This window comes from Gnatocerus cornutus, chromosome 7 (assembly GCF_029298725.1).
Source record: "Gnatocerus cornutus isolate USDA-ARS CGAHR chromosome 7, icGnaCorn1.1, whole genome shotgun sequence".
NCBI classification, from domain to species: domain Eukaryota; kingdom Metazoa; phylum Arthropoda; class Insecta; order Coleoptera; family Tenebrionidae; genus Gnatocerus; species Gnatocerus cornutus.
This window is the reverse complement of record NC_142239.1, coordinates 642,260-693,307: the sequence shown is the minus strand read 5'-3', so window position 1 is coordinate 693,307 and position 51,048 is coordinate 642,260. Positions and strand designations below refer to the sequence as shown.

The following is a 51,048-nucleotide window of genomic DNA, read 5'->3' as shown; positions in this document are numbered from 1 at the left end:
ATTTGTTCTCTTTTGTCCCGGATTGTTCCCGTTTGTTCTCATTTGTTCTCGTTTTACATGCAATCTTAATTCCAACTGAATTTAGTCCCATATTTAGGGAATTTCTAGAAATATTTTTAGATTTGCAAAATTCTGTCTTTGTTAGTTTTTTATTTACAGTCGAATTGAGATATTCAATGGCAAAATTACGATTTCTCATTTGAGTTACTTCATTGAAATTGTTGGAGTTCAGATGGTTGTCTTGTTTTTAATGGTGTATAATATTCTGCTACAATTTTGTTCTCTTTAGTATTGGTCATTTTTTTATTTATTGTAAAAAATTTATTTTGAATCTTTTTAAATCATTTTGAACGGAACTTTGTTAATATTTTTTTACTCATACAGATTACAGATAAAAAAATTCGTTGAATATAAAATTTTTTTCAGGTAGATCTGATGGAGGGCTCCTCATCCTCATCAAGGCGCAAAAAAGTCGAAAGTAAACCTGTCTATTCAGACCAAGTAAGACCAGACATATTATTGTATCACACGGTAACATGGTATTACACTTTTGTTATAGGAATTACTTGGATTAAATTTACTGGATGATGTAACATCTTTGGACACTTCCGGAGGCTCAAATGAAAGTGAAGACGTAAGTAACTTGCTTCGAACAAATGTACAATTTGTTTTATGTTCAAATAGGAATTCATGGAAATTACAATTTGTTATGTCTTTTCAGGATCCTGACTTGGTTTTTGAAGTTCTTCGTTGGACATCGACTTTTGTGGACAAGTCTATGTTTATTAAATGCGTTATGAAGGATGCACATAGAATACTTCTCACTGCACCGCCCAGATTTGGCAAGACTATGGCTTGCAAAATGCTGGAGAAGTTTTTTGAAATTGTCAGCAGTGAACAACAAAAGTTGGAGAAATATAAACTTTTCCAGGATCTCAGAATTTACAAATGCATTGAAGAATGCATAGAGAATCATGGTTGTGGAAGTAAAAGATTTTTTCGCAAGCATTGCGGACAGCATCCAGTAATTTTTCTTGATTTTGCACAATTATCAGTAACGTCATATAGCGACTTTTTGGAGAGTCTTAGAAATATGATAATGAAGCTGTTTAGAAAATATAAAACATGTTTAATTCACGAAGATGGTGAAAAATTCAGCTGGTCAAGTAACAATATGGGAAGACTGGATATTGAACGTTTCTTGCGCTATTTGAAATATGCCGATGATGATGATCATTGGAAAGAGGCAATAGATCGTAACACAGCAGAACAATACATAATGGTGGCTTTTAAATATTTGATCGAGGTTTTGTCGGTCCACTATCAAACAAAACAAACCCATAAGAAAATTATTATATTGATTGACGAGTTCGACGCACCTTTTATGAATATGTTATTTGGTGAAAACTCATCAGACCGACAGATTATGTTTTTCATACGAGAACTAATGCGTCTTTTATGCAAAGATAGGATATCAGCACAATTTGTTCAACGAGTAATAATTTTTTCTGTCACTGCATCAGGCGGTACGATTTCATTAGGAGCTAACAATGTGGAACGTAGAACATTCTTGGACAAGGATTATGATTATTATAAATTCTTTGGATTTACCAGAGAAGAAGTAAACGCTTTAGTTAACAACTGTGTCAGAGAAGGAAGTCAAAGAGAAAAAGCTCTTGATGAAATTACTCTTTGGTACAACAATTACACTGTAGTGGGAGACAAAGATACAACAATTTCTAATCCTGTGTCTATTACCAATTATTTACCGAATCTCGTACGAAAAAGTTATTGGATTGAATCGGTTGGAACCAAATATATCTGCCAACTATTTAAATTCGAAAAAATGCGGGAGAAGGTGTTTCCTGCCGTTAGAGACAATGAGAAAATTTCCATCATAGCAACAACTATAGAGTTGAACGATATTTATAATCTGAAATCATTACGTGAATCAATTTTGAATTGTATCGAACTAGTGCAGGTAGACTTAGCTCTTCAGTTTCTCACACAATGTGGGTACTTTAACGTTATTGACAAGAATGATGGGAATTGGACATTACAAATTCCGAATCTAGAATTGAAACAAGTATTTACAGACAAACTTCAGGAGGCTTTGGTAAAATTTAAAACTAACCTGTTTATTGTAGAACAACAAGAGTCATTTGTGAATGCATTAAAGTCTTTAGGAAGTGGAGAGAAGCATGAACCTATGAAATATGTTGCGTTTAAAAAATCTGTGGAAAATTTGTATACCGACCGAGAATTACCAAAAGCTCATTTTCACTTTCACTGTGACCTTTGGATGTTAATTTCTAGTTGTGGGAAGTTGGATTGCTCACCCGAGCTTGATTTAATTATTATTTCAAAATGTGCAGTAATTATAATTGAACTAAAGCGGCATAAACAAGATTCTGCAAAGAAGGCCCTAAAACAGTGTCTACGGAAAAAATACTATGAAGCATTTGAACTTGAAGGAAATGAAAGAAAGGGTTTAAAGAAAATTTTAATTGGTCTTCATCTCTCTGATGATCGTAAAGTTAGCATCAGGTATTTAGAAAATTTTGAGAAAAAAACACTGCAAGATGAACCAAACATAGAAACAATTGTAGAGGATAGCTATGAATGTTAAAATCATTCTCTCTGTTAGTTATGTACCCTGTTTTATTTTATGTGCATTTCGCTGATTTTAAGGTAGTTTGAGAATCTGTAAATTGTAATGGAAAATAATCTCATTTTTTTGCCCTTAATCTTTGATTAAATTATACATTTCTACTTGAGTATTTTTTAATATTTCATTAAACCGGGACTTACGACTTTATGTTAGTTGGTACATAATATTTGATATGGTAAGAAAATAAGTTGAAAAAAAACCAAACTATTATTATTTATATGTTCAATGAAAATTATAACTAAATATAAACAATTCTCTTAATTACGACAAAGTAAGATAAGAAAATCTGTACCTTTTTAATATCACAAAATAAGAAAATCAATTTTAGTTAGTAGTTGTGTTACAAAAACAAATTATATAATTATAAAGCAAACAAACTAATTTTTCGTTCGTGTCGTTACTTTGGTGTAATAATAATTTATTTTTTCTACTCCCATAGTAGTAAGTAACTAGGCAAGAATCCTGTCGTTTGTTGATTAGTAACTATGACACTATGAAACATGCATGTAATATGTAGATATATGTATGTATTTTCATTATACGGAACTAACTCACGTGACTTTAGTAACTTTTCGACTGTGAAACCAACGTTTTAGTTCCACTGTTTTCCTAGTGTAACCATGCCATTTTTAAGGTTAGAGTTTTCAGATGTCACTAATCTGACAAATTTCAAAGAACGAGTCAATTATTTTATTTATCAGTTATTTCACTTATTATAATAATACATAATTAAAAGTGTCACGCCAAATATACAGAAATATTCTTATTTCGTTTGCTCCAATTTGAATTCACATCAATTCTCAAAATAGTTGTGGATGTTTGTTGAAATCTTGAGACAGCATAAAGATGTTTGTGAAGGAATGCTGTAAAACTTTGGCGGATTTGAAAGAATCTTTCCGAAAGTGTAAGCGAAATTTTGAAATGGCTGGAAAGTGGCAATCCAGAGCAGACTGAACTTTTGATGCACATGAAATGTGAATGTTTAAATGGCCGTGGTTTAAAATTTTGTCTCTAACTTTTTATACTATACTACCTATATTGTAACAAAATTTAATTGTGATATAACAAAAACAACCTAAATTCTCTTTTAAAATTTTTCTTACTTCCCCTTCTGATATCCAAAACTTACGATACGTAGGTAAATAAGTTGAATGATGTGATAATGCAAAGTACAGAAAAAATTTAATTTTTTTAATTAATAAGAAAATTAGCATAAACGTAATACATTCAATCCGAAACCGTTTGTATAAAATCCATTATAGGCGTGCTGATAAAACAGAACCGTGTTAGCCCAGAAGTTTAAGCGTCGCACTTTAAACATGTGCGCTCATTTGTTGCGTGTTCAAATCTTGATAAAGCGCAAAATCTTTTTCATAGCGATAGAATATATTCTAGTTGTAAAATAAAATTCGCTCCGCATGCTACGCACTAGTCCACTGTGTGGACGCTCATGAGGGCTTCGCCTGAATTTCAAAACGAATCAAAAAATTCCAAAAAATTTTAAAGGGCCTTATGTTTAGTCACAGCATAGACAATTAAGCTAGGTTTAACGATCTGTGAGTCGCAGACAGGAAGACTTTATTCTCTTTTTCTCTGCTAGATGGCAGATTTTTATTAACTAATATTAACAATGTGCATAATCGTAGATGGGAAGCGTAATACTTGGTTCATCTATTTTGAGGTATTTAAAAACAAGAGCTCTTATTTGTCTAATATTTTTACCAGTCGCCATTCCGACCGGTGAATTTTTCGCATGCGCCAATGTATTGGTCTAGAAGTAAATACATTTTGGGGTGACTCAAAACAAGGAATTCTGGTAAGGTTTTTTTTGGGTGCTTTTAACATAATTAGGTTTGATTTTGGATGATTTACAACAGTTTTCTCATATGTCCAATTTCTGATGGGCTATTGATTTACAAGAAAAGAAACTTTAGAGTATTTTTTGCTCACATTAAAAACTATAATTTTTGAAGGATTTTATGTCTTTTTCGGTTGTTAACTTTTGGGAAAACATAAATTTTTAGGATCCTGCCTTGTTTTGTAAGGCGCCAAATATACCTCTTTGATTTGGTAATGTTTTTACTTTTTTTGCATGCGCCAATTGGTCTGGTCCAGAAATACAAAGCCATTTGGAATGTCTAAAAACAACGGATTTGGAAAGTTTTTCAGAGTGCTCTTGAGATGATTTTGCATTATTTTGGGAGATTTTAACGGTTTTTTCATGTGCCCAATTTTTGGTGGTCTACAGATATTTGGGTACTTTTGGAGTGGATAAAAATTAATGCCTTTTTTGGTTGTTGACTTTTGAGCAAACAGCTAAATTTGTAGGATTCTGTCCTGTTTTTTAACACGCCAAATGCCCTGGTCCAGAAATAGAAAGCCATTTTGGGGTGTTTGAAAACAAGGCATTTTCTAAGTTTTTTGGAACGTTTTTGGTTGTCTACTTTTGGAAAAACACTAAATTTGTAGAATTCTACCCCGTTTTTTCGTGTGCCCAATTTTTGGTGGTCTACAGATATTTGGGTACTTTTGGGGTGCATAAAAATTAATGCTTTTTAAAGGGTTTTTGCCCTTTTTTGGTTGTTTGCTTTTAGGCAAACAGTTAAATTTGTAGGATTTTGCCGTGATTTTTAAGACGCCAAATGCCGTGGTCCAGAAGTAACATTTTATAGTCTACTGTTAAAATAATATTTCTGCTAAATTATAGCTAAGAAATGGTTAGAAAATGCTTTTCCCTAAAGTGAAAAGAATCGTTGTATAATTTTCTGATATGTTAATAAAAGTTTAAACATTATTTCTGCGAAATTTAATTGAAATAATCGTAAAATGTTCATGCAACCGCTCTCTACAGGGCGACTGTGACGTCATCATTCTGTCCGGCCACCGTATATACTCGATTCACCGTGGTCAGTAACTGGGGTTACTTTGTTATTTTAAATTTCGCGCGTATTTATTGCGTAGATTTAGTGACTTTTCTGTCATTCAAACTCTCACTGTACGAACTGTAGAAGCTAATCGTCCTACAAAAATTGCGAAAACTTGTTAAATCTCTATTAAAAACTTTCTGTAGCACCAAATGTTTAATTAGATTGATTAATACACTCAACTTTGACAACGTGCTAACCTCAAAAATCGAATTTTCTCCCTAAAGATTTGAAAGCCTGATTTACACCCAAAAATTTACACAGGAGAGTTCATCTAAAAACCTGTATTTGCCTAGATCAATAAAACCAAGTTCACACTGTACTCAGTGGATCCCTGTCGACTTTCGAAACGACAACTTCCACTTCTTCAGGCAACAAACTCTCCTTCAACCGCCGCTGGAAAACCCGCAAGAAACCTCTTTCACTGTTACTGTGCTCGCACAAAACGACGTGGACGCCATTTTGAGTGGCGTCCAAGACGTCATGATGCGACATTTCTCCAGTTAAGTAAAGATCGGCTTCGACTCCGCTTAGAACGGAGCTTCCTGAGCCCGCGCAGAGCGCTATGGAAGTCACCAGTGAGTCTAAAAGAAAATCTCAATGAAAAAATTCAACAGTAAAGAGACTTACTTAGGTCTTTGTGGCGTCCCAAGGCCAGGCGGACATGCTGCATCCCAATGTGCTTCTTGACGAACTCAGCCACGTTCTGCACGCTTGTTGGACTTTCCAGCATCAACAGTCTTCCAGCTCCTTGGCGAGGGTTGTCGAGTCTTTCTTGAATCGGTTTGATTAATCTGAATTTGAAGGCTGTGGCCAACCAGTCGTTGACGCCGCCTTCCACCGAGTCCCAGGATGTGTGAGGAGAAAATACGGCGATTTCGTGCTTGATGCATTGGACGACTATTCGCTCTTTCCAAGAACTAAAAATAATGATTGTTTAAGAACCTATGTGATTTAAAGAAGTGAATTTGGTAACAAAATCTAATGAGAATCTACAAAATTTAGACAATCTAGAGAAAATTTAAGTTCATCTTAACGGAATCTAGAAAATCTAAAAGGAAAATTAGCACATTGAAAAGTTAGAAAATGTTAAATTAATCCAAAAAGATCTAGATATAGAGAATCCGAGACAAATCTAAAAGAAAGGAGAGAATTTCGAGAGAAATCAAAGAAAATCTAAAAAAAATATTAAAAAAAAAACATGAAAAATAAACACAATTCAGAGAATAATAATATAATATTATAATTTATATTATATTATAATATATACATATATATATAAAGTGTTTAATAAATGTTTCTAGGCATCAAGGGGGGCTATGAAATGTCAAAGTTTAGATTTTTCTACTCAAGATAACACCTTGTATAGGTGGAACATAAAAGCCAATTAAACACATTTTAAGAAAAAAAATGCTTTATTGACATTATTTTACACTACATATTTCAAAAAGGCCGCCAAATAATAAATTTCAAGTTTTCTAAAAGTATTACGTTTTTTCTTTAGCTAAACGGTTTTACTTTTTTCTCCAAATGTTTTGTTCAATCGTAATATTCTTTTCCTACCGATGTTTATAGCAATGTATTATTTTCTCTTTATGTGGCCTATAAATTTTAGATCACAAATGGCAAATTTTAGAATTTTTTATTACTAGTCTAAGAACACATTTTAAAAAAATCTATAAATTCAACAATTTAATCGGAATGTTCTCAAATTTAGTGAACTTGTTAACTAAAAGGCATTTCTTAAGTACGAAATTGCAGAATTTTATATCACAAATTACGAATTTTAGAATTTTTCATGTATAGGAAGGAGTCGAAATTTAGATTTTTTCTAAAATCCTGCAAATTCGACAATTTTGATACTAATGCTGTCAAAGTTGGTAGACTTGTTAGATAACAGGCGTTTATTAAGTGTACAAAATTACAGAAATTTAGATCACGAATTGCGAATTTTAGGAATTTTCACTTCGACGAGAAAGAACTCAAAATTCAATTTTTTTTTAAATTCTATAAATTCAACAATTTTAACCCAATCCTGTCGAATTTTGAAAACTTTTTACTTACGAGACGTATATTAAGATTACCAAATTACAAAATTTTAGACCACAAATTGCGAATTTTAGAAATTTTCATTTCGACTAAAAAAAACTCGAAAATCATTTTTTTTTTAAATTCTGTAAATTGAACAATTTTAACGGTAACGCTGTCTAATTTGGTACAATTGTTACTTTACAGGCGTTTATTAAGTGTACAAAATTACAAAATTTTAGATCACGAATTGCAAATTTTAGAATTTTTTATTTCTAGACTAGGAAGAACACAATGTTCACATTTTAAAACAATCTGTAAATTCAACAATTTTATCGCTAATGTTCTTAAATTTAGTGGACTTGTTACCTGAAAGGCGTTTCTTAAGTGTACGAAATTGCAGAATTTTATATCACAAATTACGAATTTTAGAATTTTTCATGTATAGGAAGAAGTCGAAATTTAGATTTTTTTCTAAAATCCCACAAATTCGACAATTTTGATACTAATGCTGTCAAAGTTGGTAGACTTGTTACATAATGGACGTTTATTAGGTGCACAAAATTACAAAATTTTAGACCACAAATTACGAATTTTATAAATTTTCATTTTTACTAGGAAGAATCCAAAATTCAATATATTGTTTTAAATTCTGTAAATTGAACAATTTTAACGCTAAGGCTGCCAAATTTGGTAAACTTGTTAATTTACACGCGTTTATTAAGTGTACAAAATTACAGAAATTTAGATCACGAACTGCGAATTTTAGGAATTTTCACTTCGACGAGAAAGAACTCAAAATTCAATTTTTTTTTAAATTCTATAAATTCAACAATTTTAACCCAATCCTGTCGAATTTTGAAAACTTTTTACTTACGAGACGTATATTAAGATTACCAAATTACAAAATTTTAGACCACAAATTGCGAATTTTAGAAATTTTCATTTCGACTAAAAAAAACTCGAAAATCATTTTTTTTAAATTCTGTAAATTGAACAATTTTAACGGTAACGCTGTCTAATTTGGTACAATTGTTACTTCAGAGGCGTTTATTAAGTGTACAAAATTACAAAATTTTAGATCACGAATTGCAAATTTTAGAATTTTTTATTTCTAGACTAGGAAGAACACAATGTTCACATTTTAAAACAATCTGTAAATTCAACAATTTTATCGCTAATGTTCTTAAATTTAGTGGATTTGTTACCTTAAAGGCGTTTCTTAAGTGTACGAAATTGCAGAATTTTATATCACAAATTACGAATTTTAGAATTTTTCATGTATAGGAAGGAGTCGAAATTTAGATTTTTTTCTAAAATCCCACAAATTCGACAATTTTGATACTAATGCTGTCAAAGTTGGTAGACTTGTTACATAATGGACGTTTATTAGGTGTATAAAATTACAAAATTTAAGACCACAAATTGCGAATTTTATAAATTTTCATTTTGACTAGGAAGAATCCAAAATCCAATATACATTTTTAAATTCTGTAAATTAAACAATTTTAACGCTAAGGCTGCCACATTTGGTAAACTTGTTAATTTAGAGGCGTTTATTAAGTGTACAAAATTACAGAATTTTAGATCACGAATTGGCAATTTTAGATTTTAGTTTTTTTTTTAATTTTTTTTAAAGATCCAGTAAATTCGACAATTTTAATACTAAAATTAACTCTGTTCAATGATTGAGGTTAACTACAAATGTCAGTTGAAAAATCTAAACTTTGACATTTAATAGCCACCCTTGATGCTAGAAACATTTATAAACACCTTGTATATATATTATATAATATTATATTTATATAATATCTAAAATTAATTTAAAACATCAAGGGCCGGTTTACACAATAATTTAATTAATTTAATCTCGCAATTAATTTGACGATTGCTGACATTTGATTGGAGGAAAAATAATCATAAGTCACTTTAATATGATGTTAAGTATTTAATTGAAATTAAGGATTTAACTTCTGTAAACCGGCCGCTAGACTCTAAAGGCAATTCAAGAATAACCACAAATTCAGAATTTCAGGAGAATTTATAGAGAATCAAAAATACAGAAAATTTAAAGAGAATCTTTAATTAGGAAAAATATAACACATAAGAAAAATCTACAGAAAATTAGATAGAGTTTAGAGAAAACAAAGAAAATCTAGATCTAGAGAATAAAAAAAAATTCAGTGAGAACTTATGCACAGTTTAAAACGTTCAAATATCCAAGGATTGAAGGTGAATTTTATGAATTTAAGGTAAATATAAAAATCCTAGAAGAATTACAAAGAGAATTCAAGACAATCTAACGAAATTAAGTGAATTTATGTAGTCTAGTAAGATAAAAAATTCTAGAAAATTTCGTTTTCACATAACAGACTAAAATTAATAAAAAAAGCAAAAACTAAGAAAATTTTAAAGGGAAACAAGGAGAATTGGAAATCCAAAAAAATCCAGATATTCCAAAAATATTATAAATAACTTCAAATAGAAAAAATCTGTAGAATCCAACGAGAATCTACAATCTAGAAAGACTTTCAGAAAATCAAGAGTAATCTATAAAATTCAGAATTTACGGAACTAAGAATTCAATAGTATTCTAGATAATCTCTAATATTCCCAGGATGTTAGAGAATAACTAGAAAGAATTTAGGTTCGTTTTAAAGGAATATAAAAAGAATCTGTGAAAAATCTAAAAGGAAAATTAGATCACAGAGAATTTATAAAAATGTAAAATGAATCTAGAGAGAACCTAAGAAAATCTACAAAAAACAAAAACTCCAAAGGCAATCCAAGAGAAATCACAAATACAGCATTTCAGGAGAATGTATGCAGAATAAAAAGTAAAACAAATCTAAAAGAACTCTTTGGATTACAGGAATATAAAACAATATAAGAAAAATCTACAGAAACCCTAGACAATGTAAAGAGACGAAAGAAAGAAAGTTAGATCTAGAGCTCTAAAGTATCGGAAGAAAAGAGAATTTTAACAATCTAAGAAGAATTCCAGGTGAAATTAAAGATTGTAAACAAAATTTAGGAAATCCAAAAGAATTATAAAGAAAAATCAGAGAATCTACAAAGATAAAAAAAACAAAGAGTATCTGGCAAATTTCATTTTGAAATAACAAACTAAAATTAATCTAAAACAACCAGAGACTAAAAAATAAAAAAAATTGAAAGGGAAATTATAGACTATTTAAATCAATCAAAAGTAAAAATCAAAAATAAAAAAAGAAAAAATAAATTAAGATAATGATAAATCTAAAAGTAATCTATGTAAAAGGTTTAGAGACAGTAAAGACAATCTAAGAATAATCGATAAAAATTTAAAGAGAATCAAAAGTATAAGAAAATCTTGTGAATCTAAAGGGGATCATTAGATGGTAAAATTTTTAAACTATTTAAGAAAAACACAAAATTGCTCCATACAATTCAGCCGAAATTTAGAAAATACGAAGAAGAGAATTTGGAGAAAACAACTAGAAATTTTAAAGATAAACCAAATGTAAGGAGTTGAAAGAGAATCTAAAAGGAATTTAAAGAATCTAAGAAATCAGTAGTATTCTAGAAGATCTCTGATAATTCCCAGGATATTGGAGAAAAACTGTAAGTAGCTAGAGACTACACAAAAACTAGACAAAATCTAGAAAATAATTTTAAAATAAGTAATTCAGAGAATTAATTAAATACATTTTAATCCAGAGAGTACTTGACGTAAATGCAATGAGAATTTTAAGTAAAGATGGAGAATATAAAGAGATTCTAAAGATGCTAATGTAAAGTCAATAAAGAAGTTAAAGCATACTTAATCATTTAAAAACAATCTAGGAAATCAACGAGAGAAAACGTAAAAAATGCAGAATCCAAATTCGAACAGCTAATCGAATCCATAAAATTCAATAAGATTTTAGACAAAATAAACAGACTTTTAAAAATATACATAGAGAGAGAAGCTAAGCAGAAAAACAGAGAAATAAAAATAATCCAAAAAAAATAAAGAAAATCGAGATTAAAAAAAATAAAAAAAATATAGAGAATTCGAAGAAAATCGAAAGTAAGTCTAAAAATCTGTGGCTTCCCTATGATGATTACTAGTATTTTTAAGCATATGCTTCTAAACTACTTCAAGTTATCAAGAACTACATAAAATAGAAAATAAGACTTATTTTAACACATCTTTTATGCAATTAAATTCTCTTAACACTTCTTGTTAAACTAAGTTTTTAAAAATTTCGGGTGGCAAGCTCACTTTATTAGTAGAATTGTTCATTTTTATTGTTCCTGTGATACTTTATTTTACAACTGAGGTTATCAAAAAACCAACATAATAGCAAAAAATATGTAGGCACATTAAAATATAAAGTCCAGCTCATTGCTATCAGTCCACTCTCTTGTGTAAATTTTCGAAAAATTTGTGGGTGTAAATCTGGCTTTCAATTCCTAAGGGAGAAAATTAAATGTAGCGATTTTTGAGGTTAACACGTTGTCAAAGTTGAGTGTATTAATCAATAACTAATTTAAAATTTGTTGCAAAAGAATGATTAATAGATTTAACAAGTTTTGGCAATGCTGACGCATGCCACAGTTGCGTCAGGGTCAAACGCTCTTACTGCCAACTGTTACCAATAAAAATCACTAAGGGCTGCTGCCAACTTAACTTTTTAATGAGTGGACCGATAGTAATGAGCTTTGGTATAGAATCATAAAAAGAAAAATATGTTTACAATCCCATTCAGAAAAACCCATTCTAAAGGAGATTATTTTAAAATTAGTGATTGTAAAATGTGCTTTACAACATTCAATTGTTATTTTAATTTCAATACCCGTATTAATCTATCAAACCGAGTTTATAGGCCAAATAAGGAGAAAATAATACATTGCTATAAACATCGGTCGAAAAAAAATAAAACGATTAAACAAAACGTTTGGGGAAAAAAGTAAAACAGTTTAGCTAAAAAAAAAGCGTAATACTTTTAGAAAACTTGAAATTTATTGATTGGCGGCCTTTTTTTCTTAAAATGTGTTTAATTGGCTTTTATATTCCACCTATATATTTCTATCTAAGTATCGTAAACATTTCTAGATTATTTTTTTTAGCCTAGGCATGCGAGTCTTTAACACTCAGTATATTACAAACTAAAGCATTCAGGCCAAAATTATATACAGTGCATTTATAACGCATTATCTTCTCGAAGGTACTAAAATTTCGTTGAAATTGCATGTTTTTTTTTAGGATGATTCACTTCATTCACTATTAAAATACAGGGTGTTTTTTTAAAAACGGCAGGCGTTGTAGAATTTTTATTTATGAACCGATTTCAAAAATTTAAAAAACAAATTAAATAGTTTTTAATTTCCTATAAGCTGATGATTTTAAAATTTTTCTAAATGTCTTAGTATCTTTTGGGCGATACTCAACTTTCTTATTTTAAATTGACACCCATTTTTTTTTTCATAATTTGGAAGATATTAATTTTCTTGATTCAGAAATGTGTAATATATTCTACTTTTACAAAAATATTAAAAAAAAATATCAAAAATGAAAAAATTTAGGCAATAAAAGTTAATAAAATCTAGGTGCGTGGTGTCAAATAACATAATATCGTTATTGTAATGTCAAGAAGCAGCAAATAACAGAAAGAACTAGTTTTCTTTCAACAAGATGGGGCTACACCTTACAATGTACAATGTACAATGCATTTCTCGTAGGTGTCAATTGTGCAATAAAAAAACGGGATGGCGTTTCAACAGTATTTTAATTAAATTAGGTAGTTGTTTTTTCCGATTTGTAATTATTATTGTCTTTTGTTATTAATAATTTAAAAAAAAAAATGCGATCCTTTCTGTTATTTGCTGCTTTTTGACATTACAATAACGGCATTCTTTTATTTAACACCATGCACCTAGATTTTATTAACTTTATTGCTTATGACAGTCCGTCGCTAGAGTGTCGCCATCTATGTGAGGTTTTATCTGGACCCAAAAATACGACACATTTTTACAGTAGGGAGTTGACGTACCAGTCTTATATGTATCTTGGTATGGTCTATAAACATCCCTCAAAAATACCCTAGAACTCGTTTTTCCCGTTATAGAAATTGTTTGTTGTATTCAACGGTAGGCAACCAATAATGTCATTATTGTTTTGTAGTAACGGTGCGAACGGTATAAGTATAATTTGTTTTTGTTACACAACTTACTAAATTTGAGGCTTTTTATTTTGTGATTACACCTTTTTTTTAATAAAAACGATCAAGGCCGACTATATCCTTAAGAGGCCTGTCCGCTCGGGCCTTTTAGAAGTTCCTGCCAAAAAGTGCGGATTGTGGCGCCGTCTTGTGATATTTTCCCCTACTACTGGGACAGTCATTGTCACTAACGCAGTGACATGTTACACTTTTCCAAGTTGAGACTCGTTATTATGGCCCTGCAATAACGGTTACCGCTAACATTATCAGTGGTTTCAAGGTTGTAAAGAACCCTGCCATAAATTATTTCCTAGGTAGTCCGAGAGATCTCAAACCAGGAAGGGCTGCTGACATTTTCTAATTTTTTTCTGATTTCTTTTTAAAATTTAGCAAATGTAATAAATCCTAACACTACTTAGTAAAATTGGTACATATATTTAAAAAAAAATAAAAGAAAATATTTAGGGTTTAGTGTCACGGATAGCTTTGGCACCAAATGCAAGTTTTGTGTCCGGTGCGGTTCTGGTCGAACCCTACTGATGACCTGCAACCGCACTTTATGGTCTGCATTGTGAAGAAATTTAACTTTTACACAAAGAAGCACCCTCATAAAAACGAGTCTCAAATTGGAAAAGTATATAATATACCTAGACGGTGAAAAGCCGGTGGTGGTGGTAGAAATCCGTGTTCCTGGCATGGGCCATCTTGGAAATAGCATTTGTGTATGCAATGATATAAATCTGGTACACCGGTGTATCAAATGTTGCCTATATTGCAAAATCCGTTTTACATTTTGAAAAGCAAAAAAGATGTAATTTTAATTTATCTAAGATGTTTTTTCGACGACGTCATTAACACAAGTTGACAAGCATCGTTTTTTATTAAAATAATGAGTTTTATAATAAAAATTTATTTGTAAAAAGTCAAGTTAAATAGTCTGTTTTCTTTTCTTTGCTGCCGTAGAATTTCCAGTGATTTTTGATAAACTAGTTCCTAATTTATTGTAATCTAATAATAATAAGTGTAAATACTAAATGGTCTGTAGTTTTTATATTGTATAAAAATATTTAAAAATGTAGGAGTGATAATGATAAGTTTCGAAAATTTTTAAACTGGTCAAATAGAACCTAGCATTTTCTAATTAAAGCTCTTGTTTATTATTTTGGTTGTTTGGTATACAACTTTAGTCATAATTTATTAAATTTTGCATGTTTCTTCAAACTATTTTCGGTGGTTTATTTCAACTTAGAGTAAAACATTACTCTTGAGAATTGCGGCTTGTCAAAAAATTTGAATCCACTATTTCCAATATGGCTGGTGAGTAGGAACATCATGGCGGGTACTTTGCACCATCTAGGTTATTTAGTTAAAGTCAATGCACTAACGAGACAAATAGGTTATGTTGATTTGTCAATTACGCCAGTAGTTACACTGTTTATCGAAAATAGGCACTTTTACGCTAATATTGGGAACGCATGATGACTCTCTACGCCAGGCGCGTGAAGCGGGTTCGAAGAGAAAGTCTGACAGCCCTTATCGGTGCGGAAGTAACAACAGAACCCTCTGCGCGGGACTCCGCGAAGATTTTGGGGTAGTAATCGACGGATACATGAGATTTTCTACAATATAACGCAACCGTTTCACAAAGTGGTGCCGTCTAATAAGAAACAATCCGCGGAAGGTATACTTTTCCAAGTTGAGACTCGTTATTATGGCCCTGCAATAACGATTACCGCAAACATTAGCAGTGGTTTCGAGGTTGTAAAGAACCCTGTCATAAATTAGTTCTTAGGTAGTCCGAGAGGTCTCAAGCCAGGACCGGACCGCAATTTTTTTTGGTTTTCTCCTTTCATTTTAAAATTTACTAAATAAAATAAATCCCTGATTAGTATAATTTGTATATTAAAACAAAAAAAAACAAACAATTGAAACAATTAATCGGAATCATAATCACTTACAGAGTCATCGCTATCTTCTTCTAAATTAATTACAAAAGGTGTAAAATTTGGCGACATAAAAGTATTCTCTACATCGACAACATGCCTGATACGATTTTTCCAAGTTTCCGACGTTATATCTGCAGCTTCTTGGCGAATTAAATCTAAAACTTTTGAGCTTAGCGTCGGGAAAGTATTTTTTCTTCTAATTGATCTTTTTAATGTGCTCCAAATCAACTCGATTGGGTTGAGAACACAGTAGTATGGCGGAAGACGAAGAACGATGTGGCCCTGTTCTTTTGCATATTTATCTATCAAGGAATCTTGAAAAAGACTGTTTTAGTAAAATCACAACCAGAAAAACCAACAAACAAACAGAACGCAACCGATCACCAAAAAAAAGCTCCTTACTGCACTGAGTACGAACGAGAAATAAACTTCTACGTGAAAATAGAAAGTTTGCTCAAGACTACCTGATTATCCCTTAAAACCTGCCCTTATTAGGATTTACCAACGGGTTGAGGGTATTATGGAATTATCTCTAAATTTTACAACAAGACAAGAGGAAAAAGTTTTTCTAAGACTATTTGAATAGAGTTCAAGCAAACTTTTGTACCTGGCAAACGTCATTAAATTATTATTTGTACAAAATCTTTTTTTCCAAATTTTTCACCAAATGTTGCCCTTGTGCTTGGCTACAGAAATTGAGATAAACTAACGCTTGTGATAGTACAGTTTCAGATACAGAAAATTGTTGGATCAAATCTTGGTGTTGGCAAAATTTTTTTTATCAAAAATACAATTTACATATTTCCAAACACCAAATTTCGTCAAAAAATGTTGACGCGTGTTTTAATAGCAATCCTACCATTACCAGAGCGATGATTAAACAGTTTAATCTAATTTAAAACTAATTTTATCCTTATCCAATGTACAGCATCATTACGCTAATTAGCAAACTTTTGTCAAATTATCATTGGACACATCAACAGCATTTAAATCATGACAAAAAAAGTTTTGATCGTATTTGATCGAAGAGTTGGCACCAAAAGCACTGTTGGGTCCGGTGCGGTCCTGGTCGAACCCTAGTGATGAGTTGCAACCACAATTTATGGTCTGCATTGTAGAGCCATTTAACTTTTACACAAAGACGTACCCTCATAAAAACGAGTCTCAACTTGGAAAAGTATAGTCGGGTGCAGCCATGCCATGGAGATCAAAGAAATTCGATCTCAATAGTTAAAACCGCGTTAGCCAAAGTGAAAAAAAGGCGACGTACTCGATCAACAACCCCCCTAAATGAAAATGAACGAGACGCACACCGCACAGCACCCACCGTTTCTTCTAAACTGCGGCATCAAGGTCAAGTGGAGTCCTGAACACGAAATAACGAAGACAAAGCAAGTCCGTGGGCAGGAGAACGCAAGAGAGGGTTGGTTTGTTAGATGAGAAATGCTGGTAACCACAAAAGAGGAACTTAAAGACACCAAAACGATGAATTACGAATCGGAAAATGATTGACAGCGGAGATTTGACAATTTAGTTATTCGAATTAGCAGGTAGGTGACGCCACAATCCGCACGTCCATGGCTTGCTAGACGGGAACCCGTTTTAATAGGGAGCGAACAGGCCTCTTATACGGATAGAGTCGGTCTTGAAACGATAATATGCTTAGCGCCATCTAGACCAGGATGGCGCGCGACGCTCTTTCGGTCGATAATTCAGTTTTGTCCGTTCCGCTGCGTTCTGCGTTGACAGATGATTGACAGTTTCAGTCGTTTCAGTTTTGGTTTGGTGTTAATTGTTAAAGCTGCTGGTAAGTAATAAAATGTCTTGTTATTTATTAATAGTATTATAAGTTTATAAGTTAAATATAAGTCGTCTGCTTTTCGGTAATTTTTAACGGTTGTGTCGAAAATTAAAATAAATGAAACATCTGAACAGCCACGTGGTATAGTGTATCGTTTTCCAATGTCGTAAAAGAAGAAACGTTGTTTTCACGCCCAAAACATGATAGCAATTAATAGAATAATTAAAGGGGCATACCTACCTATATTCAGTTTATAAAAACGTTTATTATTTGACTTCGCACTTGTCATCCAGTAATTTCTCACAAGATTTTCCCAAAAAGAACGTACCTACAGCAACTTACATCCAAGAATTTTCAGAATTTACATTAGGGAATGTTTGGATACAAATGACACTGGGTAGGTAGGTTTAGGTTATAATTATCACAGCCACGCAAAACATACTCACAACATACACTTTCTACTTGCCATTTCTGAATATATTTTCAGTTTGACAGAGACCCGCGACCAATCACGAGGGGTCAACAATCATATGCTATTTCAAAATCTAGACTTGATGGAGAAAAACTGAGCACAGATTTGAATTCAGCGTGTCAAAATACATTAAAAATGATCCTTACATCTGCAGTCCAAAAATTTTTGTTATCAAAAGATGAGTTATCTGTTTACGTTGTCATCATCGATTAAATTATCATGAAAACATGTCTTTCCCACACTTAGATTTATGCGGACTAAAAAACATGACAATCTCTCTTAATTTCAGATTATCGTTTCAATTTGCTTTATGGAGTGATTTTTCTATATTCAAATAAAAGTCTTTAGTGTATTCCAAATATGAATAAAATATTTCTTCCAAAGTAATATTATAGTATTCTCTAATTTCTTGAGCTGTTTTTGTATTTGTATTTAATAATTTTTATATAATTAGGGATTTAAAATTACGAACACCCAATAAAATCCTTATTGTTTTTTTTAAATTATTTGGTGAAACCTATATATGTAATATCTTTTGTTATTATTTTTTTATTTTTTTTTATATTTTATATATTTTTTTTTTATATAAGAATTTGAGTCGATTGTTGAATGATCAGTTGGAAGTAAATAGAAACAAAAAACATTTCTGTAGAAGATGTTTAAACTACTCCGCTAGAACTGAAGATGCTTTAAAGAAACATCAAAATGTGTGCTTTAGTAATGAACCATGTGTTCCGAACATGCCTGAAGATAATATATTAAAATTTAAAAATTTTCAAAGAATGTTAAGACATCCGTATGTAATTTATTCTGATTTTGAATCTATTCTGAAACCTATTCATACATGCGAACCAAATCCTGAATCATCATATACTCATAAAACACAATTTCATATTCCCTGTGGTTATGGATTATACATTAAGAGTGCTTATAATAATATTGGTAACCCATTGGAAATTTACAGAGGAGAGGAAAGTGATAAATGTTTTATAAAAAGAATAACTGAATATGCCAGAACAATATACAAGTTATTAAAAGAAAATAAACCCATAAAAGATATCGAACTAGAAGAATATAAAAAAAAACAAAAATTTGTTATCTTTGTGAAAATGTGTTTTCTATAGAAAACCCAAAAGTAAGAGATCATGATCACTACACTGGAAAATATAGAGGAGCTGCTTGTAGAAAATGCAATTTGAAATATAGACAACCATTGTTTATTCCAATTTTGTTTCATAATTTAAGCGCTTACGATTGTCATTTGTTTATAAAAAATCTAGGAGAAGATAAAAGTCAATTGAAATTAATACCTAATAACGAAGAGAAATATATTTCTTTCAGTAAAATTTTTAGAATGGATGATAATGGATATATCGAACTGAGATTTATCGATTCATTTAGATTTTTAGCAAGTAGCCTAGACAATTTGTCATCTAATCTGGAATCAAGTCAGTTGAGAGAAATAATTAAATACTTTTCAAATCATGAATTAGATGTGTTATTTAGGAAAGAAAAAAGCAAGGTAATTAGAAAAGGAATTTTCTGAAACAAAACTTCCATCAATAGATAAATTTTATTCTTCGCTCACAAAAGAAGGAATTTCTCAAGAAGAATTCAAACATGCAGTGAAAGTATGGAAATATTTTAAAATTGAAAACTTGGGTGAATGGCATGATTTATACTTAAAACTAGATGTTTTGCTATTAACTGATGTATTTGAAAATTTTAGAGATTTATGTTTAGAAAAGAGTTATGGACTGGATCCTGTTTGGTATTATACAACTCCGGGGTTAGCTTGGGACTGTATGCTCAAATATACTTCAGTGAAGTTGGAATTATTAACTGATTATGAAATGTATTTGTTTTTTGAAAACGGAATTAGAGGAGGTATTTCACAGTGTAGTAACAGGTATTCGCAGGCAGATGAAAATACTCAGATTATCTATATAGATGCTAATAATCTATATGGATGGGCTTTATCTCAGAGATTACCAGAAAAAAACTTTAAATGGTTGGTTGACTTGTGATGAAATTAAAAATGTTGATGGTATACTGTTATCAGATAGTGATACCGGTTATGTTTTAGAAGTTGATTTAGCATTCCCTGTAGACTTGGCTATTCATAACAAATTCAATGACTTGCCTTTGGCTCCGGAAAATAGAATTCCCCCGGGCGGAAAAGTAGAAAAACTACTTTGTCATTTCTATGATAAGAAAAATTATGTAATTCATTACAAAACATTAAAACTTTACAAAAGTTTAGGTATTAGAATAACAAAGGTTCACAGAGGTATAAAATTTACTCAGTCAAATTTCATAGCACCATATGTAAAATTTAATACTGAACAAAGACAGAAGGCGAAAAATGATTTTGAAAAAGATTTCTGGAAACTAATGGTTAATGCACCATATGGTAAGTCTATGCAATCTGTTAGAAACCAACAAAATATTAAATTATATTGTGATGAAGAAAAATTACAAAAAGCGATAAACAAACCTAATTTTAAACACAGAACTATACTAGATTTCAGTTCTTTGCGAGGTCCAAAGGTCGAACCTGGCCCGAAATTTGGGACTGTACCCAAAAACTGTGTCGAGGAATGTACTTTTTGGGGACATTTTTAAACACCAAAAGTTGGCGACATGTATGACAGCATTTTGACAGGAACGTCATAATTGTAAACACTCATGAGACATTTACATTTCGCGTTGGAATAATATCAAAAACTGTTGAATTCTTCCGTATGAAGTTATTGTCTTACAAATTGAGATGGTTGTTAAATAAGTGGTTTCTTTATTGGTTATTAACAGTGAAGTAATAAAATCTCGCTGAGTTTTTTGAAACAGGAATGCTTACTCAATTAAAGGATTGAAGAATTTTGATATATTTTGATATAATCTTGCCCCAAATTGCCTTTGTATAAGTTTGGGGTACCTTTTTGTACTGGACGTAACCTATCATTGCGAAGTCTTCAATTGCAGCTTACGCATCGGTCCAGTTAAAGAAATGACCGGTATCTTACTTTTTAGTGTTTTAATACGGACTTTCAACTTACAGTGCACTTTTTAAGAGCCAGAAAAGTTTAAAAATTTAAGCTTGTAGGTTAGAGCAAACAAATATATTTTGACAAATTGACGTATGACATGATATCCCCCTCTTCTTCAAAACATCCCAATTAGTACCAACTTTCATGCATTTTACTAACATAATAATATACTGGTCACTCATGTATACTAGTTGACATTAAAATGGGGGCCTCGCTATGAATTGAAAAGAAGTATATATTTAGCAAACACCTGGCAGCAGTTCACAGTGGGGAGAATGCACATTTTTGAATTTTGATGAAAATCGATAGTTTTCATGTTCATGTTGCTAATAGAAAAATTGCAAAAAAATTGTTTATAATTTTTTAAGCGTTTTTAAAAGTCCGATTCGAGCGAGATTGGAAAACATACCTATCAGCGAGGCTAGCTTTGTGACGTCACATCTCAGCTTCGCTCTTAGCAGAGCCGTGCGTTTGTATTACTCTAATTCGATTGCCGTCTTTATAATTGAAACTGGGGTCAAAACAGAGGTGTTTTGTGCCAGAATGTAAAAGTGCTAGTATTAATGCACCCGAAAAAATATTTATAACGGTTCCTTAAGACAATAAGAAGAAAAAAAATACTTTTCGGTCGCGAAATTTTCGATGTCTGATGTTTCTATAAAGTGTAATATTTTAAATTTATTGAAATTAATTATGTTATTACCCATGATACATGCAGGTATTACATTTTTTGATTGACTTTATCTCTAGTCCACATGCTACATACACTGACTTTATTTATTAAAGTGCTTTATACAAACTTAAAAACAATGAATTTTTTGCTTAATCTGAAGACTTTTGTTATATCCGAAACAACTGCCAATTGTACCTTTTCTCAAAGACTTGAAGTGTTGGGGGTTTTAATAAAAAAATCCTTTGGTCTAACGAAAAAACTATTCGAAGAAATTTACCAATTTAGTTGCGACTTTTATTCTATAGAGTAGTCTATCTAGTATGTCCCCGGATTGAATTTGCAAAAGAAAAAAAAAACTTTATTTTTAATTTTACGCATAAATCACGGAATAAATAGTTTTTGCTTAAATTAAAACTTATCAGAATGTGTTTCTAAAATCGTAAAAACCAAAAACTAACAAAGAACTTTTTTATTTTTAATTATGCAACAAATGCCAAAAGAATAAAATTTATTCCTTAATTTAAACCAATATTTGAGTAACCCACACCTCTTTCAGCACATAGTTCAATAATTATAACTCGTAACTAGGTGGCCCTCGGAATTCTGTAGACTCGCTTTTTTCGTGGACCTCGCTTTTCCGTGGCGTTGCATATTAATTTGAAATTGTTTATTTGTTAGATTAAGAAACAAAAAAGGCGAGTTTTACAGAATTCCGAGGGCCATTTTGTAAAATTTTAATTGTATTTTGTCATTTAACATTTAGCAAAGAAAGTTTTAAAATAACTTCATATTTTGTGTTTTTTGATTTTTGAAACTATGATACAAATAACTACGCATGGCAAAATGAAGAATTTTCTGAAAATTTTAGAAAAAAAACAGACTGAAAGGTTTAAAAAAAATAACCAACGGACTTCGCTATTAAAAATTTAACAGTACTACGCTGTTGATAATTTTTGTTTATGACGACAGTTCAATTCATAGAATTCCACAGTAATTAAGGCGATTTCTAAGTTAGTGTCCGCTAAGTCATAAAATGGTTGGAACCCATGACAGGTCCTACAGCTTCTCAAACGCAAAACCGACAGCAAAAAATTGAACAAATTTTGTAACTTCAATTATCCCCGATAACATCATTGCTACTTCAATATTCTATTTATTTTGTATTATTTTATTTCTATGTTTAAATGAAAATGTAGGCAGAAGGCGAATTCTGTTATTCTTGACAACCTTTTTTGGATAAGTTTTGTTCTATTATCGATACCGTTTGGTGGTTTATTGTTTTCCTTTTCCAACGCCCGTTATCATAAGTTATGAACGAAGATGAAAGTTATGAACGAAGATTAGTCGAAAGTCGTACCCGTACCACATTCACAAAAGAAAAGGGTAAATAGGATGTGATTATTACTGATTTACAGCAGCTCCATTTTATGGTTTAGAGGTCACCAACTCAGAAATCGCCTGTACCTTTCAAAATATTCTTTTTTTTTACCGAAATAAGGACCCAAAGAACTCATTTAGCACATCCAAAGCAAATAATTGTATCCGAAACATGCATGAAAAATCGTATTTTCTTGTAAATTGAGAGTACGGTTTCGTAATTAATTAATGTCAAATTATGTTTTTTTCAGAGCTCGGACTGATTTTAATAAGTGGAGATTCTTTCAAAGAAAAGAAGCCGCTACCGTAAACTATATTTTATGCATTTAAACATTTTGTATAAACATCGTGTAATTGTAGATGTACGGTTTGGGGTTTGTCCAAGGGTTCTGTTTTTTTTTGTTGAACTACAATAAAACGACCATCAAGATGGTCAGTTTTTTCTGGTGAGAAAGGGTGTGGAGTGATCTCGATACTTGTCGTAAATGACAAAACTTATTAAGAATCATGTAGTGTGATGGTTTACTCTTTTTGTGTAATGAGTACCCCAATTAAGCCATACATACTTGCATTTTTAGTCTCCCTAATATCTACTGCTTTAGAACGATTAAAAATCGGCCGAGTCGTAAATAGTACTTAGTTTTGGGGTATTTATGTTCAACGATTCTGTTTTTTTTAAACTACAATAAAACGACTATCAGGACGTCCGATCGCATTTTTTATATAGGTTTAGCATTCTTTATCTCTTGTTATTTTATTGTTTTCTTGGAGTTCATATTTGTTTATCAGTTCATTCGTAATGAACATTATTTTATTCGATCGTACATCATTAATTCCATCAGTTCCTCTCAAATTACTACAGACCCCGCGAAAGAATCGAACAACATTCGAAGCTCGGCTATGAACTTTTAGTTGTCGGTACCAAATAATGATTTTATGGCTTAATTGGGGTAGTCACTACCCAATAGAACAAAACCACCAAATAGCAGATTCTAAAATTTTCTCATTGTTAAAGACATCGGTAAAATTCGCTTAATTTGTTTAATCCCTCTAATATCTGCTGTCTTACAACGATTAAAAATTTGACCGAATCGTAAATGTTCACCAAAATTTGAACTCGTCGCATCAATTTAATTTATCTGTTGAAATTTTGTTAACTGAAGTATATAGTATCCTTTTTACGTCTGCTTTGACTTTCGATAAGATTGTGCAAATCTGTTTGTTGATATTTAGTCGGAATTGACACTTTGAAAAAAATAGCTTGCTACTTGACATTGAAAACATATCAAATTGTGTACTACATATTAAAAATAAGCGCCGAACAGGCTCCTTGAAAATTTTTTGTTTTCTTCGAGTTGTTTATCCGTTCATTCATTATTATACAATGAAGAATAGTTTTTTTATATCATCAGAACAGAATAAGTTAGGATTCATTTGAAGATTTTTTTTTTGTAACTTCTCTTCGTACCAAAATCACACGCTTGCAATAAAATTTCCATCGGTAACTGTTTCGAGAAATATCCCAATATGCGAAAAATGAATGAAAAATCGTATTTGTCTCGATACGCTACGGTTTCCAGAGATAATAAAGTACGACTTTGTTGTAGTGGGTCGGGAATGGATTAAAATTTAGAAAAACGAAATTCACTACAGGTTCGGTTCTTTGATTATGCTTTAAGTAATAAAGTCTTCGTCACCGAGAAAGGGCGGTCCAGTTTGTTTATACCACTTCAAATCCCAAGAAAAGAGGTAAAAAATACTGGTCATAATACTCGGGCAACACTTGAAGCTCCGCTGTCAAGTTACAGTTACAGCAGGTACCAAATAGTGATTTTATGGCTTAATTAGAGTACTCACTTCACAAAAGCATTAAACCGGTAAATTAGCAAATTCGGTAAAATTCACCAGTCGCTTGTCTGATGGTCGTTTTTTTCAGGTGAGGATGGGTGTGGACCGTGGAGATCTGCCTTGACTTTCGATAAAATCACGGCAATCTATTTTTTGATAGTCGAATTTTCAAAAAAGACCTAGTTAGATACTTGCTATCTATGCAAATTTTTTATACAGAGTGTCGACAAATGTTTGTTCATCAAATGAACTATTAATTCGCGCTTGTAAAGAGGAGTTTCGAAACATGCCTTCAGATGTTCAAGTGTAAGATACACATACATGCCTTGACGGTCAAAAAGATTCTGTATTAAAAATAAGCCGAACTCGATTAATAAATCAATCTCCGACGATGTTTTCTTCGTTGCTCGGACCGATTGAAATAAGTGCCGAGAAAAAAAGCAGCTACCGTACTTGTTATGTATACAAAAAATCAGACCCTTTTTTGGAACGGTGATAGATCTTTATGACTCTCTCCACATTATGGTTATGGTTTTGTCCCCGCGACGACCGACGTACCGCGATATTTAAAAATTGATTTTGCGAAAATCAAACGGCCGAAGAGGACGAAAACCCGCCACTTTGTTAGTTTGGAAATTCGTCGGCAAAAGGGCAAAAGGAGCGAGAATAGTACAGTTCGGTCGTGAAAACTATCAAATTTTTGACGTTTGAAAAAATAGTAGATTTTTTTAGACGGCAGAAAAGTGATACTTTTTGTCGAGCAATTAAATTGTAGTAGCAAGGCGAAGCGTAGCGTATGCAAAATTGCGAACAGCAAAGTCACTCTTATTTATCCAATTCTCATATACCTCCTTCTTATCTCCGCTTGAACAGTTGTCGGCATTACTTTAAAACTCACTACACAATAGTACCAATTTACCGAATAGCAGATTTTGTTATTGATGAAAAACATCGGTAAAATGTAACATCGGTAAAATGTGCCACCCGACTATCCCTGTCTGATGGTCGTTTTTTTTTCTGGTGACAAAGGGTGTGGAGTGGATGTCGGTACTTATAAATACTCATAAATAACAAAACTAACTCAGATGATGTACTCTTTTTGTGTAATAAGTACCTTATTAAGTCATACACACTTGCACTTTTAGTCTCGTCTAATATCCATTTACTGCTTTAGAACGATTATAAGTTGGCCGAGTCGTAAATGGTACTTGCGTTTTGGGGTACCTATTTATGATGAACGGTTCCCTTTTCTTTTTTTGTTAAACTACAATAAAACGACCATCAGGACTTCTTAATCCCTTGTTAATTTATTGTTTTCGTCCAGTTCATATTTGTTTATCGCGACTATCGCTGTGTGATGGTCGTTGTTTTAGTTGTGTGAACAGGAATGCAGTGATGTCGATTTAGAATTAAGAATTAAATTATAAAGAATATTTTATTTATATCGTCAGAACAGAATAAGTTAGGATTTATTTGTAGATATGTTTTTTTTTGTAACTTCTCCCCGTACCAAATTCACACGCTTGGAATAAAATTTCCATCGGTAACTGTTTCGAGAAATATCCCAATATGCGAAAAATTAATGAAAAATGATACGCTACGGTTTCGAGAGTTAATAAAGTACGACTTTGTTGTAGTAGGTCGGGAATGGATTAAAATTTAAAAAAACGAAATTGATTACACGTTCGTTTCTTTGATTATGCTTTTAGTAATAAAGTCTTCGTCACCCGAAAGCGGCGGTCCAGTTTGTTTACCACTTCAGATCCCAAGAAAAGAGGTAAAAATCTACCACAGTAGTATTTGAAGCTTCGCTGTCAAGTTACAGCAGGTACCAAATAGTGATTTCATGGCTTAATTGCAGTACTCACTGTACACAAGCATTAAACCAGTAAATTAGCAGATTCTGAAATTTTCTAATTTTTTACTCCTTTTGTGTAAAGATTTCCCGCATTTTTAGTCTCTCTAATATCAACGATTAAAAATCGACGGAGTCGTAATAAAATTCGATAATCGTCACGTTCATTTCATTTATCTGTTGTACTTTCGCATAAGTATCCTTAAAAATAGCCTCTTAGATACTTGGTATTTATGCAAATTTTTTATACAGAGTATCAAGAAATGTTTGTCTATCAAATGATAATCTGTGATTAAACAATGAATTCGCGCTTGTAAATTGAAGTTTTGAAATATGCTTAAAGATTTTCTTGTGTAAGTTACGCATACATTCCCAAAACACACCTTGATGGTCAAAGAGATCCTGTATTAAAAATAAGTCGAATTCGATTAATAAATCAATCTCCGCTAATGTTTCCTTCGTTGCTCGAACCCATTTAAATAAGTGCCGAGACAAAAAAGCCGCTACCGTAGGTACATGTTGTGTGTACAAAAAATCAGACCCTTTTGAGATGTTTATAACTGAGTCTCTCGACTTAATGGTTATGGTTTTGTCCCCACGAACATTAAAGCATTTTGAAACATCTACCACGTCAGCAAAGGCGGACGAACGAAAACGACTTTCAAAAGTCTCTCACGCGAAAAGCAAAAATCGGAAAAGGACCAAACCACAACCACCGGAATCTCGGGAAAGTGTACGTTTGGGAAAGCTCGGCGAAAGTGTCGAGAAAAAATCGGTGAAAGAAGGTACTCGCGCAAAACTACGTAACTCGTTCGGCGGTATTCTCGTTTTATTAGAGGCGTTCCGCCTGTACACGTTTTATATATATAGTAATAACAAAAGTTTTACTTGGTGAAATTGTCGCTTTGTCGATGTTAATTAACGATTTCCGGTGTCCATAAAGTGCAACATGCCCGTGTAAATCAAAATTAACCTTTATAAAAGAGAATGAAGTGACTTGTGAAATTTTGGTGTAAACGTAGTTTGCCGCTGCACTGTCATAATTTTGAAAACTAACTTGATATAACAACGTTTTTTTCGCAAATTTTAAACACAATTTGCATTAGATTTAAAATAAAAACTCAGATATTTGCATCACAGTTATGTTGGAAAAAAAATTGAATTCGCGAATATTTCCCCAAAAACTGAAAAATCCCTAAAAATTATACTTCTTAAGCGTCGCGACGCCAACCAAACCGTGATAAAAAACAAATTTTTGCGACAGCTTCTAGAGCTTTGTCAACTATGAGCGTATGCAAATTTTCAAAATTTTATCTTTAAAATTAAAGACGATTTTGAGGGTGGACACAAGTGTTGCCGGACCCTGTATAGAAATTAAAAATTAAAAAAACAACAAAAGCTTTGGATCAGTTATTGTTATTAATTTGGTCTGATTATAAAAAATCCAATACAGTAAACCACCTATTTAATTTCTACCAAATTATTGAATTATAAATTTTCTTGCGAATACGGAGAGCGTATTCTTCATAATAATTATTTCCGAATATAGAAAATAATAGATAGTTATTATATCGTAGGTACATAAATAAAATTCAATCAAATCAGAATAGATCAAAATGTAAAAACCATATTTTTTCTACAAAGATGTTAAGAGAGAGAAAGAAATAATAAATCTGATTGTGTATTCGTAGAAATTATCGTTAAATGTGGTAAATGCGATAAATGCGCCCGCCGACCGAGAATGATGCAAAGCAAAAATGTGAATAAACGTTTGAAAGTATACCGGTTGAATAAGAAACATCAACATAATAATTATAATTGTATTTCTCTTGGATAATAAAAATCCAACCATTCATTGTAAAGTGACATATCAAGTTAAAGAAAGATGTAGTTACCGCGACACTTTCACCGCAAAGTTAGGATTTCTTGATAAAAAATCCCATATCATTTGCACATCTACGTGTCTCAAATTTTGTGTGTCGGCTTTTTGAAATCCCGTTTCCATTGTGTATAAATTCTTTTGCAAAAACAACCATAAATTGCAACGCTGGTGTTAAACAAATGTTCTGCATACGGAATTCCATCAGTAGGCGGAGCGCGTAGCTGAGATGTGACGTCAAACCAATGAAAAAGTGTTTCAGCTCCCGCCTGAATATTTAAATTTCTTTAGCCAATTTTGGCAAAACCGTCATGTATTTTTCAAAAATTTTTGCACCACTGCGTTATTTGAACAATATTCTACAAAATTTGGTACAAAAACATATAGGTTACATTTTTTGCATTCTCCCTATTATAAAACCAAAGTATTGTTTAATAAACCAATTTACATTGGGCAAGCCGTATTAGATTTATCGAAATTATTAATGTATAACTTCCATTACAATGTAATTAAAAAAGAATTTAATGAAAAAATAAAACTTCTTTATGGAGATACCGACAGTTTCATATATGAGATTAAAATGGCTGATTTCTATGAATTTATGAAAAACAAACCCGACTATTTTGATACATCTGATTATCCAAAGGACCATCCATTATATTCTGATAAAAATAAGAAAGTAATAGGGAAATTCAAAGATGAATTGAATGGTATTAAGATATTAGAATACATAGGTTTAAGGTCAAAAATGTACAGTTACAGAACTGAAACGTGTGTTTCAAAAAAATTAAAAGGTATCAAGAAAGCAGTATTGAAGAAAGAAATAAGTTTTGAAGATTACAAAAATTGCTTATTCAATCAAACTGAATACTTCCATAGACAGAGAGTGATTAGGAGTCATAAACATGATATTTTTACTGAAGAAGTAAAGAAAAAGTCTCTAAGTTGGAAAGATGATAAAAGATATCTTTTACCTAATTCTACAGATACATTAGCTTATGGACACGTATTAGTATCATCATAGGTACGTTCATGGACACTGTTGAACTATTTTTTATTAGCGTTGAAGTAATAAATTAAGAAAACAATAATAACAATTACGATAATAAACGCAAGAATAAAAATAATAATTTTTAATTTATTAACTTGTTGAATAAGACTTTTTTCTGAATTTTGGATATTCTTCATTGAATATATTTAAATTCTTGAATACAGTACTTTCCATTTAATTTACAATTTTTGAGTTTTTTCATTTATTGCTCTCATATTTTTAGTATGTCTTTCAAATATTTTGAGAGTTCTTTTCTTTACATCATCGATGTTTGATGGTATTACTACTGTTTTGTTTCTTAATTCTGCTAATTTCTTAGGATCATAATTATTGTAGTTGTCTAATTTATATTCCAATTCATCGATTTTATTATTAGCGGATTCTAGTTCACAGTCTGTCATAATTAATTGTTCAAGGAATAAATTAGCTGTTAGCTCTTGCAATATATTTATCTACTACTTCTTGTTTGAAACCGACTATTTTTGCTCCATCTTCTAATCTGTCTATTTCAGTAATAATAGGTTTTAAATCTTTTTTCCATTTTTCTTTCTCATCGTTGGGAATGTATGAAACTAGTTTGTCCATTTATGATTGAAAAGTTTCTAAAGATTTACTAATTAATTTATGTGCTTCTTCATCTAAACTTATATTTTTACGACTACCTGCTTTATGTTCTACATTATCGAATATTTTTTTATTTTATTTTTTCTCTCTTTTGTTCCCAATTGTTCCGATTTGTTCTCTTTTGTCCCGGATTGTTCCCGTTTGTTCTCATTTGTTCTCGTTTTACATGCAATCTTAATTCCAACTGAATTTAGTCCCATATTTAGGGAATTTCTAGAAATATTTTTAGATTTGCAAAATTCTGTCTTTGTTAGTTTTTTATTTACAGTCGAATTGAGATATTCAATGGCAAAATTACGATTTCTCATTTGAGTTACTTCATTGAAATTGTTAGAGTTCAGATGGTTGTCTTGTTTTTAATGGTGTATAATATTCTGCTACAATTTTGTTCTCTTTAGTATTGGTCATTTTTTTATTTATTGTAAAAAATTTATTTTGAATCTTTTTAAATCATTTTGAACGGAACTTTGTTAATATTTTTTTACTCATACAGATTACAGATAAAAAAATTCGTTGAATATAAAAATTTTTTCAGGTAGATCTGATGGAGGGCTCCTCATCCTCATCAAGGCGCAAAAAAGTCGAAAGTAAACCTGTCTATTCAGACCAAGTAAGACCAGACATATTATTGTATCACACGGTAACATGGTATTACACTTTTGTTTTAGGAATTACTTGGATTAAATTTAATGGATGATGTAACATCTTTGGACACTTGCGGAGGCTCAAATGAAAGTGAATACGTAAGTAACTTACTTCGAACAAATGTACAATTTGTTTTATGTTCAAATAGGAATTCATGGAAATTACAATTTGTTATGTCTTTTCAGGATCCTGACTTGGTTTTTGAAGTTCTTCGTTGGACATCGACTTTTGTGGACAAGTCTATGTTTATTAAATGCGTTATGAAGGATGCACATAGAATACTTCTCACTGCACCGCCCAGATTTGGCAAGACTATGGCTTGCAAAATGCTGGAGAAGTTTTTTGAAATTGTCAGCAGTGAACAACAAAAGTTGGAGAAATATAAACTTTTCCAGGATCTCAGAATTTACAAATTCACTGAAGAATGCATAGAGAATCATGGTTGTGGAAGTAAAAGATTTTTTCGCAAGCATTGCGGACAGCATCCAGTAATTTTTCTTGATTTTGCACAATTATCAGTAAGGTCATATAGCGACTTTTTGGAGAGTCTTAGAAATATGATAATGAAGCTGTTTAGAAAATATAAAACATGTTTAATTCACGAAGATGGTGAAAAATTCAGCTGGTCAAGTAACAATATGGGAAGACTGGATATTGAACCTTTCTTGTGCTATTTGAAATATGCCGATGATGATGATTATTGGAACAAGGCAATAGATCGTAACACAGCAGAACTATACATAAAAAGGGCTTTTGAATATTTGATCGAGGTTTTGTCGGTCCACTATCAAACAAAACAAACCCATAAGAAAATTATTATATTGATTGACGAGTTCGACGCACCTTTTATGAATATGTTATTTAGTGAAAACTCATCAGACCGACAGATTATGTTTTTCATACGAGAACTAATGCGTCTTTTATGTAAAGATGAGATATCAGCACAATTTGTTCAACGAGTAATAATTTTTTCTGTCACTGCATCAGGCGGTACGATTTCATTAGGAGCTAACAATGTGGAACGTAGAACATTCTTGGACAAGGATTATGATTATTATAAATTCTTTGGATTTACCAGAGAAGAAGTAAACGCTTTAGTTAACAACTGTGTCAAAGAAGGAAGTCAAAGAGAAAAAGCTCTTGATGAAATTACTCTTTGGTACAACAATTACACTGTAGTGGGAGACAAAGATACAACTATTTCTAATCCTGTGTCTATTACCAATTATTTACCGAATCTCGTACGAAAAAGTTATTGGATTGAATCGGTTGGAACCAAATATATCTGCCAACTATTTAAATTCGAAAAAATGCGGGAGAAGGTGTTTCCTGCCGTTAGAGACGATGAGAAAATTTCCATCATAGCAAAAACTATAGAGTTGAACGATATTTATAATCTGAAATCATTACGTGAATCAATTTTGAATTGTATCGAACTAGTGCAGGTAGACTTAGCTCTTCAGTTTCTCACACAATGTGGGTACTTTAACGTTATTGACAAGAATGATGGGAATTGGACATTACAAATTCCGAATCTAGAATTGAAACAAGTATTTACAGACAAACTTCAGGAGGCTTTGGTAAAATTTAAAACTAACCTGTTTACTGTAGAACAACAAGAGTCATTTGTGAATGCATTAAAGTCTTTAGGAAGTGGAGAGAAGCATGAACCTATGAAATATGTTGCGTTTAAAAAATCTGTGGAAAATTTGTATACCGACCGAGAATTACCAAAAGCTCATTTTCACTTTCACTGTGACCTTTGGATGTTAATTTCTAGTTGTGGGAAGTTGGATTGCTTTTCTGAATTTGCAATCAAAAAGGGATGCTCACCCAAGCTTGATTTAATTATTATTTCAAAATGTGCAGTAATTATAATTGAACTAAAGCGGCATAAACAAGATTCTGCAAAGAAGGCCCTAAAACAGTGTCTACGGAAAAAATACTATGAAGCATTTGAACTTGAAGGAAATGAAAGAAAGGGTTTAAAGAAAATTTTAATTGGTCTTCATCTCTCTGATGATCGTAAAGTTAGCATCAGGTATTTAGAAAATTTTGAGAAAAAAACACTGCAAGATGAACCAAACATAGAAACAATTGTAGAGGATAGCTATGAATGTTAAAATCATTCTCTCTGTTAGTTATGTACCCTGTTTTATTTTATGTGCATTTCGCTGATTTTAAGGTAGTTTGAGAATCTGTAAATTGTAATGGAAAATAATCTCATTTTTTTGCCCTTAATCTTTGATTAAAGTATACATTTCTACTTGAGTATTTTTTAATATTTCATTAAACCGGGACTTACGACTTTATGTTAGTTGGTACATAATATTTGATATGGTAAGAAAATAAGTTGAAAAAAAAACAAACTATTATTATTTATATGTTCAATGAAAATTATAACTAAATATAAACAATTCTCTTAATTACAACAAAGTAAGATAAGAAAATCTGTACCTTTTTAATATCACAAAATAAGAAAATCAATTTTAGTTAGTAGTTGTGTTACAAAAACAAATTATATAATTATAAAGCAAACAAACTAATTTTTCGTTCGTGTCGTTACTTTGGTGTAATAATAATTTATTTTTTCTACTCCCATAGTAGTAAGTAACTAGGCAAGAACCCTGTCATTTGTTGATTAGTAACTATGACACTATGAAACATGCATGTAATATGTAGATATATGTATGTATTTTCATTATACGGAACTAACTCACGTGACTTTAGTAACTTTTCGACTGTGAAACCAACGTTTTAGTTCCACCATGCCATTTTTAAGGTTAGAGTTTTCAGATGTCACTAATCTGACAAATTTCAAAGAACTAGTCAATTATTTTATTTATCAGTTATTTCACTTATTATAATAATACATAATTAAAAGTGTCACGCCAAATATACAGAAATATTCTTATTTCGTTTGCTCCAATTTGAATTCACATCAATTCTCAAAATAGTTGTGGATGTTTGTTGAAATCTTGAGACAACATAAAGATGTTTGTGAAGGAATGCTGTAAAACTTTGGCGGATTTGAAAGATGTTAACGCAGGTGGGGTTAACTTCCAAATTATCGGGTGCTGGTTTCTACAGTTTATTTTACTTGTACATTACTGTCTTACCGCCGACAACACACTGCTTGTGGCGGCGGCTAGCGCATCCCCACCACACATCTCTGTCTGAACAGAGATAACTTAGAGATGCTCAAGTACGGGCACTTTTCTACTCCTGAGAACTTGTCTGGTCGACTTTGCGGCCTGGTTCGTGTAGATGCCGCTACTTGTCAAAAGGCGCTCGATTTAAAAACTGAACTGGGGTTTTATTATTCAAAGTAATTTTTATGAATTACATTAAAATCACAATTTATGTTGATTATTATCTAAATGATAATAATTAACATAAATTGTAATTTTAATGCAATTCTAACCACTTCGCATTCAGATTAATGTAAATAAAACTCTTTGGTTTAACAAATAATTTATTACATAATTATTTTCAATTTCAAAGGAAGTACAGACTATTTTCTTGTTGATAAAAAATCATATATTACACAGTTAGAGATCTTAAGACTACAATATGATTGTGTAATAACATTTTTAAGACTAATATACATAAATAATATAGTACGCAGGTTGGAATTTTCATTACGTAGTAAAAACACTCAGGGGATTCGCATTTTTCACTGTGAATTATGGGCAGAGTTTTTAGGGGCTTTGTGTCCTGACGGTGAACCCCTCGGAGAGTATTGAAGGAAATTATCGTTTGTACAAGTAGTAGTGCCATAAAACCAGAATGCGATTTGCAAATCTTGATAACTAGAAATATGACAAGAAGTGAACAATAAAAACTGAAATAATGAATCTGAGTTGTCTGAATCAGAACGTTTTATACGGGGTCACCTCAATCAGCTAAATTTGACTTCTAATTTTAGAATGGTATCCTTAAAAAGGATAAAGACGTAAAGATCACTTGGAAAAGAAACATCTAACTAGCGATATTAAAATTGAAAACTTACGTTAAGTCCACATTTTGAAAATTTTGAAGAACGTGTTGTTAATTGTAAATTCCGTTAGTTCTTTAAACTTTATACGCATGCGAACTAGTTGCAAATTTGTGCAAATTTTTACTACAGTTTCCTGTTTGACTGACTTTTGACAGTTTAGCGATTGGTATCCATCTAATATCATCCGCTGGTACTAAACACGATGGTAGGGCCATCTATTAATTAAGTCCACCTAAACGGCAGAGTACGATATAGTGGGAAAAATACGCATCAGAGAGAGACACGAGATTGCTTTAAAATGGGATAAACTCTGCCATAAGACTTGACGATCTCGAAGTTATCTCTGGTCTGAATCAGTGTGGCGCTTTCCATGAAAATGCATGTGCGTTGGGTACGCAACATAGCCGCCCCCCTTGAAGGTTTGTAGGCTTCAACAAAAAACTTGAAATACAATAAATAAATAAAAAATAAAAATAAACAAATAACAAAAACAAAAAAATCAAAACACAATTAACAAAAAAAAATTGAAAGAAATAAATTTTTCAAGAAAACTCACTGTTCCCCTTTTCACTACTTGTCATTAATTGGGAGCACACACAACTTAGAAACACCACGTTTGTACACTCCTTTTGTGGTTCGAACCGAGGCCACTCTTGCGACACCATCCCTTCCTGGATGGATTGCCTGGATACGCCCCAAGGCCCAACATAGTGGAGGTAAACCGTCTTCTACCATTAATACCATAGCTCCTGGTTGGAGGCCAATTGCATCTCCGGATCTCCATTTGGAGCGGCCTTGTAGCTGAGATGTGTACTCCTTCTTCCACCTGTTCCAAAAATGCCAGCGCATTTTCTCTATTAACTGCCAGCGCGAAGCGGAGCAGTTAGGACTTCTCCAATCAAAAAGTGAGCATGGGTTAGAGCCATCAAGTCGTTCGGGTCGTTTGATAATGGAATTAAAGGACGGGAATTAAGGCATGCTTCTACTCGTGTTAGCAGTGTGTACAACTCCTCATACGTAAGCAAAGTGTCACCCACGACACGTTTGAGATGATATTTAACTGATTTTACTCCAGCTTCCATTAAACCAGCAAAGTTAGGTGACCTTGGTGGTGAAAAGGACCATTTGATGTTATCATTGGACAAAACGGTTATAACATCTTTATAAAAGTCGGAAGTTTTGAAGAATTCAGCTAATTTGACAAGTTCATTATTAGCTCCGACAAAATTTTTTCCGTTATCCGACCGAAAATGTTTGACCATGCCTCGTCGGGAAATAAGTCGTCTTAAGGCGCTCAAAAAACTGTCTGTTGTCAGATCTGTGACCAGTTCAAGGTGAATCGCCTTGGTGCAAAGACAAATGAACACACAAATATATGACTTCAATGTTTTTCTACCGCGACCTTTAGACTCCTTGATCAAAATAGGCCCACCATAGTCTACTCCAGTGTTAACGAAGGGTCTAGCCGGCTCTAATCTGTCTTGCGGAAGATCACCCATTTTTTGATAGGCAATAATTGGCTTTACCTTGAAGCATGATATACATTTATGGAGTACTTGTCTCACTTTGCTCCTTCCGGCAACAATCCAGAGCCTTTGCCGCAGCGCTGATAATGTGGCTTGGGCGCCCGCATGTAAATTTTGTTTGTGATAAAATTGAATTATTAAAGAGGTAACAAAATGATTCTTTGGTAAAACTATGGGATGCTTCTTGTCGAATGGGTATCGAGAATTTTTTAGTCTACCTCCTACTCTTAGTACTCCGTTATTATCAACAAATGGGTCTAAACCTTTTAATGAACTGCTTTTATTAACAACATTTGAAGATTTTAATTCTTGAATTTGTTGAGCAAAAGACTCGAGTTGCATTAATTTGATGATTAACCTTTCTGAATTATTTAGCTCCTCAGAACTTAAATGACCTGTGTTACGGTCAAAATGCGCGGTGGTGAAGATAGCGAAAATTGCGCCCTGAATGGTATCATTCGCGAGTTTTATTTGGAGGAAGTTACTTGTTTGGAACCAAATAACCACAGTTTCTTCTGTTACCTGTTCCAGGGGTGGCTGCTTGGACACCAGTTGCCTCAATTTTAGAGTCCACGTTTCTTCGCTTATTTTGGTTTTAGTCTGTTTTTTTGTTGTCCTGGTGATCCTAAAAGGTTTAGTATCAATACGGGAGTCATTGTAGTGTCGTAATTCCTGTTGTAGTCAAATTCCCGGATGTCTGAAGACTTCGTCGGTTTTCCGCTGAACATTTTGTAAACTATGAAGCCTGGAAACAGGAGAGTAATCTAGGTCACGTGATTGGTGGCAAAAAGCGTCGCGAGCTGATGGGCCGCTGCGCGGTAGCTACTGCGCAGGTTTTAAAACTGCGCGCCACAGCGAGCCAATAAAAACACTCACGGTCGAAAGCCCACCAGGGAATCTGTCGATACTGTCAATGATGACTTTTTGTATTGTTGGTTATGGTCACATTTTGTTGATGACAGAAAAGTGTTTTTTTACTTTATCTACGTTATATGTGAATATTTGTCTAAATATTCCGATTATTTTGTGGTTAATTCCGCCATTAATAAAAAACTATGTTGGTAATTTTTTAAATTAATTATTTTTTGTTGTGTACCTAGGCTCACGCGTTTTAGGATGGCAAGAGTTGTTGCAGCCGAATAGTAATGAATTGTGCTTTGGTCACCGTTCGCAACTAAACGTTTCGAATTCATCGTCAATCAAAAAATGTGAGCGCGCTTTAACTGCGCATCTACCGCTCTCGCTATCCCAAAGCGCACGACTTGTACACATAATGTAAGAAATTAAAATGTATCGAATGGCATGTTAAAAGGGCTCGAGAATTTCCATCAGCAGAAGCTTTGCTTTTGCAATTTATTAAACAGCAAAGATGAGCACGTCATGAGTTGACCATGTGATGCCCAATAGCCAATAGCAGAGAAGATGCGCAGACGCTACCGCGCAGAGCCCGGCAAGCTCGCGACGATTTCTGACTTTTTCGACGCGCGGCATACAAGATTGACCTCCTGTTTACATATCTCCTTGTTGTAAACAAACCACATAACCCTACTTCACGATCAACTGTCATCCAGATCGCCCGGTTATTTTGGTTATCGTAGGTTGGTGCACTGTCCCTCGTGACGTGTTTCCCTTTTTTTGTACAAGATGTTGAGGGAGGGCCGGATCTTCGGTCATTTTGGTTGTTGTACGTTGTACGTTGTACGACCTGGTCGGATTTGAAGGTTACCACCAATCGCATCCTCATTAAGCCGCCCTCCATCACAGGTGACTATTGAGAATACACGATATTTCTGGCGTCCCCATACTTATAGGGATTTTCCTTCATCACAGGCTTTCTTCCTTTTTTTCCTTCTTTCTTCTGTGGTTTCTTCGTCGTCCATTTGGTGTCCTTCCGTGGAAGTTCAAGTTCGTGGTTGGCAGTCCCGCTCCGGAGTTTTCGACCCAGGCAGGAGGAGCCGTGTTCCTGCTGGACATCCCGGATTCCCAATTGAACCGTGGGAGGAGCAGCGACACGATAAGTACCCCTATATAACCACGCGAACGGTTAGCTTAAGTAAGTCGGGAGAGTAAATGCGTTGACAGCTGTCCGCGTGTTTCCGCCGTTCGCGCACATTTTCTGACTTCAACCTACGGGATTCCGCCATTTTGTCATTGTCAATAATTAGTTAATTAGGTAGTTTTGTAATTTTGTAGCTTGGTAACATTAATTCTTTTTTGCTTGTAATATTTTGTTAAATAGTCACTTGTGTTAATATCAGAGATTTGGAAAATAATAGATCCGGTTACCATATGGAAATTTGGACATACGTTACACAAAACATGTGCAACAAGAATTTTTATTTCCGTCTCTATCTATTGCATTGATTCCTATCGCTGATACGCTTATGCAGTAGTGTCTCTCTCGTCAGGATGGAACCAATCAGGGATCATGACGTAGATCGTTACTCGAATTTCAAATGGCAAATCCAAATTGTCATAGCTAATGTCAATAAAAAACTTTGAATGCAAAGTTTTGTGAATTTAATGGTTCTAGACGTTATTTCTCTTGTATGTTGCTAAATTTTGTGACAAAGTTCTTTCATCACTAGTTTGATTTCGTTTTCCTGTATTCTAAGTATTGTTAAAACTTTAATTCTTTAATAGGCCGAAGCTCTTCTACATCAAGTGGAGACTCACACAATATGAATGCGGTAAAACCGATTATTTATAGCTCCACGATTAAACGATATTGAGACAATTCTCAGTGTGCATATAGTATATTACGTAACGTGTAGGGTAAGAAGCGTATTACACACAAGCGAAAAATTATAAGCACGAGGCGTTAGCCGAGTGCGATAATTCGCGAGTGTACGTAAGTCGCCTTACCCTCGAGTTGCGTACTATACTTTTTCTACGATTTGGAGGAAAATTTCAACTAAACTTCAAAAAAATGCTTTTATTTATTATTTGTGTTATAATAATTGATTAATGATGTTTATTGTAACATTTTTGCAATTAGTGAGGGCAACTGGTGCCGCACATTTCGAGGTTGATGGTCCCATTTCTACGTTTCGATTAAATTGAGAATAAGCCACATTTGGTGTGTCACTGTTATTCTCAATGCTGTTACACAGAATATCTGACATATGTCTTTTAGCTGCCATCGAGTTATCCACATAACCTTCAGCCACGGCTTGGCTTTTCCATCCGCCATGGCGTTTCAATGCCATTAAATCACCTCCTCCATCAACCAAAATTGTCGCCGAAGAACGCCTAAAGCACTGGCCTGTGTATTGCTCTGGATGTTCCAAATTTAAAAATTTGGCAATGATTTTTGGTTGATCACCTAACTTGTTAATGCCAACCACTTGACGAGTGCATTTCCCATTATGATGGTTTAAAAAGTACTGAGAACTGTCAGCATTTGCAAGTCGTAGGGTCATATACCTTTTACAAATATCATAGAAATGTCCAGAAACAATAAAAGATCTTTCTGTTTTATTTTTACTGTCAGGGATTTTGATATAAAGTTCGTTTCCCATGTCTTTCACATGATGTACTTGCATATCTTTTAATTCCTTTTTGCGACATGCACCGAAAACAGCCATAATCAGTGCAACCTACAAATAGATAACTATAATAAAATGTCGCGTTTAGATAGATGAATTACCTTTGAAAACAAATACTTTTCGTCTGGAGCTTCCTTAATAAAACGTTTAATTTGTTCAGAAGTAAACGTTGACGATTTTTTTGCTTTATATCCATCTGAGGTTCGTTTCAGGTATGCACGTAATTTCAAATATGTGGTAATGTCAACATTTTCCTTGATGTTGAGAGTACTTCTCAACATAGAATATGTCGCCCATAATGACGAAGGTTTCAATGTTTTACCTAAAGTTTCAAAATAGGCAAGAATAACGTTTTCAGAAAATGAGGTTATGTTTAAACTGCGCCACGAACTGCGCAACACGAGCAATCGTTGACACTTGCAAATTATCACCCCACTAGATCTAATGCCATCCACAAACCAAACACAAACAAATCCACTAAAAATTGGATTTTTAAATCGATAATTCAGCTGATTTAAAGCGATTTTACTTTTAAATATCTCTTCCGAACACTTTAATGAACTGACCAAACTGAATTACCAACTAAAATTTTGGATACGTAATCGATTTAAATTTTCGGTTTTTCTGCGGTCGCCATTAATTTAGAATACACGTGTAGTCTAAATAGACTATTACTTAACTGCTGTCAAATACGTAATGAGTAATTTATATTAGAAGGAGTAGAAAAACATAGTTTTCAATAAGTTTAAGGTCAAACACTAATGACAAAATCAGAATTACCAACGTGTGACTAACACTTTTCTAGTCTGACATTAGAAATCTGGCAAAATGGAGAAGCTAATTCAAACAGCCTAGACTAATTGTAAGAACATAGAAAACTTCACATTAGACCCAGACTTCCGAAGAAGAAAATGCAGTAGGTGACTTTTAAGATGTATTTGCAACTATTTACATCAATTTGATTTTGTTCCTCCTCAGAGTTAAGAAAAGAGCGCACGCAGTCTTCTCTCGGATTGTCAACCTTTTTGCTTGTGTCCAAATCTTAAACATAATCTTATTTGCTACAATGCCACAGGTTTCCTTGCGTGTTCCTCTTTCGGTCCATATTTTGTTAACCAGTTCTGAACTTCATATTCTTTTGGTGTTTTCAACAATCTAATTGTCCCTTTTTGATGTATTTTTCTATTGCTTCCATTTATGTTTCTTCAATACTTTGAACATTTCTCTATTCATCCAATTTAGTTAGGTACACCTTGGATTTTTATTAACTAGGATATTTCTTTCACTTGAATTTTGCTCTTTTCTCTTTTTGTCAAAATCCATGCTTTTCTTCCTTTCCGTATTGTTACGGGAAGATTCTGGAAGCTTCGAGCGCCAGCGCTGGAATGTTCCGCTCTGCTCTAGAGCGAGCGGTTCGTGGAATAATTCTTATTCATACGCGGAACTCCCGAATATTCTCGCAGCGCTCCAGCATTAGGCTAGTGGTAGGGGAATATCTGTATATAGGGGAGTAGTGATAGGATTGTGGATAGTCTAGTATTTGGAAATCCTGAAAAGTGTTGTAATTGTGAAGTACGAGAGTGTTCATAGTGAACAATAAAATTGTTATTGTTACAAGCGAGACTTTTGATTTTTCGGCCAACGTGACAACTGGTGTCAGAAGTGAGATCCCGTCCAATATTGTTAGTGAGGAAACTCTGGAATTTTCGATCGGAAAATTCGTGACATTACCGGACTGTGACATTGTTACTTGATTGTGGACAATTTTTATGCCTGTTCAAACCAGACAGCAAGCTGCAGAAATGGAGGCGCTACAAGAATTGATGACCACTATGATGGCAAAATTGGAGACAAATTTAGAAGAAAGAAGACAAAGAGAAAAACTGGAAGAAGAAGAAAGAAGACAAAGAGAAAAACTGGAAGAAGAAGAAAGAAGACAAACAGAGAATGCAACAATCCTGAACCAGCTTAAAGACATGGAACAAAACATGAACGTAGCCATTATGGTTAAGGTCGATGAAATTCAAAAAGAGGTAGAAGGGTGCCTAGGAGGCGTTACGGAGGAACTACTAGGCGTCAGAGAAGAAGTAGAAGAGTGCATAGGAGGCGTCAAGGAGGAACTACGAGGAGTCAAAGAAGAGGTTACAGAGCGGCTAGAAGGCGTTGAGGGAGAACTACAAGGCGTCAAAGAAGAAGTTAAAGATCTGGAGCGATTTAAACAGCACATGGAAAATGAGTTGCTTCGCTTAAGGCGTCAAGTTCCAAATAGGACCGGCCTGACCACAACGAAAGAAATGAAACCCCCGACTTACGATGGGTCGACCTCACTGGACAATTACAAGCTGCAATTTGAAGTGGCGGCCAAACAAAATGGATGGTCGGAAGAAGAAAAATCCTCATTTCTGATAGTTTCCTTGAGACGGGCGGCTCTGGACCTGCTAGAAACAATTCCAGGTCGAGACAAAGAGCGGTACGACCAGCTGATGGCAGCATTAGAGGCCAGATTTGGAAACCAACACCTCCAGCAAGTATACGTCTCAGAGCTCAAGACGCGGCGGCAGAGAATTGGAGAGTCTCTGCAAGAATTTGAGGCAAGTGTCAAGCGCCTTGTTTTGCTCGCCTACCCTTCGGCTCCGGCGAATTTTGTGGAACAACTAGCTGTGGATACGTTCCTGCAAGGGATTCGAGATCCAGAAATACAAAGAACCGTCCGACTGGGCAGCTATCACTCCGCAAAAGAAGCTCTGGTGCGCGCTCTAGAGGTGGAAGCCGTTTTCAAGAGCTCTGTGAACGTCCCCGATTACCGACGAATTCGAGGTGTGGGCATTGACGAAGAAGAGACAACACCTACCGCTTTCGTCACGAAAGCCGAGCTAAACGACATCCTCAAGGAAAACAGGGAGCTACGGATGACACTGAAGCAGCGAACTAGCCAGACCTGCTATCGTTGCGGAAAACCAGGCCATTTTAAACGTGACTGTAGGGTTGTTCTTAGGAACGACCAGAACGGTCCCCAGTCACGTCCTCAGCAGTCGGAAAACTAAAGCCCAGCAGTGTCAAGGGGCACACACTGGCTGGGGAGAGCACAAGCCCCAAAGTTATTTCCGTTATGCGTTTGAAGAGAAATTTTGAGAGTTTGATAATTGAAGGAAGTGTGAATGGGAGAAAAGTGAAGATGACGGTCGACACCGGAGCCATGGTTTCCCTTGTGAGAAAGGACATGTTGGACAACAGGACATCTCTGGAAACAACGAGTGCTATTTTAAAAACAGTCACGGGAGATGTCGCCACAGTAAGTGCCGAGGCAGAGGTCACGGTCCAGTTGGGAGGTATGAAGTTTCGGCATCGGGTGCTGGTGGCAGGAATTGAGGATGAGATGATCCTGGGAATGGATGTTATTGGACGACATGGGATTTCCTTTAATCACAACGAAAAGATCCTCAAGATTGGAACCGAAAGCTTCGTGTTATCGACCCCAGAAGTAAAAGAAGATGGAGTGAAAGCGTTCGCCTGTGCAAAAACTTGTGTGGATGGGAACAGCGAGAAAGTGATAAGTGTGCGTTTAGGAAGTAACTTTGGGAGCTGCGTTGGAATGATTGAACCGACCAGAGACATGACAAAACCAATTCTTGTTGGAAAGACACTAGTAAAAGTGACGAAAGAAATACCTGTGCGGGTGGCGAATATCAACCCTACTCCAGTCACGATCAAGAAGGGCGATCTAGTTGCTGTGTGTGTTCCGATCTCCAGAATAAGTGACGCACAGCCATCAAAGAAAAACGTGAAGACCGTGAAAAAGTTAAAGCTGGAGGTAGACACGAGTGACCTTTCTGAAGAAGAGGCTCTTAAAGCACAGGCTTTCATCAAGAAGAATAAAGATGTTTTCGCCGTTGAGAAGGAGCCACTAGGAAGAACGAACATCGTTCAGCACAGAATCAATACGGGCGACCATCAACCCATCAGACAGGCACCGAGAAGGTTACCATGGGCGAAGCAAGAGCAGGCCGAACAGTTGGTAAAATCCATGCAAGAAGAAGGGATTATTGAAGAATCCAACAGTCCTTGGTCTTCGCCGGTTGTGCTCGTAACCAAGAAAGACGGTAGTACAAGATTCTGTGTGAATTACCGAAAACTCAACGATGTTACCAAGAAAGACAGTTTTCCATTACCCCGGATTGACGACACTCTCACAACTCTGTCAGGGTCGACGTGGTTCTCAACCTTAGACCTGAAGAGTGGATATTGGCAAGTGGGACTTCATCCCGAAGACAAGGAGAAGACAGCGTTTTCCACGGGAAGTGGCCTGTACCACTTTACGGTTATGCCTTTTGGGCTTTGCAACGCACCCGCTACATTCGAAAGACTAATGGAATGTGTGTTGCGTGGATTGACGTGGAAAACTTGTCTGGTTTATTTAGACGACGTTATGGTCATGGGTAAAAACTTCGATGAACACCTGAAGAACCTTCAAGAAGTGGTAGACCGGTTTAGGGGTGCCAATTTGAAACTTAATCCGAAAAAGTGCCATCTATTTCGGAAGAAAGTGGAGTTTCTGGGGCATACGGTGTCATTTGAAGGAATCAAGACATGCGAAGATAAGATTCAGGCGATTAAGGAATGGCCCAGACCTAAGGACAAGCACGATGTGAGAAGTTTTATTGGACTTTGCACGTATTATCGGCGGTTCGTAGAAGGTTTCGCCAACATTGCTGCACCTCTGCACAAACTAACGGAAGCAAAGGCATCATTCAACTGGACATCAGACTGCGAAAGCAGTTTCAAGCGACTGAAGTTAGCTTTGTGCACTAGCCCGATTTTGAGCTACCCCAGGACTCATGGAAAGTTCGTCTTGGACACAGATGCCAGTAACATCGGCATTGGAGCGGTGTTATCGCAGGTGCAGGATGGAGAAGAGAGAGTGATCGAGTACTACAGCAAAGTGTTGAGCAAGCAAGAAAGGAATTACTGCGCTACAAGGAAGGAATTGCTGGCCGTTGTAAAATCTGTAGAACATTTCCACAAATACTTGTTTGGCCACGAGTTCTTGATAAGGACTGATCATGCTGCCCTTACGTGGTTACTACAGATGAAAGACGCCGAAGGACAAGTGGCTAGGTGGATTGAGCGGCTGCAGCAATACCACTTCAAAATCAAACATCGACCAGGAAAGCAACACAATAACGCTGACGCTCTCTCTAGAAGACCTTGCAAGGATTGCAAGCAGTGCGCGAAGATTGAAGGGCCATTGCCGATAAACAGGATGGTTATCGGTTGTGATGATGACTGGACTACGGAGAATCTTCGGAAGGATCAACAAGCAGACCAGGAAATTGGGCCACTGCTGGAGTGGATAGAAACGGATAATGGAAGGCCGCGTTGGGAAGATGTCTCGGAAAAGAGTCCAGGGTTGAAGGCGATGTGGGCGCAGTGGGACTCACTGCGAGTAGAAAATGGGGTACTGAAAAGGGCTTGGGAAAGCGCAGACGGGAAGAAAGTAACCTCCCAGTTACTAGTGCCCAAGAATAGAGTCCCCCAAGTACTCAAGGAGGTCCATGACGGAACATCAGGCGCTCACTTCGGAGTGAACAAAACCTTAAGTAAGATTAGGCAGCGGTATTACTGGGTTGGCTGCCGGGAAGATGTCGAACGATGGCGTAGGAGATGTTCAGTTTGTGGGGCGAGCAAGGGACCTCGAACGCGAACTAAAGGAGGCATGAAACAATACAACGTGGGAGCCCCGTTTGAGAGAATCGCTCTAGATGTGGCCGGGCCATTTCCAAAAACTGATGACGGCAACAAGTACATCTTGGTTGTGCAGGATTATTTCAGTAAATGGCCGAAAGCGTATGCCCTTCCCAACCAAGAAGCCACAACAGTAGCTCGAGTCCTAGTGGATAATTTCTTCAGCAGGTTTGGAGTTCCACTCGAAATGCATTCCGATCAAGGCAGGAATTTTGAGTCTGGCGTTTTTCAAGAGATGTGTAAGCTGCTGGGAATTAGGAAGACTCGAACCACACCCTTGCACCCGCAATCCGACGGCATGGTCGAGAGATTCAATCAGACGATGGAGGAACATCTGTCCAAGGTAGTGGAAGAGCACCAGAGGGATTGGGATCGTCGACTGCCCTTGTTTATGATGGCCTACAGAGCTGCCATTCATGAAACCACGGGAGAAACACCAGCGAAGATTGTGTTTGGTAGAGAGCTGCGTCTCCCTTGTGATCTTCTGCTTGGTTCGCCTGGGGCCGAACGAAAGGAAGTACCGGAATTCGTCGACAATCTGAGAGAGACCCTACTGGATACCCACCACCTTGTGAGGCAGAGGATCAAAATGGCTAGTGACAGAATGCGGTCCAGATATAATGTGACGGCTAATCATGAAAGATTCAACGAAGGAGACTTGGTGTGGTTATTCAACCCTCGGCGAAAGAAGGGCCTATCTCCGAAGTTGACACCTACATGGGAGGGACCGTATAAGGTGATCAAGAGGATCAACGACGTGGTGTATCGGATCCAACGCAGCGCCCGTTCAAATATGAAAGTGGTTCATCTAAATAGACTTTGTAAATATCACGGAGAATCAGGTGTTTGGTCTGATCGGGACGATCAGAACTAAGAGGGGGGCAGTGTTACGAGAAGATTCTGGAAGCTTCGAGCGCCAGCGCTGGAACGTTCCGCCCTGTTCTAGAGCGAGCGGTTCGTGGAATAATTCTGATTCATACGCGGAACTCCCGAATATTCTCGCAGCGCTCCAGCATTAGGCTAGTGGTAGTGGAATATCTTTATATAGGGAAGTAGTGATAGGATTGTAGATAGTCTAGTATTTGGAAGTCCTGTAAAGTGAATAATTGTGAAGTACGAGAGTGTTCATAGTGCACAATAAAATTGTTATTGTTACAAGCGAGACTTTTGATTTTTCGGCCAACGTGACAATATTACCCACTGGTCATTACATTGCAGTGTGTGTAACTATGGATTTTCTTAGAAGGACAACCGTTTGTAATTTATAGATTACTATAACAGGAGTAGAAAATTAGTATATTACGCAACGTGTGGGGTAAGAAGCCAATTACCCACGAGGGGAAAAATTGTGCGCGAGGCGAAGCCGAGCGCAATAATTCCACGAGAGGGTAATTGGCCTTACCCCCGAGTCGCGTACTATACTTTTTCTACGACTCCCTTTCCCGCAACCTTCTAATTTTTGTTTCGATAAATTACAACTAAAGTCGAATTTTACATGATTTTTATTAAAAATTGGCAATTGAAATATTTATAATAAGTATCAACTAAAAAAAACAAAGAACAATTTTCATAAATTATGAACAACCTTGTAAATTTTTATTTGTTAAAATTAATAGTAAAGTTAGAACAATTTTTGATTATAAATGGTGCAAGAGATTTGGTTAGCTCAGTATTCAACGCGAAACAATTTGTGGAAGTTTCTGCTTCATCCGTGGCAGTTTCTATTTCGCTGAAATTCACAGATGTAGTGCAAGTAGCCATGGATGTAGAAGGTAACCCGTCTTGAACTTGCGCCAGTCCTACGGATTCCAGTATTTTTTTGGAAGTTGCTGTCTTATTTGCCATTGAATCATCGACGTATCCTTCTGCAACCGCAGAGGATTTCCATCCTCCGTGTCTTTTCAATGCAAACAAGTCACCTCCAGCATCAACCAAAATTGTAGCAGAAGTTCTTCTAAGGCAGTGGCCAGTATAGAGTTCAGGTGTTAGCAAACCTAAGTATTGGGCTATTTTCTTCGGGACATCAGCCAATTTATTTATTCCTACCACTTGCCTAGTCATTTTTCCTTTTTGATAATTTAAGAATAATTGAGAAATATTATGATCCTGTATTTGTTTCCGAAGATTTATATACTTCTTTCAAATGTGACAAAATTGTCCGGAAATCACAAACGATCGAGATATTTTAGTTTTGCTATCAGGTATTTTTACTATAAGGTTTGATTCTGAATCTTCTATATCAGCGAGTCTCATTTTTTTCAGTTCTTGTGTCCTGCAAGCCCCAGTAATTTCAATAATCAGGACTGCTTTTGTAAACAGGTGTTCTAAATCAGGAGTATCCTTCAGAAAAGTATTAATTTCTTGAGCCGTTAGAATTTTTGATTTTTTACTCTTTTTACTTTTACTCCATCTGATTGTCTCTTTAAGAAAGCCCGTAATTTCTGGTAGTTTGCAATATTTACGTCGTGTTTGATGCTTGGTTTGAAATCTTGTTTCAACTTGCCAAAATACGCGAGTAAAATATTCTCGGAGAAAGATGCCACTCCGTTGTCCGCACGCCAGGCGATGAATTTGCTGTACACCGACTCGTACCGCTCTTTTGACTTTTTCGGAATCAGATCATCAGTTGCACTAACTGCTTGTGCTGCAATTTCGGGGGGCGTAGCTTGCAATTCACACTCGGAGTCACTCATCATGATGAAATATACAAACACAAATTGCAAATGTCAATTTTGACAAATTTTTATGACATCCACAGCAACTGCTATTCCTCTGTACTATTATGTAATTATATATATTACCCACTGGTCATTACATTGCAGTGTGTGTAACCATGGATTTACTTAGAAGGACAATCGTTTGTAATTCATAGATTACTATAACAGGAGTAGAAAAAATCCATTATAGGCGTGCTGATAAAACAGAACCGTGTTAGCCCAGAAGTTTAAGCGTCGCACTTTAAACATGTGCGCTCATTTGTTGCGTGTTCAAATCTTGATAAAAAGCGCAAAATCTTTTTCATAGCGATAGAATATATTCTAAAATAAAAATTTATAGTTGTAAAATGAAAAATTCGCTCCGCATTCTACGCACTAGTCCACTGTGTGGACGCTCATGAGGGCTTCGCCTGAATTTCAAAACGAATCAAAAAATTCCAAATAATTTTAAAGGGCCTTATGTTTAGTCACAGCATAGACAATTAAGCTAGGTTTAACGATCTGTGAGTCGCAGACAGGAAGACTTTATTCTCTTTTTCTCTGCTAGATGCCAGATTTTTATTAACTAATATTAACAATGTGCATAATCGTAGATGGGAAGCGTAATACTTGGTTCATCTATTTTGAGGTATTTAAAAACAAGAGCTCTTATTTGTCTAATATTTTTACCAGTCGCCATTCCGACCGGTGAATTTTTCGCATGCGCCAATGTATTGGTCTAGAAGTAAATACATTTTGGGGTGACTCAAAACAAGGAATTCTGGTAAGGTTTTTTTTGGGTGCTTTTAACATAATTAGGTTTGATTTTGGATGATTTACAACAGTTTTCTCATATGTCCAATTTCTGATGGGCTATTGATTTACAAGAAAAGAAACTTTAGAGTATTTTTTGCTCACATTAAAAACTATGATTTTTGAAGGATTTTATGTCTTTTTCGGTTGTTAACTTTTGGGAAAACATAAATTTTTAGGATCCTGCCTTGTTTTGTAAGGCGCCAAATATACCTCTTTGATTTGGTAATGTTTTTACTTTTTTTGCATGCGCTAATTGGTCTGGTCCAGAAATACAAAGCCATTTGGAATGTCTAAAAACAACGGATTTGGAAAGTTTTTCAGAGTGCTCTTGAGATAATTTTGCATGATTTTGGGAGATTTTAACGGTTTTTTCGTGTGCCCAATTTTTGGTGGTCTACTGATATTTGGGTACTTTTGGGGTGGATAAAAATTAATGCTTTTTGAGAGGTTTTTTTTTGCCTTTTTTTGGTTGTTGACTTTTGAGAAAACAGCTAAATTTGTAGGATTCTGCCTTGTTTTTAAAGACGCCAAATGCCCTGGTCCAGAAATAGAAAACCATTTTGGGGTGTTTAAAAACAAGGCATTTTCTAAGTTTTTTAGATCTTTTTCGGTTGTTTACTTTTGGAAAAACACTAAATTTGTAGAATTCTACCCCGTTTTTTCGTGAGCCCAATTTTTGGTGGTCTACACATATTTGGGTACTTTTGGATTGGATAAAAATTAATGCTGTTTGAGAGGTTTTTTCCCTTTTTTGGTTGTTGACTTTTGAGCAAACAGCTAAATTTGTAGGATTCTGTCCTGTTTTTTAACACGCCAAATGCCCTGGTCCAGAAGGAACATTTTATAGTCTACTCATTCCTGTTAAGGCAGTCTCCTAAATAGGTTTCCATGTGCCTAACGTAATTTGGCAATGCTGCTGTGTTACTGCCTCAGAAGTAGTATGTATTTTAGCATACAAGTCACCTTCATTTAATAGTATTTTTCCACTGGTTGAACAACTCTTCTATAGGGTTTAAAAAGGGACGTATGGGGGGTAAGAATATTAGAAAATGACCATGATTTCTTATTAATTGTTGGATTTCTTCAGTCCTGTGAAATCTCACGTTGTCCATCACCAAATGAGCGCCTCTAACATTGTCTTGTTGTAAATGATTGATCAAGTTTATCAAAAATTCTTCAAAATGTTTAATGTTGTATGGCCTGTCTTGAACTGTAAATAAATACAAGGAATTTACAGACATTGCGGCAGCAATAGAGTAATTTCGACCCCGTAATTGTGCTTTTACTTTGTTTGCTCGACAGTTTTTGGTGCGACCGTCTTGAGTGTACTTGAATTCCATATTCATCGATGAAAAACACTTTTTCTCGTTCAACCATTATTCTATTGTATTGTATTGCATATTCAAATCGAGCTTCAATGGTTTCTGGTGTATTTCGTCTATCTGGAACCCTCGAAATTCTCTTAACAGAAAAATGAAATTCTTTAGTAGCCTTGTTTATAGTTGATAGACTTATTTGCAACTCGGGAACCTATTTTAATAGTTTTTTTTTATCTATTGAAGAGTTAACGAAGAATCGTCATCCATCCAGTCACAAATTTCTTGTTTTTGTTGTTCGGTTAATTTTCTTGGACGGTGCCCACCACTTCTCTTCGCCACCTCGTTGGTTTTCTGGTATGTTGCGAAAATTTTTCG

General features: G+C 34.5%; 4 protein-coding genes across 4 annotated transcripts; 2 read left to right on the top strand and 2 right to left on the bottom strand.

The window, feature by feature from the left end:
* The first annotated feature begins 420 nt into the window (after nt 1-420).
* LOC148170582 (uncharacterized) lies at nt 421-2,772 on the top strand. The gene is made up of 2 exons (XM_088040970.1): nt 421-501; nt 560-2,772. Exons 1-2 carry the CDS (start codon nt 436-438, stop codon nt 2,627-2,629), a joined length of 2,136 nt encoding a protein of 711 aa, XP_087897096.1. The 5' UTR covers nt 421-435; the 3' UTR covers nt 2,630-2,772.
* Nucleotides 2,773-5,864: 3,092 nt separating this feature from the next.
* LOC148170581 (NIF3-like protein 1) lies at nt 5,865-15,774 on the bottom strand. Its single transcript, XM_088041360.1, has 3 exons — nt 15,767-15,774; nt 6,226-6,515; nt 5,865-6,179 (listed from the first exon to the last, which is right to left on the bottom strand). The coding sequence occupies exons 1-3, from the start codon at nt 15,772-15,774 to the stop codon at nt 5,908-5,910; spliced, it is 570 nt and encodes a 189-aa protein (XP_087897486.1). The 3' UTR covers nt 5,865-5,907.
* A 15,258-nt stretch (nt 15,775-31,032) lies between these two features.
* Nucleotides 31,033-33,292, top strand: LOC148170580 (uncharacterized). Its single transcript, XM_088041735.1, has 2 exons — nt 31,033-31,124; nt 31,212-33,292. Exons 1-2 carry the CDS (start codon nt 31,071-31,073, stop codon nt 33,147-33,149), a joined length of 1,992 nt encoding a protein of 663 aa, XP_087897861.1. The 5' UTR covers nt 31,033-31,070; the 3' UTR covers nt 33,150-33,292.
* Nucleotides 33,293-35,883: 2,591 nt separating this feature from the next.
* LOC148170579 (uncharacterized) lies at nt 35,884-37,280 on the bottom strand. The gene is made up of 2 exons (XM_088041359.1): nt 37,200-37,280; nt 35,884-37,152 (listed from the first exon to the last, which is right to left on the bottom strand). Exons 1-2 carry the CDS (start codon nt 37,278-37,280, stop codon nt 35,884-35,886), a joined length of 1,350 nt encoding a protein of 449 aa, XP_087897485.1.
* Nucleotides 37,281-51,048: the final 13,768 nt, after the last annotated feature.

Excerpts from the sequence above, each read along its gene's own strand:
- LOC148170582 (XM_088040970.1), top strand. The coding sequence starts at position 436 with ATGGAGGGCTCCTCATCCTCATCAAGGCGCAAAAAAGTCGAAAGTAAA. Across the intron at positions 502-559 it reads AACCTGTCTATTCAGACCAA|GAATTACTTGGATTAAATTT; the intron begins GTAAGACCAGAC and ends CTTTTGTTATAG.
- LOC148170581 (XM_088041360.1), bottom strand. Across the intron at positions 6,180-6,225 it reads GGGACGCCACAAAGACCTAA|ACTCACTGGTGACTTCCATA; the intron begins GTAAGTCTCTTT and ends ATTTTCTTTTAG.
- LOC148170580 (XM_088041735.1), top strand. The coding sequence starts at position 31,071 with ATGGATGATGTAACATCTTTGGACACTTGCGGAGGCTCAAATGAAAGT. Across the intron at positions 31,125-31,211 it reads GCTCAAATGAAAGTGAATAC|GATCCTGACTTGGTTTTTGA; the intron begins GTAAGTAACTTA and ends ATGTCTTTTCAG.
- LOC148170579 (XM_088041359.1), bottom strand. The coding sequence starts at position 37,280 with ATGTTCAGCGGAAAACCGACGAAGTCTTCAGACATCCGGGAATTTGAC. Across the intron at positions 37,153-37,199 it reads ACGACACTACAATGACTCCC|ACTAAAACCAAAATAAGCGA; the intron begins GTATTGATACTA and ends ACAAAAAAACAG.